General features: G+C 47.5%; 4 protein-coding genes across 4 annotated transcripts in view; 2 read left to right on the forward strand and 2 right to left on the reverse strand.

Annotated features, from left to right (window-relative positions):
• The first annotated feature begins 3,028 nt into the window (after positions 1 to 3,028).
• Positions 3,029 to 10,858, forward strand: LOC102036604 (C-type lectin domain family 4 member A). The gene is made up of 6 exons (XM_031062309.1): positions 3,029 to 3,270; positions 6,002 to 6,118; positions 8,695 to 8,787; positions 9,113 to 9,264; positions 9,492 to 9,613; positions 10,254 to 10,858. Exons 1-6 carry the CDS (start codon positions 3,204 to 3,206, stop codon positions 10,399 to 10,401), a joined length of 699 nt encoding a protein of 232 aa, XP_030918169.1. The 5' UTR covers positions 3,029 to 3,203; the 3' UTR covers positions 10,402 to 10,858.
• Positions 10,859 to 17,960: 7,102 nt separating this feature from the next.
• Positions 17,961 to 21,053, reverse strand: LOC102041182 (C-type lectin domain family 4 member E-like). Its single transcript, XM_031062317.1, has 6 exons — positions 21,017 to 21,053; positions 20,006 to 20,095; positions 19,347 to 19,439; positions 18,870 to 19,021; positions 18,512 to 18,639; positions 17,961 to 18,105 (listed from the first exon to the last, which is right to left on the reverse strand). Exons 1-6 carry the CDS (start codon positions 21,051 to 21,053, stop codon positions 17,961 to 17,963), a joined length of 645 nt encoding a protein of 214 aa, XP_030918177.1.
• A 2,995-nt stretch (positions 21,054 to 24,048) lies between these two features.
• LOC102036771 (C-type lectin domain family 4 member E-like) lies at positions 24,049 to 27,974 on the forward strand. The gene is made up of 6 exons (XM_005427407.1): positions 24,049 to 24,181; positions 25,079 to 25,174; positions 25,680 to 25,772; positions 26,810 to 26,961; positions 27,184 to 27,314; positions 27,584 to 27,974. The coding sequence occupies exons 1-6, from the start codon at positions 24,142 to 24,144 to the stop codon at positions 27,741 to 27,743; spliced, it is 672 nt and encodes a 223-aa protein (XP_005427464.1). The 5' UTR covers positions 24,049 to 24,141; the 3' UTR covers positions 27,744 to 27,974.
• Positions 27,975 to 36,352: 8,378 nt separating this feature from the next.
• Positions 36,353 to 53,435, reverse strand: part of LOC102036949 (TRPM8 channel-associated factor 2-like) — a 23,308-nt gene continuing 6,225 nt past the window's right edge. The window contains 9 exon segments of the mRNA XM_005427408.2: positions 36,353 to 37,568; positions 39,150 to 39,487; positions 41,359 to 41,598; positions 42,941 to 43,154; positions 44,090 to 44,184; positions 46,092 to 46,464; positions 46,466 to 47,018; positions 50,017 to 50,650; positions 51,452 to 51,571. Coding sequence (XP_005427465.2) covers positions 37,323 to 37,568; positions 39,150 to 39,487; positions 41,359 to 41,598; positions 42,941 to 43,154; positions 44,090 to 44,184; positions 46,092 to 46,464; positions 46,466 to 47,018; positions 50,017 to 50,633 — 2,676 coding nt within the window. The 5' untranslated portion in view covers positions 50,634 to 50,650; positions 51,452 to 51,571 and the 3' untranslated portion in view covers positions 36,353 to 37,322.

Consider the following 53,435-nt stretch of genomic DNA (forward strand, 5'->3'; position numbering starts at 1 on the left):
TGTCACTTGTGATGACTCACAGCCTTCAGCTCAATTCTCTCAGCTGCTCCTCTGTGTTCAAACTGGCTTGTAAGAAGTGTGTCACTTCCCTGCAGCTTCCACCACAGCTGTGGTCAATTTAAAAATGGGATTTCTTTTGGAATGTGTGGGGTCACAGCTTTAGGATTCTGGTCCTACTCTTTGCTTATAAATTTGAATTTAACTCCTCAGATTCAGCTGGATTTTCAAAAGAAGTAAGGCATGTGCAATGGGACATGTGAGCAGTTTCCTCTGCTCACATTGACCTGCTTGCTAAATTGAGTGATGCTGGCTCTGGGGTGAAAGGCTTGCAGGTACCACCTTATTCAAACTTCACTGACAGGTAGGGGAGAAAGAGCATTAGTGCCTCTGCTGCCTTCTCTTTGGGTCAGGGACAAAGGGTGGCCATGGAGCTTGCAGAGCAGCCAGGAGCTGGAGCACAAGTGAGGAGGGAAAGCAGGACTGTGAGAGTCCCAGAAAGGAGCTGGGGGCTGAGAGCACGGGGGGCACTTGGCAGTATGGGGTAGGGCTGAGCTGAAAGATCTGTAGAGAAACACAGGTATTGTGGGAGGACAAGGGAGTGAGCAGAGCACAGGAAGAGGGGGAATGGAGTTACTGAGGAAGCGCCGTGAGAATGCAAGGAAGCAAAGCATGAGTTTTGGGGGTTTTTAAGCAAGATTGTTTTTAAAAATTATTTTTTCAGCACCACAACTAACTGCAGGGTCCAGTTCTTTCTGTCTACCACTCATTTACATGCCGTCAGTGTATATGAAATTCAAAGGACAAAGTTTTCAGGAATATCATGTGATTGTTGTTACACCTTGGCTCAGCACTGCATCCCCTGAAAGTATGATTCAGGGTTGAATTTTGATAACAAGCAACAACTCTGATGGCTGACAAAGAAGAATTGAGCTGTCTACTGATGTTTAAGTGCAGTCTAATGTAATCTAATAAAAAGAGCAGCTAGAGCCTGAATTTGCATTTGAAATGCTTCGGCTGTGTTTGGAGATGTGTTTCAGTGGAAAAAGTGCATGAAGCTGCTCTGTAACTTCCTTCTCTGTCTGCTAGTTCTGTTTCATGTTTCTTCACAGTGGAAATCTTGAAACCCTGCAAGGAAGTAAGCCTTTTTCCCATGAGACTGAGTCTGCTGAGGCTTGGTTGGGTGGGGACAGGGGGAAGTATGCAGAGGATTGCTCTGAATTCTCAACAAGAATTTTGAGGGCTGAAGTAGATTTCAGCAGAGACTTAGGAAGGCTTAATTCTAGTGAGAGGGCCAAGACTGAAGGATAGTGCTGGAAGGATGTTGGAAAGAGAAGCAGACAGCATGCTTGCTTGAGGGACCAGGTTTCTCTCCTGTAGCTGTTCTTATTCTTGTGTGAAAGTCACCCTCTTTGCACACAATACCTAAAGGAGAAGTAAAGTTAGCTCAGGACACGCAAGACACAAAAAGGATCCTTGGTAAAGACATGCAGTTACTGCCTCACTCTGCTTAGGGGCAGTTCTCCCTAAACTGTGTTCAGATTCCCTTTACCTTCTGCCACATTGTTCTTCTCTGTTGTCTGGTGCATGTTCTTTCTTCTACTGCCCTATCTCAGCTCCAACTCTGCTCTGGTTATGCTCTGTGCTCTCTGGATGTCCTGTGAGCATCTCATTCTGCTCTGCCTTAAGGCTAGCCAAACTAACCAGCTTCTTCCTTTTTGTTGTTTTGGAGACCTTGTTGTGGCTTTTTTCAGGCTTTTACAGGGGGCTTATAGGAAAGATGGAGAGAAACCTTTTAATGGAACTGGTAGTGGTAGGATAAGGGGTCATAGGTTTAAACTGAAAAAGCCAGATCTAGATTAGATATAAGGAAGAAATTCTTTACAATGAGGGTGCTGAGATGCTGAAACAGATTGGCCAGAGAAGTTGCAGATTCTCCTTAATTGAAAATGTTTAGGGCCAGGTTGGAAGGGGCTTCGAGCAGCCTGATGTAGTGAGAGATGTCCTTGCCCATGGCAGGTAGGCTGCAGAAGATAGTCTTTGAAGGTCCATTACAACACAGACCTTAGTCCTATCTGCTGACTGAACCCTCCTCACCCTGCCTGACTTATTGGCATCTGTTCCCAGAAGTCTTTCTGATTTAGAATGTATCTCAGCAGCCATTTCCCTTGTCTCCTTTCAAGATCTGCTCCAGCTTCAAATCAGACTAAGCACTGACATTTTGCTCAAGATAGTATCAGAGGTTTTTACCAGAAAGCAGATAAAGGAGATAAATGACAGTGTTGGAAAAGTGGCAGAAAAATGTAAACCATCCCTTTTCAGCCTCTGAAATGGAGCCTGAAGCAAGCACTGCTCTGAACTTCCACAGGCTGTGAATCAGGTTTTAATAGAAAAGATTTTGTGTATACTCTTCCCAATAATCTCTCAGACCACCAACATATGTTTTTTAAAATTCCACTTTGCTTGTTCTCCTCTCTGACTCCAGCCTGATCCTTCTGTTTCTTCATTGATATATCAACCTTCTGATTATTTTTATTGCTTTGTCTAAGGCTGCAACTCCCCAGTCTCACTTCTACAGGAACATTTCCTAGTCTGAGATTTGTTCTAGTGCTAACTTCCAGCTGGGGCTGACTTTGAAGAGTGAGGCATAGCTGTGACATTTGATGTAGCAAATGCAGCTTAAACACAAGGGACAAATAGGGCAGAATGCATTTTGTTCTGGACTGCAGGTTAAACTGGGCTAGGACCTGTGATAGCTGCAAATGTGAGAGCAATGTTAGAATTACTAACAGACTTGAAAATATGGGGAGATAGTTAAGTAAGAAAGTTAAAAAGAGGAAAAAAACCTATAAATGTCTTGAAAAGGAAGCCAATCAGCTGAGAATCTGATATGGGGAAGGAGTGCAACTTCCTTTTCAGTTGTTAGGTTCTCATTTTTCTTTTATGTCTCAAAATCTTCCATGGTGCCAGGGCTGATTTCCTGGGCTAAGAAACTGAAGATCTCTTTGAAGCATTTCTGAGCTCCCAGGAATTCTTGGGTTATCACCAGTGCTTCCAGTGTTCAGCATAGCCTTCTTTGATGGGTAGAGGGTGAATGAATGTATGGGAAAGGCTCAGTAACCTATTCCTGTCACCCTCTGGAAACAAGGAGCTAAAAGACCCACTTTTACGTGGCAAAACTAAGGACAGGGTCACACTGTGATTAAATGGCATCAGAAATCACCTATGCTGAGGTGAAGTTCAAAAATGAATCGCCAGCTCCAGTGGTCAAAGGTAAGGAATGAATGGGTTGTTCGGGAGAAAGGGAGCTGGAGGGAGCAGGGTGAAGAAGAGGGAATGAAGATTTTTCCTTCTGTGACTTTGGTTCCTACCTGATCTTGATGGATTGGTGAGAAAAAGGAGCTAAATGATCAGGAGACTGGAAGAGTTTTGAAATAAGAGTCTTGAGAAACGTCTCCAAGAGGAAAGGCAAATGGGAGTTGCAACATGAACAAAAATGACTACTGGGAGCACAAACAGTAGGTTTCAAATGTCACTCATTAAGGAACCTGTTTGTGCTCCCTCAGTCCCCTACATGTTATGTAGTCTTGTAAGAGTCAAATTTGGACCATGCTGAGTACCAACAGTAGAGACTGTGGTTTATTACAAACAATCTGATCTGTCACAAAGGTGGAGGGGCTCCCAAAGCAGCAAATAAGCCCGTCCTGGCTGCTCTTGCCTCTGAGTGAGACTACAGATTGATGCTTGTGGAGAGGGTAGGAAAATCAACATGCCTGCTTATAGTAGAGCAGTCAGTTGTACTCTGCAGCTTCATGAGAAGTGGTACTGGCTGCAGAAACACAGCCCCATTGTCCATGGCTGATTGAGAAATGGTCCTTGGAGAAGAGAGACCCAAAACTTAAACACTCTGAAATATACAGAAGAAGAATTATTTAAGATCTGGAGGCAGATCCAAATCTGTTATTGATGTCTGCCACTCCTGAAAAACATTTAACACACCAAACAATTTTTTTTCCTATTAAAAATTACAGTGGTAAAATGGTTCTTTTACTAGACTTCATGCAAATTTAAGGCATATTCTGGTTAATATGTACTCTGTAGTCATTATTCCACAAGTAGAAACCCATAGAGATGTTCTGTGTAAGGCTCACTGCTTCTGCCTGACATATAGGACCCTACACAACAGCATGTTCCAGGGCAGGAAATGTATGTGTGCATAAATCAATGAATAATATTTTTAAAAAATGAAATAAATAATTACTGCTGCCTAAGGATATATAATAGCTTGCCTATTTACAGCTTTAGCTCAGTTTTACAATCCCAAACAGAGCAGGCATCAGCTCCACGTTATTCCTTGCTTGCTCTGAGGCACGAGTCATGGAAATAAATAGTGTACATTGTCCTGTCTGTCTTGAAAGCTCACTGTTTTCAGTGCACCAAGACTAGCTGGTTCTGGATGTAGTTAGCATTTCCACTGTGGTGAGGTGGAAGTTCCCCTTTGTGTTCCAAATTATTATTCCAAAGACATCAAGTCTGTTGTGTTGTGATCATGCTGGACATGTTGCAGAGCACAGACCAGCTGTGGAAAGCATTTTGCAGGGAGTTCAACCCCCCGAGTGTGCACAAGATTACTGCACTTCACTCGTGTTGCTGAGGTGCACAGCATGCAGTGCTCCCTGTGCCACCTGGGTGGGAGTGTGGGATGCTCAGGTCTGACTGGGCACAGGTTGAACAATGTCTGGATGTGCTGCATATCAAAAAAATCAGTTGGACTGGTTAGAGCTATTTCTGAAGTAAGTGCTTTGACTCCAGATCTTGAGGGGGCTCCTTGTTTTCACTAAGGCAAAAGAAAGAAAAACATTATTAGAAAAACATTATTTGACCAGGGAAACCTGGACCTTGTCTGTCCACTTATTTTCTCTCCAGATAATGAAAAATTATGCCTTTTTCCCTGCTATAGCGGTCTCTCCCAAGCCTTTGGGAAGTAGTCAGAAGGCATCCACAAAGAGCAGGTTTCTTACGGTCTTGCTTACTAGGCATGTCTGGCAGGCATACTTTGCTGCTGACAGACCTGGGAGCTTCATGCTGAACAATGAATGAAGGCTCTCTAAATCTTATCTTTGATAGTAGTCTCTCCCAAAGCTTCTTTACTCCTGTCCTGCAGTGAGTGCTGCTGTCTCTTTCCCCTCCTATTTGCCCTGGCTTGTGTACCTGCCACAACCTAGAACAATCCCCTAACCTGTTTGCTTCTCCTTCCCTGTGACGCACTCTCCTGCCTGCTCCCAAACCTCCTCAGTACTGGCAATATCTCTCTAGATAAAAGTGAGGTCCAGGCAAATCTTAATCTGAGTACTTTACTCAGGCTGCTGGCACAGCCCTCTGTTCTCCCCAAATATCTAGCCTAGCACAACCTAGTTTTATTACAGCAAATCTTTGAATCCTGACTTGGAAAGCAGGGATGGAATGAAAAATATATCTTTCAATCTTCCAATGGTGATGTGCCGTCATAGCCTTGCACATCTTTTGTCTCCCATCCTCTCTCAGATTATACCAATCTTCTGCACCGCAAGTTCAAAAAGCTAGTGGAACTGAAGGAGGCAGAAAAAGTTTTCTGGGGAGAAGTCAACATGAAATCTTCCTTTATGTCTTAAGTATCACAGTTTGAGCAATGTTGCATTTAGCAGCTTTGGACTCAATCTAGAAAGACATTGTTTCACTGTAGTTTTTGAGGCCCTGTGAAGGCCTCACCCCCAAAGGCCACCAATTATAATTGTTGGCTCACTGGCTGGGCTGGGAACACACTCGCTGAATTGGACTTTTCTACAGAAACCACAGACATTCCCTGCTCTGTCCCAGTCTGTCTTTCTCCCAGACCTTGTAACAGAATTTTTTTTTCTTTTGATGAGCTCTCCCTTGAGCGGTATATCCTTGGTATGTGGACTGTGGACTGACAGACCCATAGTTGACTGTAGTGTTTTGTTTGGTGTGCTTCTGTCACTTTTAGGACCTCCTGAAGCAAAGAAGCCTGAGCAACATCCCCAGAAATACCCACTGTGGCTGCCGTGGTTGATCTCACTGCTGCTTCTCTTGGTGTGCATTGCCCTTGTTGTTGTCCTCCTTGGTAAGTATGTGCAAGGAGATTACAAGGGAGACGTCTGGGGGAAGTGCTGGGAGAAAAGTATAGAAACCATGCTTCATGGTTGTCTGGGCTTTGTGTAAGGTCTCAAGTTTTCCTGCCCTGACTTTGTATATGTCTGCATACATCCTCCAGATCTTCCACTCCTTACCCCAAGGCCTTGTCAGTGCCTCGGGGTAAAGACTGGAATGTGCCCAGATTGCACATTCCAATCTTGCATGGCCTTTTTGGAACTGTGGAACAATTCTCTACTTTCATTCCCCACAAAAAGAACTCAGTTACGTTTGACAGATGGGAAAAAGTGGAGACAGAGGCACACGTGTCTATACAGGTAGCTGAATCTGCACTTAGGCTCTCTAAGGTACTTGGATATGCTTTGTGTCCTAGTGGAAAAATGGCTTCTCACAGTCCTGGCATCTCCAGGATTAACTGCATAGTGCAGTTAATTAACTCTCACAATTTTTAAGGGTTGATTGCAGAACAGTTCATTAGAGGTTATTCCTGGAGATGCTGTTTGTAAAGACTGTGATCACTGTTTCATTCTCACTTTCTATTAAAGATAATTCATGGCATGCTTGCACAAGTTGTTAATAACCACAATGGATTCTGGAAGAGGCATCTTATTATGATAAATCACTGCCTTTCCTTATGTCGCCCTTAGCATCTGAGTCCCAGACGTTTTTATTTCTTTGTTCCCAAATGTATAACCTTTCACGGTACTCAGCCAAAAGGCTGGGGAGTTTTAGCCTGGGGTGTTAGCATCTGATACCTTCTACACACGGAAGGTTTAATATTTTAGTGAAATTTTATTTACCCAGGTTAATCGATGCTACACAGGATTTTGGTTTAGCATAGCGATACAGCATTTAAATGAAAAACCAGTATGAATTGCATGTAACAGAGAGTGGCCACTGCAATGCACAGGCGGATCACAATACAAACATAATTTTAATTGCTGGTCATACAAGCATGGAATCATAGAATCATTAATGTTGGAAAAGACAACTCAGGTCATGTAGTTCAACCACTAACCAACCACTGCCAAGCCCACCACTAATCCATGTCTCCAAGGGCCACATCTACTTGTCTTTTGAGCGCTAGTGGGAATGGTGACTCCAACACTTCTCTGGGCAGCCTGTTCCAATGCTTGGCCACCTTTCAGTGAAGAAGCTTTTACTAATATCCAATCTAAATCTTTCCTGGCACAACTTCAGACCATTTCCTCTTGTCCTGTTTGTTGTTACCTGGGAGAAGGGGCTGACCCCTACCTGGCTACAAACTCCTTTCAGGGAGTTGTTGACAGCAATAAGGTCACCTGTGAGCATCCTTTTCTTCAGGATAAACACCACCAGCTCCTTTAGCTGCTCCTCATAGGACTTGTGCTTCAGACTCATGCTGAGCTCCACTGCCCTTCTCTGGAGATGCTCCAACACTTGAATATATTTCTCGTTATGAGGGGCCCAAACAGGACATAGATCTGCAGTATGCTCCACATTAAGACATTGAATGGCCCCAAATGCCATGACAAAATAGGGGAGTTAAAGCCAGCTCAGGCCCATTGCTTTCTTCAGGTATGACAAACAAAAGTTAGTCATTCAGTTTCTTACGCCATTTTGGACTAAGATACCCACTTGTCCTATGCTGGTTTGGCTAACTGAGGAAGATGCTGCCCACTTTTGATCTCTGAGGAAATGAAAACTTCCACAGCTGCTAATTCCCTCAGGTGAACAAAACTACAAGCCAAATTTCTTCTCATCCTTTATATTTATGTAGGGGTAAGGTTACCTTTATTGGCAATGGGGGTGCTCAGCCAGGCATTGCCCTTGCCCATCTCCTCTAAGCCTTCCTCCATTACAGCAATGCACTCATCAGGCACTGGAGCCACCAGGATTCTTCTGCTCATAAGTAAAAATAGCTCTAAATTAAATGATTGATGAAAATAGGCATCTGGATTGTTGAGCACACCCTGATCAGCTCCTGATCTCTATTCTTAATTGTCTGAGTTACTAGGATGTCCTTGGGATTGTGGCTGTGGCCTGTCACCAAGAGGGCATTATTCCCCACAAAGTGGAGCTAGTAAGTCCTAGGGGTTTATGCTGCACCCTGGTTTCAGCAGCCCCAGTTGTAAGTGATTCCCTTCACCTGCACTGTGTGTTGCTGATGGAACAGGCCCAGCTGAGGGCGACTCCCCCAGGTGCCCGTTGCTGTGTAGCTGAGGAAGAGGCAGAGGGTGACAAGGAGAGGCTGCTTTGTAGACTGGCAGCTGGGCTGTGGGTGTGTGCATGGCAGGGTGGCTGTGGTTGGGAGGGCTCCCTCCTGCCGTGTGTGTGGCATGTGCCCAGTGGGATGTGCTTCCAGGGGTCCCTCTGCTGTCTGACTGGGAAGACACAGGGCTCCTTCTGGCTGCGAAGGCAGCTGTGCCACTGGTGTGGGCCAGGAGAGGTGACAGCTGGGAGCATGCTTGCTGGGGAAATGGTGGAAGGAGAGTCCAGGGGCCAGAGATGCTGTGTGAGGAGCTGGGAGCAAGGGCTAATCCTGCTGCCTTTCCTGTCCCTTTGCAGCGGTTCCCTTCTGCCGCAGCAGTGACCAGCCCTCAGCCCTGCAGCAGCAGTTCTCGGAGTGGGAGTGCGACTCAGCGGTGCCACAAGGCACAGGTCAGTATCCCAATGTCCCCTCTTCCTTGGGGCTAAGGGCCTCAAGGGGGCCGTGCCAGGGCAGGTCAAACCACATCCCCAACAGAACTTTGGAGAGACCTGAGATCCCCTTACAAGGATTACCCTGGCTTTGGGTACACAGAGCTCACTGGTCATACCCCAAAGCAATGGGAAGGAATGTCTGCACTATCCTTGTTTATTCAAGCACTTTCTGTCAGGAAAAGTCACTAAGGAGGACGTGAGCACTGTCCCTGGAAAACCTGGATCTCTGCAATCACCATCTCTTGTTAGTAGCCTGCATCTCTCTGTCCTGTTCCCTGCACAGACCGAGGCTGGATGTGCTGCCCAAAGGGCTGGAGAAGGTTTCAAGGAAGCTGCTATTTCCTGTCCACTGACACGATGTCATGGGCTGAGAGTGCACAGAACTGCACTGGGATGGGCTCCCAGCTGGTGGTGATCACCAGCAAGGCAGAGCAGGTAAGTGCACAGGGCCCCAGAGAGAGGGACCCAGCAGGCAGAGCCGCAGTGCCGGGCCCTGGAGGGCACTCAGAGCCCCTCCTTGTCCTGCAGGGGAGGGGGAAGGTCCTGTCTGCACCTCTGCAGCACCAGCCCCTCTGCCACCAGCCCCACATCATGGGGATTCCCAATGCCTCTCTGTGCTCCGTCCTGCCACTCATGGACATTGTTCTCTCTCTGATTGCCAGGAATTCCTCTCTGAGCAGAAAAATCAAGATGTGCCAAAAGTGAATTTCTACATTGGTTTGTTTGAGGATAAGTTGGGCCAGTGGCACTGGGTGGACAAGACTCCATACAATGTGACAGCAGCGTGAGTATCTCTGGATGAAGGGTGTTTGGTGTGACTCCTGGTAGGGAAAGATGCAGAAGGAGAGAACTTTGTAGTACACCCGGTTCACATGTGCCCATCTTTGCTGGTATTGGTTACGAATTAACTACCTGTTATCTGGAAATCATTGCTGTCAGCCTAGAAAAAGCTGCACCTTGCCATCAGCAAGAACCCTTAATACTTGACAGGCCTTGCCTGGCCTACACAGCACTTATGTGAGCAAAATGGCCCGTGCTGGAATGCAGACAAAGAGATGGGGCAGAGGGAGAGAGCAGCAGGACTGTCCTTGCTGTGCCTTCTTCTGGAGAACAAACATGCCCTGGAGTCCAGCACAGGCCTCTGCTGGGAGTGAGGTGCATGGGGTGAGTGGTGCTGATCAGTTGCCCCCAGCAGGATGGAGCAGGGGGGCCCTGTTGTGCTGGAAGGCTGTAGGAAGGAGGCAGGTTTCCATGTGCCACTGGTGCCAGTGGGATATGGAGTGGGAGGAAGGGCACTGCTTCAGTCCATGAATCAGCATTGGGAATTTCTGTCTCTTGCCTTCAAATCATCCATCCCACTGGGGCCTTTTCCTGCAGTGCTTTACAGTGGGCACTGGGGAGTAACAAGCCTGTCTGTCTCCCAGGTTCTGGCGAAACGGGGAACCAAGTCCAGGCAATGATGAGAACTGCACTGTAATGCATTTGCCTGAACGGAGCTTCAACAACTGGAATGATGTCAAACCACACATAAGGCAGTATCGAATTTGTGAAGCTGCAGCAGTAATTGTGTGATGGAAATACCTCTGACCTGAGTAAAGCTGGGAACTCAGCAGGGAGCTGGGAACAGCTCTGGCTGTGCTGGGAAGGGTGGGGAGCTCTGACACATCTTCACTGTGTGGGGCGGGACCATGTGTGTGGAGGTGAAATGGGCTTTGTCCAGCATCCCCAGTGCATGTGGTGGCTCAGGGAACACAGGGAGGCTCAGGCTCTTTGAAGCATCTCCTGTGTTCTTGTGTTGTCTTCTCTCTGCGTGGTTCCAGCAGCCTCTGGCTGAAAAGAGATGGACTTCTCCAGGAGGAAGACACTGGAATGGAAGACAGATATCCCAAGATTCAATGTCCTTTGTCTCCTTGAGCAGAGCTGTTTGCTTTTTGTGTAGTCACACATAAAATGTCCTCTAGCTGTACTGGTTGTGCTGAACAAATTCTGAAATCTTAGACAAGACAAAATACAGTATCACACCAATGAAGAAATTCTCTGTACCCTGTCTCTGTATCTCTTTTTTCCTCCATATCTAAGCTGGAGAGGTAAAGTCCTAGAGTCACGGAAGGGTTTGAGTTGTATGGAAACTTTAAGGATCAAGTTTTCAACCTCTAGGTCTTGAGCAGGGACCCCTTCCACTACAGCAGTCTGCTCAAAGCCCCATGCAGCCTGGCCTTGAACACTTCAAGGGCTGGGCTATGCACAGCTTCTCTGGGAAACATGTGCCAGTGCCTCGCATCCCTTACAGAAAAGAATTTCTTCCTAATACCTTCTTCCTAACACCTGCCCTCTTTCAGTTTAAACCCCTTTGCCATATGCACAACATGCCCTTGTGCACTATATGCCCTTGTAAATAGTGCTTCTCCAGCCTTCTTGGAATCCTCCCGGAAAGCTGCTATAAGACCAACTTGGAATCTCCTCTTTCCCATGCTGAACAATCCCAATTCTTTTAGCTTCTGCTCCAGCCCTCTGTCTCTATCCTCATTGCCTTCATCTTTGTGGCCCTCCCTTTGGACTTGTTGCCATGGGAGAAACAATCCACACTGGCCCTTCAGATCCACCTGGAGGAAAAAGTCGTCTTCCTGACTCAGAGCTGATCCCAGGCTCACCTGAGGCAGCAGCATTCCTGGAAAGCCAAATCCTCAGTGGTGCCTGGGATGGCATGCCTACCCAGGCCAGACCGTGCTGCAGAGGAGGCTGAAGAGACAGGGCTCCTGCTGCACATGACATCCCATCCAGAACATCAGTGCCTACTGCATTGCCTTCACGTCCTGCTGTAGACCATTGGACAGCATGGATCTTCCTTTGCTCCATCTCTTCCCACTTCCTGCCTCCTGTGTCCTTGCTTCTCTTTCCTCAGGAAACACCAAGTGCCCAAGTCACCTGAGGGAACAGTGCCAGCTCCCCACAGGGAATGCAATTGGGTGTCCAGCTCCTGTCTGTGCGCCTCCATCCTACCTATGGAAGTGAATCCTCCCTCTGTGTCCCAGAGAGAGGGGGGAATTTGTTCTGGAGACAAGGTGCCCAGGAGATTTGGCTCCCTAATCCAGTTGGAGAAGTTGTATGAACGGCAGCGCAGGTGCTGCAGGTGGCTGCAGGTCCACATGCACAGCTCGAGGTAGCAGTGAGACACAGCGGGTAGGGACAGTAGATCCTACATATCTAGGGACATATGGAAGAAAGAGGACATATACATGCAAAACACCACACAAATCAGCACAGGCAGTAAGCACTGATCCCAACTCAAAGAGCTGCCCGTTCCTGTTCTTCTCCCTGGTTGCAGCAGGATGAAATCCTTCAGAAAAAATGCCTGTTTACAGCTGTACAATGTGGCCCTGTGAGTGTGGGCCTCTCCTTCTACACCTGGAAACCACACCCTGCAGTGGCACAGCTTCTCCCAACACCAGCCTGGGCTGCTGGGCTTCCCACTAGCTGGAAAGGCCTGCTTGTCTGGGGTCTTGAGCACCATTCCCACGCGTTTCTGGCTTTTGCCATGCAGGATCCCCTTTAGGCCTCCCCTCTGCCATAACTCTTAGCACACAAACAGGACAAGGAGCACATTTCCTGTCTTCCCTGCTGCACACGAGAGCCAGCCCAGCACAGGAGGCTTAGGCCTGCTGTGGTGCAGCCAGTGAAGGTGCACGGTCCCTGAAGGACAGAGCTGACCAGCACGTTCCTCTGCTGGCTGTCCACTTCTGGGGTCAGCCTGTGGTGAGCAGCAGCCCCTGCTCGGTCTGGACATGGCCCCCTCCCCTTGGCTGTAGGAAGAAGGCAGGATTCCACTCATCATGGACTGATGCCCATGGGAACAGGGCAGGAGGAAAACAAGGGTGATTGATCCGGGGAATTTGGGATGAATCAGGATCTGGAAGAGTCTGTCTCCATGTCACTCTGAGCCCTGAGACCCCAGGCCCTGGAGCTCATCCTTCCCTGCAAGACGTGACAAGGCCATGGTGCAGGGTGACACCTCTCCACTTCTGGAGCCCTGGGGAGCTGACTAATGTGAAAGGTGCAGCCTGTGTTGGAATCCTCCAGAAGGCAGCAGGACAGTAGGGCTGGAACAATCTCCCACAGCAATGACAGCCATTGTCTGCAAATACCTGAAGCTGAAGCATAAAATGCCTGATGGAGGTAACCTCATCCTCAGGAAAATGGGAGGCCAGCAGTTACACACAGAGGGTCTTTGAGGCGGGTGTGAACGCTGCAGCCTGCATCCCCACTTAGCTGAGAGGGAATATTGTGTGGATGACTGATGGGCTGGGCAGAGAAGGGAGGTGAAGGCCCCTGCAGGCTGGAAGGGTGGAGGAACACTGAGAGGCATCGGGCACCCCCACCCCAGAGAGAGAGAGAGAGCCTGGGCCTGTGCTTGTGCCACCTTGAAATTTGATAGCACAGCTGGCCAAGGAGGAGAAGGGGAGGGTGCAGGGAGAAGGTGCCTGGCAGGACAGCCGTGGGAGTTCTGGACAGGCAGAGCCTGAGATTTTTAACCCTTTTCTTGGATGATGGAAACCTTACAAAGGCTGATCCACCTGGAGTTGAATGAGAAGAGAGATAGAGATGAGATAAGACGAAATGGGCCTCGAGAGAAGTGAAGAAGAATCTTAGGTGGGAGGAGGTGATGGAGTGGCCTTTGGCTGGACTTTTCTTGTATAGCCATGGACAGAACCATTTTTTCCTGCGACACAGAGACTGCATTTAGGGGGGAGGCAATGGCTTGGAGCCAAGAGAGTTCAGTGTTGTTATGTGGAGTGCATGAACAGAGATGACAGGTGAGGAGGGTGGTGGTGCCCTCCGTCTTCAGGGAAGGAGAAGAAGATCTCTGTTCTCAAGACCCCTCGGCCCCAGGGGGTGAATCTGGGGGGGACAGGTGTCCCGAAAGTGAGAGACTGTGGTGTTTTTTTTGGAACTGGGCAAAGCATCCTTAAAAGGGGAACCCTAGAAGCAGCTCTGGTCCATGCACAGTGGTGAGAGCACTGGGCATGGAAGGAAGATGTCACGATGGCAAATGATCTCTGGGCGGTGCCATGTGTGACATAGAAACACAAGAGGTTTCAACTGTGTTTCCAGGAGAAGCCTGTGGTACAAGAGGGACTCCTCATTCCTTGATGAACTGAGAATTGATTATCTAAAGGGCGGTGATGGACTGAGAGTTGGTGATCTGAGGAGTGGTAACTGAATTGAGAATCCAAGGTTTTGTACTACTGTGATGTACTTGAAATTTGGTGGGGGGAGGAGAAATGTTTTTTGGAAGGTTTTCATTCTGAGTTCTGTGTGTTTCTTTTTATATATAGTTGTAAGTTAATAAAGCTTTACTTCTTTATTCCTAAGTTGGAGCCTGCTTTGCTCTATTCCTGATCACATCTCACAGTAGACACCTGGGAGCATATATTTTCATGGAAGCACTGGCATCGTGCCAGCATCAAACCGTGACATCTCCAAATATCTGAAGCTGAAGCATAAAATGCCTGATGGAGGTAACTTCATCCTGAGGACAATGGGAGGCCAGCGGTTACACACAGAGGGTCTTTGAGGCGGGTGTGAACGCTGCAGCCTGCATCCCCACTTGGCTGAGAGGGAATATTGTGTGGAAGACTGAGGGCCAGGCAGTTGGTAGCATCCCTCCCTCCTCTGCTCTGAACACTTCTAACTCAGGCTCTCTTCATGTGACGGAGGTCCATCCCGAAGATGCTCCATTTGCCTTGTCAGGGCCTAGGAACCTCCTGTCAGTTACTCCTGCCTGGCAAAGACTGGCTTTGCAAGGAGATTGGCTATTTGCTGCCAGTCACTAGGACACATGGGCAGTGGTGTGGTCAGCTGCCTGAGGAACAGCCTGCAGAGAACAATCCAGTGTTGTCCCCATGCCTTTGGGAACTCTCCAGAAAAAAGGCCACATTCCCTCTCTGTCTTGAGCACATTCGCTCTGTGTCCTGCTATTGCTGCTCAGTGAGACTGGAGGTGCTGCACAATGGGCTGGAGAGGCTCCCTAGTTGCTGCTCCCACATATTGGCTGAACAGATATCTTGGAAAGCAAGGACACAGGCTCCCACAGGGTGGGGATCAATGCAGATGCACATCATCAGAGTGGGAGTCTTCGAAGGGAGTCTTGCAAACAAATGCTCAAACTGGCCACTGTTTGCCCTCCTGAAGCCTCTGGTTGTCATCCAGCCCATCAGTCATCCACACAATATTCCCTCTCAGCTAAGTGGGGATGCAGGCTGCAGCGTTCACCCCCGCCTCAAAGACCCTCTGTGTGTAACTGCTGGCCTCCCATTTTCCTGAGGATGAGGTTACCTCCATCAGGCATTTTATGCTTCAGCTTCAGGTATTTGCAGACAATGGCTGTCATTGCTGTGGGAGATTGTTCCAGCCCTACTGTCCTGCTGCCTTCTGGAGGATTCCAACACAGGCTGCACCTTTCACATTAGTCAGCTCCCCAGGGCTCCAGAAGTGGAGAGGTGTCACCCTGCACCATGGCCTTGTCACGTCTTGCAGGGAAGGATGAGCTCCAGGGCCTGGGGTCTCAGGGCTCAGAGTGACATGGAGACAGACTCTTCCAGATCCTGATTCATCCCAAATTCCCCGGATCAATCACCCTTGTTTTCCTCCTGCCCTGTTCCCATGGGCATCAGTCCATGATGAGTGGAATCCTGCCTTCTTCCTACAGCCAAGGGGAGGGGGCCATGTCCAGACCGAGCAGGGGCTGCTGCTCACCACAGGCTGACCCCAGAAGTGGACAGCCAGCAGAGGAACGTGCTGGTCAGCTCTGTCCTTCAGGGACCGTGCACCTTCACTGGCTGCACCACAGCAGGCCTAAGCCTCCTGTGCTGGGCTGGCTCTCGTGTGCAGCAGGGAAGACAGGAAATGTGCTCCTTGTCCTGTTTGTGTGCTAAGAGTTATGGCAGAGGGGAGGCCTAAAGGGGATCCTGCATGGCAAAAGCCAGAAACGCATGGGAATGGTGCTCAAGACCTGGATAAGGAGGTCCCCTCTGGGCAGACCCAAGCCCAGCAGCCCAGGCTGGTGTTGGGAGAAGCTGTGCACGGCAGGGCATGGTTTCCAGGCTGCACATGGAGAGGCCCTCACCTGCAGGGCCAGGAGGATGTGCTGTCACCACTACCCATTCTTGAAGTGACAGCCTGGTAGGCCAGGCCAGAGCTGGCTCCATGAGGGCTCATCTCCTGCATGTTTCAGGAAGAAAGTCTCAGCCCAGGACTCCTGTGCAGGAAGAACTCACAAGGAAGATGGAGAGCCATTCCATGAAGTGAGAGGACACAGTTGGATCCCTGAGGTGGAGCCCCACTGCGTTTCTTTTGCTCTCTATCCTGTTTTTCAGGCTGTGTTCAGAAGGAGGCAAAGCAGGGACTATTTCATTCCACTAATGCAAAGACAGAGCCCCATGGGGAGGAAAAGGTAACAACAAGTCTAAAAGCAGAAATTGCCCTGAACACGTGAGAAGGGACAAACCAGGAGGCCAGGAGACAAGCTGGCAGGACAAGGGATGTGGGAACTAGAGAAATGAATGGAAAAGCAGAGAAGAACACATCCCTGGAAGGCAGATGCATGCAAATGCACAGTGGAGAAGACAGTCAACATGCAAACAAACTCTCAGGCAAGTGGATAAAATGCTGCTTTGCAGGGACGAGCTTGACCCCCATAAGAGTCCCAAAACCAGAAGGGCTGTCTGGCAGTGGGTCTCCAGGGGAGGCACACTGACTCTGGGTCTAGATGTGTGACTTAGGGAGTTGTATTGTGCTCACAGCCAGAGAACTGGGCGTAGTCCAAGCCAGCAGGGAATGAGAGTAGGCTGAGGCAAAGAGAGAGAAATGGCATCAAGAAATAGCTTAAGTAGGAGTTGTGAGGAAAGGTAAGGCTTGGAACTGGGAGAAAGCAATGGAAGCAGGGAGAAGCATCTCGGGCCTGAAGAGGCTGTAAAGAGCACAGTGGTCATGTTCCCACCACAGGGCACCAAGGGACATTAACTCAGGTGTCATCAGAGGATTTAGTTCTGCATGAAACACACATCTGCACTGGGAACCTGGAGAGGACCAGGACACCAGGAAAGGGAAGGGAGCATATTTGCAGCACAGCATGTCTCCAGTTCCCCAGTACCACTGCAAGTCTCTGCTGATGACTGATTTCTCACAGCTGCCTGTGACACTTCTTCACATCAGCTCCTGTTATTGACTGTAACCTGTGGAATGAAGTCAAATCCCTGCCAGGGTCAATACTACAGCAGCGGACATAGCCTTGCTGAGAGGGACTTTGTACACAAGAATGTTGTCATAGGACAAAGGGGAATGGCTTTAGACTGACAGAGGGCAGGTTTTGATTGCATATTAGGGAGGAATAGTGGTTCCCTCCTAATATTTAGGAAAGTGAGGTGACGAGGCACTGGAACCAGTTGCCCTTAGGAGACGTATGCCAACTCTAATATGTTCAAAGTCAGGCTGGATGGGGATATGAGCAACCTGGTCCAGTGGAAGGGGTCCCTGCCCATGATCCAGGGGACTTGAAACTAGACTATCCTTAAAAGTCTCTTCCAATCCAAACGATTCCATGGTTTGTGGATTATTTCCCCACAGCCGAGAGATGGAAAAGGAAAGAGAGATACGCACCCAGAGCACAGGGCCTTTCTTTATTGGTCTGATACTGTATTTTCTCTTGTCTAAGATTTCAGAATTTGTTCAGCACAACCAGTACAGCTAGAGGACATTTTGTGTGTGACTACACAAAAAGCAAACAGCTCTGCTCAAGGAGACAAAGGACATTGAATCTTGGGATATCTGTCTTCCATTCCAGTGTCTTCCTCCTGGAGAAGTCCATCTCTTTTCAGCCAGAGGCTGCTGGAACCACGCAGAGAGAAGAGGACACAAGAACACAGGAGATACTTCAAAGAGCCTGAGCCTCCCTGTGTTCCCTGAGCCACCACATGCACTGGGGATGCTGGACAAAGCCCATTTCACTTCCACACACATGGTCCCACCCCACACAGTGAAGATGTGTCAGAGCTCCCCACCCTTCCCAGCACAGCCAGAGCTGTTCCCAGCTCCCTGCTGAGTTCCCAGCTTTACTCAGGTCAGAGGTATTTCCATCACACAATTACTGCTGCAGCTTCACAAATTCGATGATACTTCAAACATCTGACACTATTCCAGTTGTTGGGTAGTTCAGTATCCCTGTAGATTATAACGCAATTCTCATCATAGCCTTCACTTGGTTCTCCTTTTGGCCAGAACCTGGGAGACAGACAGGCTTGTTACTCCCCAGTGCCCACTGTAAAGCACTGCAGGAAAAGGCCCCAGTGGGATGGATGATTTGAAGGCAAGAGACAGAAATTCCCAATGCTGATTCATGGACTGAAGCAGTGCCCTTCCTCCCACTCCATATCCCACTGGCACCAGTGGCACATGGAAACCTGCCTCCTTCCTACAGCCTTCCAGCACAACAGGGCCCCCCTGCTCCATCCTGCTGGGGGCAACTGATCAGCACCACTCACCCCATGCACCTCACTCCCAGCAGAGGCCTGTGCTGGACTGCAGGGAAAGTTTGTGTCATCTCCCTCTGTTTCACCCAGAGGCACCTTCACATCTACTCTTCCCTACCAGGAGTCACACCAAACACCCTTCATCCAGAGATACTCACGCTGCTGTCACATTGTATGGAGTCTTGTCCACCCAGTGCCACTGGCCCAACTTCTCTGCAAACAGTCCAATGTGTAAATTGTCTAGTTTCGGTTCTTTAGATTGCCTTATCTGCTCAGAGAGGAATTCCTGGCAATCAGAGAGAGAGAGAAATGTCCATGAGTGGCAGGACAGAGCACAGAGAGGCATTGGGAATCCCCATGATGTGGGGCTGGTGGCAGAGGGGGCTGGTGCTGCAGAGGTGCAGACAGGACCTTCCCCCTCCCCTGCAGGACAAGGAGGGGCTCTGAGTGCCCTCCAGGGCCCGGCACTGCGGCTCTGCCTGCTGGGTCCCTCTCTCTGGGGCCCTGTGCACTTACCTGCTCTGCCTTGCTGGTGATCACCACCAGCTGGGAGCCCATCCCAGTGCAGTTCTGTGCACTCTCAGCCCATGACATCGTGTCAGTGGACAGGAAATAGCAGCTTCCTTGAAACCTTCTCCAGCCCTTTGGGCAGCACATCCAGCCTCGGTCTGTGCAGGGAACAGGACAGAGAGATGCAGGCTACTAACAAGAGATGGTGATTGCAGAGATCCAGGTTTTCCAGGGACAGTGCTCACGTCCTCCTTAGTGACTTTTCCTGACAGAAAGTGCTTGAATAAACAAGGATAGTGCAGACATTCCTTCCCATTGCTTTGGGGTATGACCAGTGAGCTCTGTGTACCCAAAGCCAGGGTAATCCTTGTAAGGGGATCTCAGGTCTCTCCAAAGTTCTGTTGGGGATGTGGTTTGACCTGCCCTGGCACGGCCCCCTTGAGGCCCTTAGCCCCAAGGAAGAGGGGACATTGGGATACTGACCTGTGCCTTGTGGCACCGCTGAGTCGCACTCCCACTCCGAGAACTGCTGCTGCAGGGCTGAGGGCTGGTCACTGCTGCGGCAGAAGGGAACCGCTGCAAAGGGACAGGAAAGGCAGCAGGATTAGCCCTTGCTCCCAGCTCCTCACACAGCATCTCTGGCCCCTGGACTCTCCTTCCACCATTTCCCCAGCAAGCATGCTCCCAGCTGTCACCTCTCCTGGCCCACACCAGTGGCACAGCTGCCTTCGCAGCCAGAAGGAGCCCTGTGTCTTCCCAGTCAGACAGCAGAGGGACCCCTGGAAGCACATCCCACTGGGCACATGCCACACACACGGCAGGAGGGAGCCCTCCCAACCACAGCCACCCTGCCATGCACACACCCACAGCCCAGCTGCCAGGAAACCTGAATTAGAAATTCTCTGAGGAAGGGGTGAGGAAAGGGACACAGAAGTCATGGGATAAGCCAATAAGACTGGAGAGGCCTGTTTTGGTGAAAGGCGTTTGCCTGCCTGGAAGAGGGACTACGATATGGGCTTTCACCTGAAAAAAAGCAGTCACTCGAGCCCTTAATGTTGAGGGAATTAAGACACACTTATATGTCTTAATTCCCTCAACATTATTAATTAACAATATTAATTAACATTGGTGAATTAACTCACCAAGGCAGATGATCACAAAGGCAGCTTTGATTGCAAGGGCAAAAATCAGGAAGACCCAGATGTTCAGCCAGGGGCAGCCTCTCTCTTCTGCTGGGGCTGAAAAACACAAAGCAAGAGTGAGCATGTCCCAGCCCAGAGTTAGGAGCAGGATAACCCAGGTGGCTCTGTTCCCCAGCACCCTGCTGGTCCCTTGTTCCAAGGAGTGGGGAGCCCCAGAGGTGCTGGAAGCAGGTCCTGCTGCCTGTCCCTAGCAGTGGCTCAGAGCCACAGAGTACAGGAGCACAGGGGCTGTCCTGAGGCTGCTTCTTTATTTGCCTGTTTATCACAAGACCTGCCTGGATTCTGCCCAAACCTCACTCCCCCTTTGTCCTGTCAGGCCTCCTTTCTCCTCAACACATCTTCCTGCTTGCCTTCCATTACCCCTGTCTGTGCCTGAGTGCTCTTTGTGGATCTCCCTCCTCTTCCTCTGTCTTTAGGGCTTCTTTCTCTCACTCCCTGCATTTTGCCTCTGTCCCATGAGCCCCTTTCTGCAGGGGCACAGCCCCCCAAAGGAGTGACTGCCCAGCTCAGGGTGTGCACAGCCAGACACACAGAGGGATTGTTTCCACAGGGGGAAAAGGCACGTGGGAGCTCTTGGGGAGCCCTGGCTGGGTTGTCCTTGGAGGCAGCAGAGGTGGGAGCAGGGACTTGTGCTCAGAGTGCTGCAGAGAGCTTTAGCAGGGCAATGACAGGAGGACAGCCCCCTTCAGCCCCATTGTTTACAGACACAGCACTGAAGGGAATAGCAGGGCACACTCTGCCTGCACTTCCATTCCCCCTGGCTCTAGGAAAAGGTCATTCTGCCAGCCTGGCCACTGCCCACTTCCCTCATCTGCTGCTTTGCTTTTGTCCTAAGCCCCATCTCCTGGTAGGAGATCCGGCCACCGCACCATGCCCAGGATCCACCCCAGCCCTGCCTTCCCCCAACCCCTTTGGCAGGAGGACAGAAAGGAAGGAAGCTTTGGGGGTTACCTGCACTTCCAGGACTGACTCTCCCTTGGCCATTCATCATCTCTGCAGGAGGATCACTCTTCTCCAAGGGTCCCTGTTACCAGTGTGAGCACAAACAGCCTTCCTCCTGCACAGGGCACCTCCCACTCTGGTGAGGGGCCTGCACAGGCGCTAATCTGATGTGCTGAAAAAGCCATATCCTGGGTGTACCCACAGCACAGGAGATTGAGGAACTTCCATCGTTTCCCTGCCAGGGCATTTCACACAAGCATCATTGCAACACAGAATCTCATGAAGGCAAGGGAAAACAGATGAAGGGGAGCATCACTGCAGCTCACACAGTCTCCCTTTGCACAGCCTCAGGCACTTGCACAGGTCATCCATGGCCTTCCCTCTCTGCTGCCTGCTCTCTCCTGCTGAGGGCCCCTGTGTGTGACAATACATACACGGGCAGGTATATTTGGCATTGGCTAGCAAAGGGTTAAACCCACTGAGCACAGCCTGCAAAAGGGAACCAAAAATGAGAGGTAAGCCTATCTGTGACTGGGTGTGGGCAGTGCCCATGTGCATCCTGAGGCCAGAAACCCTGAGCACAACAAAGAACTTGTGACACTGTTTTTAACTAATGAAGTAACTAATTTAATAATCTGATTAGAAAAGAGGATGGAGCTTTGGGCAGTGGTGTTCAATATGCCCTGTCTTTGTGGGGCTGGAGGTCAGAAAGGATCATTGGATGATACTGGAGTCCCTTTGCATGTCAGATCAGGAATTTTGCCTTGGTTATGACTACAAAAGCTGAAGCCCTATGTGGTGTTTCCAGCTGGAAACACCTGCTAGATTCAAGTGCAGCACTCTCATATTCTGAAGGATATCCCTAAGGATAAAGGATCCCTACTGGATGCCAACGTCCTCTGAATGGGCTGAGATGGAAACACAGCTTTTGCTCTTGTTCCATCACCTGGTTTCTCCCTGTGGTGAGGAATGCATGGGTGCAGAGACACTGGAATAGGAGAGCTCATAGCAACAGCACAGGCATTTCAGCTGATGTATCACAAGATCAGGGCACAGAACTGCTTACAAGGGAGGACAAGCCTGAGCTCTCTGTAGAAGACATCCCCTGATTCTGTCTTGTGCACAACAGGCTGCAGGCACGGTCAGAGCCTACATTTCTAAACATCTCTATGTAAGCAGAGTTCACAAGCTCTCACCCCACAGAAAAACACATTCACAAGACTTGTGGAACCTCGAGGCTCCCACCAGCCATGCAGGAAGGGCAGCTGCAAGAACACATCCCCTTTGTGGGAGCAGGGCTTCCCCTGGTCCCACACACTTCCTGCTGGAGATGTGGGGTTGCTGAGTATCCACAGCTCTCCCGGCAGCCTGTGAAGCACAGGTGAAAGCACAGGGTCACATTGTCACACTGCAGAACTGTGGGTCTGTGCCTGCTGCTCCCCTCAGTGCCACAAGTGAGGTCACCCACAGCACTCAGCTGCCAGGGAGCTTCTTACACACAGAGGTGGCCAAGCTGCAGAGCACCCTGGCCTCCATGCCACTTCCTTCCCACTCCTCTCTCGTCTCACAGACTGTTCTTGCTTAATCTAAACTTTGTTTTCAGGCTGTTTCTTCTGTGCCTCGGAAGCCTTTCCCTAATGCCCTGGTTACTGGTAAGCTGGTGGTCATGTTCTCCTGTAACCGCAGTGGTTTGTGTCAAACCACTGCTTCTGCCTTCTTCCATTGGCCTGGACAGCAGCAAGTGATAGAAATGGGAGTGTGAATGCAGACAGCTGTGTGAATTCAATAGCTACAACTATTTGAGGGGGCTTTTGACCCAAACCACTGCTGTTAAAGAAGAACAGGACCACCAGCTTAACAGTAACCAGGGCATTAGGGAAAGGCTTCCGAGGCACAGAAGAAACAGCCTGAAAACAAAGTTTAGATTAAGCAAGAACAGTCTGTGAGACGAGAGAGGAGTGGGAAGGAAGTGGCATGGAGGCCAGGGTGCTCTGCAGCTTGGCCACCTCTGTGTGTAAGAAGCTCCCTGGCAGCTGAGTGCTGTGGGTGACCTCACTTGTGGCACTGAGGGGAGCAGCAGGCACAGACCCACAGTTCTGCAGTGTGACAATGTGACCCTGTGCTTTCACCTGTGCTTCACAGGCTGCCGGGAGAGCTGTGGATACTCAGCAACCCCACATCTCCAGCAGGAAGTGTGTGGGACCAGGGGAAGCCCTGCTCCCACAAAGGGGATGTGTTCTTGCAGCTGCCCTTCCTGCATGGCTGGTGGGAGCCTCGAGGTTCCACAAGTCTTGTGAATGTGTTTTTCTGTGGGGTGAGAGCTTGTGAACTCTGCTTACATAGAGATGTTTAGAAATGTAGGCTCTGACCGTGCCTGCAGCCTGTTGTGCACAAGACAGAATCAGGGGATGTCTTCTACAGAGAGCTCAGGCTTGTCCTCCCTTGTAAGCAGTTCTGTGCCCTGATCTTGTGATACATCAGCTGAAATGCCTGTGCTGTTGCTATGAGCTCTCCTATTCCAGTGTCTCTGCACCCATGCATTCCTCACCACAGGGAGAAACCAGGTGATGGAACAAGAGCAAAAGCTGTGTTTCCATCTCAGCCCATTCAGAGGACGTTGGCATCCAGTAGGGATCCTTTATCCTTAGGGATATCCTTCAGAATATGAGAGTGCTGCACTTGAATCTAGCAGGTGTTTCCAGCTGGAAACACCACATAGGGCTTCAGCTTTTGTAGTCATAACCAAGGCAAAATTCCTGATCTGACATGCAAAGGGACTCCAGTATCATCCAATGATCCTTTCTGACCTCCAGCCCCCAGGGGCCCTCAGCAGGAGAGAGCAGGCAGCAGAGAGGGAAGGCCATGGATGACCTGTGCAAGTGCCTGAGGCTGTGCAAAGGGAGACTGTGTGAGCTGCAGTGATGCTCCCCTTCATCTGTTTTCCTTTGTCTTGGTGACTTTGTGTGTTGCAATGACAGTCTTGTGAAATGTCCTGGCAGGGAAATGATGAAAATTCCCCATTCTCCATGTGCTGTGGGGTACACCCGTGTGGGAGGTGCCCTGTGCAGGAGGAAGGCTGTTTGTGCTCACACTGGTAACAGGGACCCTTGGAGAAGAGTGATCCTCCTGCAGAGATGATGAATGGCCAAGGGAGAGTCAGTCCTGGAAGTGCAGGTAACCCCCAAAGCTTCCTTCCTTTCTGTCCTCCTGCCAAAGGGGTTGGGGGAAGGCAGGGCTGGGGTGGATCCTGGGCATGGTGCGGTGGCCGGATCTCCTACCAGGAGATGGGGCTTAGGACAAAAGCAAAGCAGCAGATGAGGGAAGTGGGCAGTGGCCAGGCTGGCAGAATGACCTTTTCCTAGAGCCAGGGGGAATGGAAGTGCAGGCAGAGTGTGCCCTGCTATTCCCTTCAGTGCTGTGTCTGTAAACAATGGGGCTGAAGGGGGCTGTCCTCCTGTCATTGCCCTGCTAAAGCTCTCTGCAGCACTCTGAGCACAAGTCCCTGCTCCCACCTCTGCTGCCTCCAAGGACAACCCAGCCAGGGCTCCCCAAGAGCTCCCACGTGCCTTTTCCCCCTGTGGAAACAATCCCTCTGTGTGTCTGGCTGTGCACACCCTGAGCTGGGCAGTCACTCCTTTGGGGGGCTGTGCCCCTGCAGAAAGGGCCTCATGGGACAGAGGCAAAATGCAGGGAGTGAGAGAAAGAAGCCCTAAAGACAGAGGAAGAGGAGGGAGATCCACAAAGAGCACTCAGGCACAGACAGGGGTAATGGAAGGCAAGCAGGAAGATGTGTTGAGGAGAAAGGAGGCCTGACAGGACAAAGGGGGAGTGAGGTTTGGGCAGAATCCAGGCAGGTCTTGTGATAAACAGGCAAATAAAGAAGCAGCCTCAGGACAGCCCCTGTGCTCCTGTACTCTGTGGCTCTGAGCCACTGCTAGGGACAGGCAGCAGGACCTGCTTCCAGCACCTCTGGGGCTCCCCACTCCTTGGAAGTAGGTTGTTGGGGTCAGAGCACTCTGAGTTATCCTGCTCCTTACTCTGGGCTGGGACATTTCCACTTTTGTTTTTCAGCCCCAGCAGAAGAGAGAAGCTGCTCCTGGCTGAACATCTGGGTCTTCCTTATTTTTGCCCTTGCAATCAAAGCTGCCTTTGTGATCATCTGCCTTGGTGAGTTAATTCACCAATGTTAATTAATATTGTTAATTAATAATGTTGAGGGAATTAAGACATATAAGTGTGTCTTAATTCCCTCAACATTAAGGGCTCGAGTGACTGCTTTTTTTCAGGTGAAAGCCCATATCGTAGTCCCTCTTCCAGGCAGGCAAACGCCTTTCACCAAAACAGGCCTCTCCAGTCTTATTGGCTTATCCCATGACTTCTGTGTCCCTTTCCTCACCCCTTCCTCAGAGAATTTCTAATTCAGGTTTGTCAGCTGGGTAAGTTTGTCTCTCAGACAACTGAGATGAGAGAAGCTCTTCTGAGGGAAGGGATGACTGCTAGTGGGAGAAGTGCCCTGCTGTTCTCACCTCATTGCTCAATCCAGATTTCATAGCTTGTTACTAAGCAGAGTCTGTGTTGGGGCTCCAAAGTAGAAGTTAGAGGATAGCACAGGTTGCTCATGCACGAGATGAAAAGGACAATAGCACTTTGCTTTGCTTTCCTCTCTTCTCAGTGGCTTTACTTGATGGAAGCTCTGGCCATTTCAAGATTCTCCTCCGGAACTCTACAGAGTGGTGCTGTGTCCCCAGCAGTTCTGCAGAGAAATGTGAGTGATGCTGAGAGGCTCATAAGTAACAAAAGGACTTCACCAACATTTTGTTTGGTTTCCCCTCAACCTTTGAGGTGGGGAATATTACTGTCAGTCACAAGTGGATTGTTTGAAGGAAGGAATCTGTGGAATTGAGGTAAGACACTCTATTGTACATCTTTAGTAAGAATGCTATGAAAACATGCTCCAGGTCAATGAAAGAGGGTAGGTCATTCCATACCTGCATTTGACCAACCTTCCTATTCTTCCCTTCACATAACCTCTCTATTGCAAGTCTAGTCTACTGATCTAGATGCAAGTGCTTTTATACTGGCTGGTTCAATCCAGGTCCACTTCCTGTGCTGGCTCACTGCCTGCTCACACAAGCATGATGGTCAGTGTGAGGGACAGAGGAGGGAGGAGGATGTTTAGCTCAGAATAGCTGGGGAGCTGAGCTGCAGTCACACATGAAGTGATGGTAATATGGAGTGCTGGAATGCTGGTAGAGCAAGTTCTCAGACTCAGGTCAGAGATCCCTTCTCATGCAGCCTCAGCATTTGTGAGAACATATCTGTAGATTTTAATCCACCATTTGAATCTCTGGGCATAAGGCAGGTCTCTTGGATAAGCTGGCTGTGTAAGGAACTGCCTGTGGTGGCAGCAAGGCTGTCAGAGCAGGCTCTGAATCTGCATGAGCTGAGAGCTTGGACAACTCTTCTCTGATGGAAGTGTTTCTAGAAAAGCACAAGCCAACTACTTCTCATCTTGCTTCCTCAAGAAGAGTAAGGCAGAAACCATGTCTGTCACCAAAGAGAGGTTGCATGGACATGGCAGGACAGAGAGAGAAAGGGAAGAGGCCCCTTCAGGCAGGGGCCTTGTGACAGGAGCTGTCAGACTGCTGACAGCTTTACTTGTGGACAGCAGAAAAGAGCATTTATCTCTGTCCAGGCTTTGGGTTCAAACCCCACTCCTAACACCTGGGACCCGATATTGAACTCACAGCCATGAAGGACAGCACTTCTTGTTCAAAAGCAGGATTTTTTTTTTCCCCATAGTGGATGGCTGGATGTGCTGCCCAAAGGGCTGGAGAAGGTTTCAAGGAAGCTGCTATTTCCTGTCCACTGACACGATGTCATGGGCTGAGAGTGCACAGAACTGCACTGGGATGGGCTCCCAGCTGGTGGTGATCACCAGCAAGGCAGAGCAGGTAAGTGCACAGGGCCCCAGAGAGAGGGACCCAGCAGGCAGAGCCGCAGTGCCGGGCCCTGGAGGGCACTCAGAGCCCCTCCTTGTCCTGCAGGGGAGGGGGAAGGTCCTGTCTGCACCTCTGCAGCACCAGCCCCCTCTGCCACCAGCCCCACATCATGGGGATTCCCAATGCCTCTCTGTGCTCCGTCCTGCCACTCATGGACATTGTGCTTTTTTCCAGGCGTTCCTCTTCAACTTGACAAAAGAAAAAGCTACTAGCACCTATGAAACAAAATACTACATAGGCTTAGCTGCTTACAAAAATGGGAAGTGGCAGTGGGTGGATCAGACTCCATATGAGAGTACAGCCACGTGAGTATCCTGGTGGAGTGAGGAGAGCCCTGAAATTCATGCCCTCAGTCCAAGTGACCAATACATTATGTAAGGCAGGTATTTGTCAGAATGGGATTTCTGTCTTCAGCTGCTCTGTAAGTCAGAAAACTTGCATAAATTCCTATTAAAAACTATGGCTCCTGATTTCTGTCACAGTGACTTTCCTTTTCTCTTCCACAACTGTTTGAGGTGACTCCACACCCACTGTCATGCTAGTGCATTTCCAATAAAGGAACTTTCTTTTACAGGTTCTGGAAGCCTGGGGAGCCGAATTTACTCTTTGCAGAAAAATGTGCTGCAATTCATGTCAAGGGAAACACAGACCCCAACACTTACAGTAACTGGAATAATGTCCTTTGCATCACAAGTTGCTATCGAATTTGTGAACAGGCAGTCCAACTTCTCTGAGAAAGGACATAAAATCCAATCTTCAAAGTACCTCAGTTCCCAGCCTGTGCCCCCTCATCCCTCTACAAGCTGGAGATCAGTCCTGGATGAAATAGCTCAGGCTGATGTCAAGGACCTACTGTGAACCTTTCTGCTCTCCTCCTTCAGAAACAAGGGTCCTAATTCTCTATCACTTTCCTTGACTCCTGGTCCAGACAATATCTTAATGATGTGGAAAAGGCCATCACTGTTTCATGAAAGGATACTTGTCCTTCAAATCACTGGAGCAGAATTTGAAAGAAGATCATTCAGTGGAGTATCCTTGTCCCTTCTCTGAAGGGGGAAATTTTTCATGGCTGTAGTGTTTTCTTCTCCTTCAGCACATTGTGTGTTGATTAGTTTAAAAAAAAATAATAAATGTTAATTTATTAAATGTTAATCCTGCTCTTTGCATGAGGATGTGTGACATGATTCCCACAGTCCAGCCTCCCAACACAGAGGTTTTAACTTTTCAGTGTGTTCAGCACCCATAGATAAGAATATTGCTGAGTGTGCTGGACCAGCTGGGAGCAGGAGCAATGTAATGTTCATCTGTAGAGCATGTGAGGAAGGTCCTGAACACTTTGGAGAATCATTTGTGAAGACAGAAACAGAGCAGGTTGTGTAGTATTCAGTGCCAGGCAGTTTGCCCAGGATGTAGCGGAAAAAACGACAGATGTTGGAGACTCTGCTAAGATGTGGCAGGATGAGGCATGGCAATGAAGGGGAGAGAAAGCAATTAAATGTTACAAGAAGGAAAAAAGCCAGAGTCCCCTAAGGAGAAATTTCTAATCAGAGAAAAGGGTGGAAGACCCCTATCAGAGGCATCACTGCAAATCAGATACATAGAAGTCTTGAGCAATGTTCTGCTTCCCTAAAAAGCAGAATTTTCCCAAACTCTAGTTGGTATGTTCCTCCTTTTCATCAATGATATCCATATTCTTTGAGGAACTGGGAGTTTCTAGTTTGGGACTAAAAATACAACCTGAAAAATCAGTTCTGGGTGGTTTTTTCTCCCCATCAGAAATGTGAATACAAATTTTTGTCACTTCTGCCTGAAGAAGTGTATTTTCCAGGTTTCTGGTTTAGCCACTGGACCAAAAGCTTGGCTGTTGCAAAGTGTTTGCCTCCTAGTTTCTAAAGTTGCTGAATACTTTCACAATGGAGAAAATTTATTTTTTGTTCAACATGACCACAAACCCAAACATTGCAATGGACTTCTTGATTTCCCCCAGCTCAGTTCCGCAACTTATGCAGCAACAGGGTTTTGAGGAAGAAAAAGAGGCAGATAAGACACGCAGAGAGTGACCAATGTTTTACAAGTGGTTTTAGGGGCGCTGCAGTTCTGGTTCCTGGGAGGTTGATGGGGCAGAGCAAAACCCACACCAGGAGATTGGTTTGCAAGAAAATGCACGTACCTTGCTAGAAACAGTCTCCCTGCCCCAAATTTGGAAAACAAAATTTTTCTTAAGATGTCATGACAAAAGAGGGATCTTGGGAGATGATGCTGGGTTTGCCTACAGAATTGTTGAAGGGATCTTCCTGATCCCCTCTTCAATATGGATTTGGCTGATGGAGGTGCCTATATCCAACAGATAAAAATCAGTCTTCACCCCTCAAGTCTGTCTTGATTCAGGAGGCAGCAGATGACACAGGAAGAGGTAGAGATGATGACAGACAGTTAGGTACAGCACTTTCAGAAAGCTTCAGAAGGACATTCCTGCATACTGAACTCAGGGCTTGGGTGGGAAGGACAAAAACTTTATCAGAATAGCGTTCTTCATGATGACACCTGCAGTCCTTGCTTTCAGGTGGACATCTTGGCCACATCCCAGCTGCCTCTCAGAACAGGACCTGGATGCTTACCACTCCTTGGCACATTAACTTTTGCTTTGGAAAAGAACTTGGTTCTGAGGAAAGGAGCCACAGTGGCATTCACTTCTGAGAATACACACACCATTGAGTGCAGGTACTCTGAGTGCTGCAGTGAAATTCTCTTGTGATTCAAACCTGAGCTAGCTTCTGGTTTTCCTACAGAAAGCTCATGATGCCCAGTCTTTGAGATGCTGTCTTCAGCTGGAAAAACATAATTAGAACCATGTTAGAAGGACATCCAGTGTTGATTCTTATGGTCAGACATATTAATTACATCTGTACACTGAGCATGCTTTATGTTTAGCTCTGACAGCTGAGTCTTCCTTTATAGGATACACCCGACTTTCTCTAATAAATCATTATCCTTGCCAAGCCAAGTGATGAAATAAAGTGAGATGTATGTGTTTTTCTTGGCAGACACTATCTTTTATAAGGATTTAAATTTTCCTTCAAGGGTGTCTGTTCTTTTTTTAGACAAAGCAGAGAATTACACCTCTACTCCTTCTCTTTTTCTGTTTTATCCTACCTCAGATGCTTTCATGTTCCCTTACATTTATTTCTCCACTTCTTTATTTTCTTTGCACTCCTGCTGTCTCTCATACTGTTTCCCCCTTTATTCCTTTTTTTTCCTTTTAAATTTGTTCCTTTTACCTTTTCTTGCTAGACCACAGATGAAGAGCATACATTGAGAGAAATAAAAGAATTTAAAGAAGTTCTTGCACTGGACACACATCTGTTCTGTCTTTTAAAATTTAGTGTTTCTGAAATTATTTCCTAAGCAGTCTTGTGTAAGGTACTAGTACTAATTCAGGTACTGTTGGCCTTGCAAGGTTCATGTTATCCAAGAAATCCACAACCCCCAGTTCTTCACTTGTCCAGTTCATGCTGGTTATCCTTTGTTTATCTCAAGTTGTCTAAGACAAATCCTATGATTTAAGCCTTTATGTCTCTACCTGGTTACAAGGGAATAAAAACACTTTTTATTTTATATGGAATCAGTTTACTTACCTGAGCAAGCTTTTTCACATCCTGCTGCTTAATTATAAATCAATTCTCTTGACAGACTTTTGGACAATATGCTGGTTTCCTGGAAATGCCTCAGCTGATCATGAGGTCCAGTACTTGAGCACCATCTCCTGCTCACAGCAAATCACCTGCACCCTCTCGGTGTCGCTGTGATCTACCTTCATGAGATCAGGAGGAGATGCACAGTGCCTCTGACTCTGTCACTACAGTCTCTTGTGGTGCATCAATGGCTCTGCAGCGAGGTAAGAATTCTGCAACATTCGCTAGAAAGAGAAAACACAGCCATAAGACAAGGAATTGCTTCGCTCAGGATCTTAAAATGCACCATAAACACTGGCTTGTGCTATCGTCCATGTTTTAACATAGGGGAAATTCAATGTAGCATTTAAGAACTGGACATGGATCTGGTTGTTTAGAATGGAGATCAAAACAGACCACTGTAAACACACTCCAGTGCTGTGCCCCTCCCACGACATTCAATCCTGCTAGGTGAGGCACCTGCTGTCTTAGATCCTCATGCAGACTGAGTTGCCACAATTTTACATGCATTAGATGTCTGCAAATTTACTCTAGCTAAGGATCAAGGAGGCAAGTTCACTGCCTGAATACTCTTTTGCTTCTGACATGAGCTAAAGCAGCTGTTTCTCACTACATAGTTGCCAGTTCTGAAAGCAGAGCATGAAGGCAACCTCTTTCAGAACACTTAAATACATATCAAGGCCTCTCCTGTGCGGTCCATCAAGGTTTTCCTCTAAAAGATCATCCTTATTTCTCATGGCTATAGGCATACCTTCACCTGAGTTCTTCCATTTATTTCCAGCTTTATTATCTCCTAAAGTGTCTCTGTTTTTGAAGTGACATTTTCCCCCATTCCAACTCCTCTTGTAAAGACTATAATTAACAAACTTTGCATACCTGAAATCAGAATAAGTCTGGAACAGAGAACATTTTGGGGATAAGGAAACAGAGAAAGTAAAAAATAGAAAGGGGTTGATTGGTTTCATTGGTAATAAGAGAGTCAATGTTTCCTCTTCTGTGGTTAAAATTACTTCTGTTGGGGAAGGAAGTAGTGGGACCCACACAGAACAAGGCAGATTTGGGAGGAAGCCAAGAATAAACTCTTCTATCACATGTACAATGCAGAGACACTTCTCAGATTCATTAGAACAGCACCCAATTCAGACACCAGTTAAAACTACTGCAGAGCACTGGCTTTAAGGACAGAGAGTCACTTTTTCATGAGTCAAAACCTGCTTAGGAGATATATTGCTTCATGGGATCATCTGACCAGATGAGGAAAGAAACAGCCAGCTGCTGGGAAGTGTTTGCCCAGACTGGATATCCCCAGGCCTTAAAGAAACTAGTAAAATTCCTCCTGACCAGACATGAAAAGGTTTCTGCCTGCAGATTCATTTTTGAGTCATCACCATCTGGGAGCTCAGTCATATTTTGGTGTTCAGAAAATATCTTGGTGAAGGCTTCCTATGCAAAGGCCTCTTGCAACTCTGAATCACAAGTGACACAGTACTAAATACATGCTTGGAAGTTTAGAATTATTCTTCCTGCATTCTTAACAAAATCTTGTATTAAATTCAGTTATTGGTCTTTTCACAGGGCATTTTTCTTTTTTTTTTTTTAGTGTAGCTACCTCCAAAATTTGAAATGCCTACTGAAGAACCAAAGCAGCCCTTAAACAACACCAGATTATTCAACAAACTCATCTGTCTACTGTTCACACAAAACCAAAAATCAAGTACTTATATAAGTGCTCTTCATCCTGAAGGGCAGGACTGTGCTCACAGGCTTGATCCCTACTTTGTTTTTCCCAACTGTTACAAGTGTTCAAAACAAGACTGATAAAAAATATCAACCCACCTCTCCATGGTTATAAGTATGCATACTTTAAATGTCTCTTCATACTCACAATACATAAGACTCTTCTCAGAGCACAAAATGCAGGCTCCCCGCCTAGAGACTCTGCACAGTTGATGTTTGTACTGTCAATTAACCCTGGTTGCTACTGAGTGGAGTATTGCACCACAACACTGAAAGACCAGCTCAGATGTAGTATTAGGGAAAAAAGAAAAAGAGAAAGAAAAATAACAATTTCCAGTGAGCAGAAGTCATCTTTGCTACTGCCCAAAGGCTGTGGTTCACTATTGTATCTCAAACCAATGCATTCCACAGCCCAATGAGCCTTGCACTGTGCTGTGATCACAAATGACTCAAAACAAGCACATTTTCTGAGGACTGCTTCAAAAACTTTTCCCTGAAGCTCTGGTTCTCTTGCTGGAGTTTGCTACTCGGAGACAGATCGGGACTGACTCATGTTGATTTGTGGAATCCTGTGAGCTGGCACAGGTACCCAGTGCTGGAGACTAAGAGTCAACAGACAAGATGATCTGGGGTAGGGATCAAATACTTGCAGGAAGTGACAAAAGGAAAGAAGCTTCCCTGGAAAAAAATAATAAATTTGTAAATGTGGCACAAGCCTAATTTGTCTGCAGATCCACGGTCTGATTTCCTCACTTGATTTCAGATGTGCCTCATCACAATGGGCCTGCCTGGCAACCACGGGAATATGTCTGACTTTGGTCACCATCACTGGACCCAACTCTAACCTGAGGACTGATTTCCATGCTTGACCTCAGACCTTCCTCATCCCTGGAGACTTGCCTAGCAATCTTGACCCTGGATGCTGTGCCAGGTGTGCCCTGCTTGCCTCACTCAGGTGTTGTGGCTGGTCCCCAGCTGTCCTGCTGGCTGTGTTACTGCAGCTGGCTCCTGGCCACCAACCCTCAGGGAGCAGCCACCTCCACTGCGCCCTCACAGTGTCCATTGTACCACAAAGCAAATAGGGAACTGGGATTCAGTTTATTTTGTTTTTTTGGGGGGGGAAGGCAGATTCTTGTCAGTTTGTTTTAGTAAAGTAGCTCTTTACTATTGAATATTATGGAAATATGGAATATTATTTCACAACTCACTTGAGTTTTGGCTTGAATTTGCTGCTGATGGCCACCATTACTTCTTCACTGTATTTGTCATCACTTTTGTTCCAATTTTGCTGGTTCTCATGCTGTTTGTAAAAAGCCTCTTTTTTTCAGAAAAGACAAACTTACTGTACTCCTTAACATCTTCCATGAGCTCCTCAGTATTGCTGACAACCATAACCAGCTTTAAAAGTCATGTTCCAGTAGCTCTCCATAGGATTTTGATATCTTTGGTTCTTTTTCCTTTAAGGACAATTCAACAGGCTGAACTGGTTCCTTATAGCTCCAAAGTAGTGCAGGAGGGATACAGAGCCATTCATATCTTTGAAGTGGTGCTACACTCCCCTTGTTTTAGCAGGTCTGAGAGAAGCAGGAAGAGTTTTATATGTTGGGTTCCACCAGAGGCCAAGTAGTGCTGCCTGGATCTGTGCACAGGATCTGCAGTGTCTGTCCAAAACTTTTTATCTTATGAGATTATAGGTTATCTTGTAGGTTATAGGTTATATAGGTTATCTTATGAGAAGGAGCCACGTAAATCAATCCAGAAGCAACTGATATGTAATCTCAACACAATTGTGGCAGAGCCACTGACAGATTACAACTTTACTGTTGGATTCAGAGCCATATGAGGCCAGATGTAATGATTGATTAATAAAAATCCTTCTGACAGAAAGACATGCTTGGAGAAGTAAATGCAGTATGGAAACACAGCACCCACTTTTCATGGAATGGTTTGGGTTGAAAGGGACCTTCAGTGCCATCTAGTCCAACTCCCCTGCATTGAGCAGGGTATCTTTATCAGATCAGGCTGCTCAGAGTCCCACCCAACCTGATCTTGAATGTTGCCAGGGATGGGGCATCAACCAGCTCTGGGTGGTGTGCCACAGTGTTTACACTTGGGCCAGTCTCTCCTGAACCAGTTCTACTTGGCTGACAGCAGATATACCACATGAGTCAAGCTGCTGTGAATTATTGAGTAGTGGCCTGGGCAGCTGACGAATTTTTCAATTCAATTGGTACAAAACACCTCTAGTGCTGCATTCAAGTAGAGCTGAAAGAACCTGCCAATCTACTGAGAAAAGTCCAGTACTTAAACAAAGATTAATTGAAAATAATGCTGAGATTTGGCCTTTAGGAGCCTCCTCATCACCCATAACAAACTTCAGTTCCACTGGCCTTGTGAATTGTCTTTAAACAGCAGATTTCTTCAATGACAGACAGCAAAATGCTGCTTACAACCAACTCTTCCCCCTTACCACTGCCCTCACTTCCCCACTAATGGAAGCAATCTTATGCCTGCTAACACCAGGGTCTCATTACACAGTAGGCTGCCTAAGTGTCTGTTCCATGACTTAATTCAAGTTTCAAAATCTCCTGTGTCCTGCCTAAACCAGCTACCTGTGCTTCCCTTCTTTCTGCTGCAATTAGCATAAATTCACTCCCACAGCAACAAGATCAACGTGACACGGCACACGTCATTTGGTGGCCAGCCTCCCTTCACTGGGTTTTACAGTGTCAAATTCAGCAGCAGAATATGCTACTTTTGCTTACAAGCTCTTGACATTCACAGAAGATTCTTACTCTCTCCAGCAGTCTTCTTGGATGTGTCTTGCATGGCCTCGCGATAGCGTTACTGCCTTGTGTACTTCCCTTAGAAATATCCATCAAGATACAGACAAAATGTCCTAGTTATTATACTTGCCATGAGATATCTGGACATCTGCCACCATCCTTTCTGGCCTTGGAAAAAGTTGCTGGGATGGCTGCTGGCCTGGCAATTGCATCCATCATCTTGATGCAGATGGGAAGCAGCCTCTCTGGGCTGCCCATGTGGTGTACACCAGCAGCTGGTACTGTCAGGATGACGTTCTAGTGGCCAGCTCAGCCCAGGGGGCTGCTACTGACAGATGGCTCACAACCAGGCAGAGATGTCAGCTCCCCCTAATCCACTATTCAGGTGAAAAAAGGCAGCCAATTTGAAAAGAACTTTTAAATGTGAAGAAAGAGGACAATCACCACAGGTAAACCCCTTTGCATGGCCTCAGAAACAATAAATTAATCTGGGTGTAACTGTGTTTTACTGAATCACAGGGAGATCCTGGGATGCTGGAAAGGGCTTCAGTCATCTTTGGTGACCCCAAGTCTGCTGCTGCTGCAAGCTCATGATATTCAGTTTTTAATATCATGCCACTTTAAAGGTGTCTCAGACATGCTTATACTGGGAACATGGCAAGAGATCAATCCCTAACTGAAGGTCTTACCAATATACTTTCTGGGCTAAGAAATGGGAAGCTTAATGCAAAGACTTTGCTAGGACATTACATAATTTTGACATTTTCTACACACATGACCACAAAAAGAAAACCCCCAGAAAATCGGGAAAATATGGGTAAGCCATAAATGCAGAAATGCCTCTTTACTCCCCTGCTACAGTTAGGTTTTGGGACCACTTACCAAGCCTGAAGAAAGGAGGCTGCACAGTCTCTTGAATTGTGACTGGTATTTGACCTAATGCGCCCTCCTGTGGCACTATGATATATATGAGGCCACACCACAGAATAGAGACTTCCATGGTGGTTTTTTTCAACTTTGAACAACTTTACCACCAAGGCCACTTCTATTTAGGCCTTTTTTTTTTTTTACTGGGCATGGAGACATGAAGACAGGATCACATACAAAACCTGCAAATCTACAGTGATATTTTTTATTTATCGCTGATACATAAGGAATAGGCTGGGACTAGTGAGCTTTTAGGCTAAGCATTAACATGCTTGCCAAAACCCATAATAGCTGAGCAATTATGAAAGAGCTGGGAGTAACATGAACTTCTGTTGCACCTTGAAAAGGCTGGTCCTCTGCCTTGATGAACTGTTGTCTTCCTTCTCCCTGCTCTATCAGGCTGTCAGGTCAGTGCCTGGATTTTAACCTTGGAAGAGTCCATGAGCTAAACTATTACTAACTACAATCAAGTCATCTCCCTTCTTCCACTCTCTCCTCTTCATTGGTATGTATCTTGCTGTCAGGCTGTGGCTGAAGGACAGCTAAAACTCATAACTGACTTGTTCACATAAAGATGGACACTGGGTCACACAGTCACAGAATGTAGAAAGAAATCTACAGCATTTCAGTATCAATTATACATTATATAGCCTGTATATATGCATTATAAGGCCACTTTCATAACAGGTGCTGTGAAATTCTGCATAATAAGAGGAATTAAAAATTAGGGATTTTAGGGTAACAAAAATAATTGTGAAAATCTCATGTTACTGAGATTATAATTTAAGAATAAAATGCTGTGGAGGTTACTATTTGCTTTAAAGATCTCTATTCCCATGGTAAAGTCCTCGAAACTGTTCCAGGGACTGTTCCACCCAGAAAACTTCCATTTCATCAGAGAAAGGTTCTGTAGGAACTAAATCAACTCAGAATTACATTCTTCCTGAGGTGAAGCACCTGGAACAAAGCTCACTGATTATTTAACCCTTCAGAAGATGGCTTAGGTGTTTGCTGATCTCTGTTGAATTTCTGTTGGGACGGCCTCCACAGGCAGCAAGAAGCTGAAGAATCCAGCATAAATCCAAGCACATAGTGAGCTATCATGTAGATACACATGGAGATAAAGATAAGCCATAGCTTGTATAAGAACCAAGATTTAGGTAGTTTTCCCTTATGGTCTATAGGATCTCATTGGATCCTGTTCCCAGCTGGGTAGACAGGACAGTTCCACAGACAGTTCTTTCTTGATAGGCCATCCCCAGGCTGTAAAGAATGGAGCCAGATTCTTATTCACCTGCTGAGAAAACTTCTGTGCCCACAAGTTCATCTTAGAAGTGTTGTCTTTTGGGATCGTGGAGATTTTCTGGTAGTCAGAGAAGAGGTGGGTGAAGGGGTCCCAACCAAACCCTTCCTGCAGCTGATGAAAAACAATACAGTGTACAAACAGTTAAGTTATCATTTCACTGGCATTATTCCTATGTTACATACAGTAGAAAATTCCATGGGTTTCTGCAGTGTGTTTTAAAATGAATGCAAATTTAGATGAAAGCATCTAGGCTTTTCAGGATTCAGAGCATAACTAACTGCACTGAAGTACAGAAAAATACCTCCCCATTACACTGATCTCCCAAAACAGAGATCAAAGACACATTGGGAGTAGCCAGAAGTGTCAGCAACCTATTACATAAGCTGCTGCTTTGGAGACAGTGAAAACAGGATCAGAGGGGACCCTGACAGAATAGCTGGATAGAAGGGGAGAACAGGAGAACAAGAAGTATTGAGAAAAAGGGAGGGAGAGATTATGAACAGGGCATGCTTTCTGTATGAACTCCTTTTGTTCTTATTCTTTCTAAGAATAAGAACAAAAGGAGTTCATAGAGAAAAACTGCTGCTGCAGAATTAGAACTGTTCTTCCATGCCATATTTATTCCAGGAGTCCTGTTAGTAATCAGGCAGGAGATGAGACATCCCAGCCTACAAGCATGGGTGAGGCAGTGGCCAAATTGGTAAGGTATTTTGGGAAAATTGCTCTCCTTAGAACTGTTCCCCTCTGTATAAATATTTTGTTACTGGTTGCACCAAAAATCCCCAGAGGATGACTCTTCAGCTTGACCTTGCAGATGCTTCTCTGGGATGTGGAGAGGTCAGGATCAACACTCCTCCAGTAAATATACTTCTCCTCATATGAAGTGTGAGAGTTCTCAGACAAGGGAGCTGAGGAACACTCATCTCACAACAGTCAGTAGCTTAAGCATCATAATGGACATCTGCTTTGCAGTTCCCAGTTAAAATCAGTCTGAGTGCTCTCTCCATTAGGCTAATAGTTTCTAGGAGGATTAAGGGAAACGGGGAATCTCTCTGGCATGCTTCCCAGGAGAATGCACTTTAATCTAGGATAGGGTTCATGTTTTAGAGTCTCGACCCCAGTGAGGGATCCAGTTCTGTGTGCAGAAGGACAGGCTGAGCCCATCCTCTTGCCACTTGCTGGACTACACTGGCTCCACTCAGTGCACTGGATGATATGAACACCCTCCTCTCTGTAAGTTTTTTAGAAGGCCATGTAACTCACCAGGAGACTGTTCAAAGCCTGGCTCTTCTAGACACTTTAGAGTGCCAACGTTTTTTGACAACTAGCCCACCATCCCACAGGAAGTCTGCTGTGGATTAAAGAGCTGGGCCCAAGTTTGATCCTCTTTTTCCCATGTTGTATAACAAGCAGCAGTTCCTGTTTCTCTTCCAGGGAGAAAGATTAGTACATTGCACTGAGCTATCTCCCTGAGTGTCTAACCCCAAATCTGACAAAGGAAGGTTTTCAGGAGACCTCAGCTTTAGGCACTCTGCCTCTTTACCTCTCAGGTTCGCTCTGGGCCCAAGATAAACCCTCTGACAGTAATCAAACACATCAAGGCTTCACAGCTACAGTCAGCAGGCTGCAGACATCCCTCTGACAGAGGCTTCAGTGACTGCACTAAGAACACACACACATTTTCCCTGTTACCTGCAGGTATGTCTCCAGTGCAGTCCATACATTCCAGTCCTTTAGCTGAGCACCTTTCTTCAGATAGTTTTTTATCCTTTCCTTGCGGCACTGTGGCCTGAGTGCCTGATGGGCCTCATGCCTGGGAATGCCCAGCACCTCCTCATGAACATAGACAGACCAGAGGTTGCATGTGGCCTCTGTGGTGTGAGGGGGGAACTCCCATGCCTGCTGTTGTTGATTGTGTCCCAGCTCATGGATGGGACCCCAAAGACCAGTAGTTTGCATGTGCTCCACGTCTAACATCTCCTTCACTGAATCCAGGTGGCCCATGATGGGGTAGCCAGCATGCATCCAGCCTGCAGGACAGACAGGGAGCAACACGTCATTACATGCTCACCTCAGTGCTTCTCAGATGAAAATGATTACTGTAATATTTTTTTCATTTCTCTAGTGCCTTTCCTCCATCTCACAAATAACACTTTTTTATTACCATGAATGACGAGCTTTTCCCAGTGTGACATAAGGAAATACATCACGTTTCACCCTAACAGAGAGTGACCCTTAAACAGTCTAACAAGTAAAAGCAGGACTGAACCATCAGTTAAGTGCAGTTTTGCCTGCTTTTCTTTATTATATATAAATGTACACTCATGGTTGGACTGAGGTTGAGGTTTTAGGATGAGGGGAAAAGCCTGACCATTGCCCAGAACACACATGAACTCCCACAGGCTGAGCACAGTCGACACCAATGCAACCATGCAATGATGTGACTGAGCACCATGGCACTCCTTGGGTGCTCCTATGTAGACTGTGGATACTGCAGGTCTGCACTCCAGTGCTCAATGGTGTGGATGAGACACATGGAAAACACAGTCTGTCATGCTCAAGGACTACAAAGCCTGTCATACTTAAGCCTGTTCTTAACCCTGCAGGATAGCTATTCCAAAAACAAGCTCCCAGCAGGTTCCTAGGCAAGAAACATGCACTGCAAGCGATTTTACTTATGCTTCTTCCCTAATTGGTCCTCCTGGAAGATTCCCAAAACTTCATGCAAGAGCAATGCCCCTAAATTCAAATAGCTGTTGTAGCAGAGTATAAGCAGCCCTTTACACAGAGGGAGCCTGGTGAATGAACAGGAATGGCAATCCCCTTCCTGCAGGAACTAGGGATCATAGAATGTGAATGGTCTGGAACTAGTTTCTGCAGGAACCAGTGAAGATCTTGAGCTTTCTCTTTTTTAATAAGAGGGATATATGCAACTAGCCATCACCAGCACCCAAAAAGTTCAGATCCAGAAATGTGAGTGAAACCATTTAGTCCACTCAAGACAAAAGAAATTTTATGTCTGTAGACGATGATATTTTTAACTGGCATTTGCTCATCATAGCAAAACCTAACACTCCCAAGATGTGCCACAAATTCTTTCCATTGTAGCTTAGCAAAAGTTTAGGGCATCAGGGTTCATGCCAAGCTGCTGTCTCATTGTGGGATGATGAATTTAACCATGATGAATTTAAGTTTTTTTTAAAAAAACAACTGACCAAAATTTTTATTGCAAAGTTCCATGTTTACTATATAATTTGATTCTTGATTGAAGGCACTCAGTTCATAACTGGAAAAGCTGGAGTGGGGTAACATCAGCTGCAAAAATACACACTCCTCGGCTTTGACAGCAATACTGGACCTGCTTCCAGACGTGTGCCATCATCTCAGGCACACATCTTTTTGGGCTAAGCTTCGCCCACAATAACCTTTGTGGAGCCCACCTCCATCAAGTAGGCACACAGAGGTTTAAAATTGTCACTGAACACATGAGAACACTCCTGTGGCTGAGCCAGAGAGAAAATAGAAATCAGGTCACTGCTTCCCAGCTGTACTGGCTCTGCAATGCATTCAGGAGGGAGAATGGATAACTGCATGTGAGCTGAAGCCACTGCAGTCAGCAGCTCTGCTTCGTAACACACCCCAACAGGAGAACAGCTGAGGAGACATCACCAGTTTTGAGAGCAGAGAGGCATCTGCAAAGGTCAGTATGTTTTTCAAGCCCTGCCTTACCACGTTTCCACCCTGATGGAGCAGCTCACAATTATGCAAGGGTCACAGTCATTTAACACCTCACATATGTTCCCAGTCTAGTTTTAGCAAAATAACCTTGAAGGAACAGACACTGCTGCTAGAGGCCACTCGCCTCTTAGCCCTGGAGAAGGCCATATGGCATTGTACCCACCACATGAGATCTGGACATCTGTTACAATCCTCTCTGGCCTTGGGAATTTTGCTGGCACGGCTGCCAACGTGCTTATGGCCACCATGATCTGGTCCCACAGGGTCAGCAGCGGCCGTGGGCTCTCCATGTGGCGGATGCTGTCAGAAGGCACCGTCAGGATGAGATTCTCAACAGCCAGCTCTGCCCAGGGAGCAGGGTAGTGCCGGATACACGCCTCCCACTGCCTTTCACAGGTCTCCCCTACAGAAACAACACAGAAAATCAGTTGAGCTCAATTCTGAGTTTTGAGCATGCTCACAGAGGTCAAGCTCAGAGAAACAGAGCAGGTCGTGAAAATTTCTTGGTAAACAGTAAGTGGTAGTTGCATGACTGTGAGTGGTGGCTGTTACACAGCCAGTCCTCAATCTGTTCTTGGGAAACCTCCTCAGGCTTTTTAATAGGTAGGGGACAGAAAAGGACTGGCATATAACAGAGTAGCATAGCAAGAACAGATCCCTGTTTTGTATCAGAAAACAAGAGGCATCAAGTTTCTCCAGTGTCTCATTACTTTTTGTCCAGCAGAGTTGCTGTTTCACGTAACAATGCTGGCTCTGTTCAGTTTGACAGAGAAAGAGAAGAGAAGAGAAGAGAAGAGAAGAGAAGAGAAGAGAAGAGAAGAGAAGAGAAGAGAAGAGGGCTGGAAACATGGGGAATTCAGCAGAGATGTCTTGTAGGATCTAGAGATGGCCATATGAGGGCACAGTAAAGCAGGCAGAGCACAAAGCATGCTTTGCCATGGTTCCTCTCCCCAGCACAACGGTTTCCATCAGAAATAACAACTCCAGCTCCAAGAAATGTGGGTGTGGACAAACCCTGCCCATTTTGTGAAAGCTCTTTCACCTACTCCCAGCCACATAGCAGGCTCAGAGTGACTAAGCCAGAAGCAGAGATTCATAAATTGTAGAATAGTTTGGATGGAAGGGATCTTAAAGGTCATCTGTTTCAACCCTCTTGTTATGACCAGGGGGGATATCTTCAACTAGATCAGGTTGCTCAGAGCCTTGCCCAATTTGACCTTGAATGTTTCCAGGAACGAAGCATCCATCATCATTTCTTTGAGCAAGTTGTTTCACTATTCCACCATGGTAAAAAACTTCTTCCTTATACGTAATCTGAATCGATCCTCTTTGAGTTTAAAACCATTGCCCCTTGTCCTACTGCAACAGGTCCTGCTAAAGGGTCTGTCCCCATCTCTCTTGGACTTGCCCTTGGTGAAGCTGTGCTGGCTTTCCAAATCAGCTCCCTGTCCTCCACGTGCCTTAGCACAGCATCTAGGAGGGTTTGTTCCATGATCTTTCCAGGCACAGAGCTGAGGCTGACAGGTTGGTGATTCTTGGGGACCTCCCTTCCACCCTTCTTAAAAATTAGTAGAAAAATGGGAATCCCAGAGGACAGCATAGTAAGGAAAATAAATCTGGGTTTTCCTAAATCCAAGCATTTCTTAGACCTTCCTAAACACAGGACCATCTTTCCTTACAGTCGCTGGTACAACGACATCTGTGAGCAGCCCTCAGGCAAAAAGCACCAAGGTAAACAAACCTACCAAGCTTGAAGAAAGGAGCTCTGACTGCCCCTTCCACCGTGATGGGCACGTTCCCCAGTGCACTCTTTGCTGGTACTATGATGTAAATGAGGCCACCCCAGAGGCAGGAAATGGATTGTTTCTGGCAGGCAACATCACAGGTGCGGATTACCACTGGTGCCCGTTTCAGCTCCTTGGCTCCAGAGAGGTCATCCGTGTGACAGCCAACCTGCACCTGGCAAGCAGAAGTGGAGGAACAGCTGGTCAAAGGTGTGCCGGTGTGAGCTGGCAGGCTGACCTCAGCACCCACTGAGCACTGTCCCTGCAGAGCACACACACAGAAGCAGCCTTCTAACTCCAGCCTTGTCCCTACCTCAGTCTTACAGCTCTTCTCCCAGTATTCCTGGCTCAAGTGCATCCTTCACCAGCAGGTCAGAGTCCTGCAGTGACTTCTTCCACTGCACTGCACTTGCATTGATCATTCCTCCACCCTTCCCTAGCGTCAGAGTCACTTCCTGTAACATCATTTGGAGAGATGTGGTCATGACTGGCTTCTTTTACTGTGCCTCCTCCTTAGAGCTCTTTTAATAAAACAGACAGCACGTGGCTGCAGGATCAGACAGAAGCACCTGAGCTAACTTTGCATTTCAGCTGCTTCAGGGAAGTCACTGCAAAAAATATCCAAGCAGGTAAGCATTTGCTTCTGTTGTAGTTTGCAGAAAACAGGATCCCAAGTAACAGTGCCTGTTTCATCTGGATACGTCTACATGAGCAGCAGTGACAGCACTGTCAAAGGAATTTATGAGAGATCTGGAGAAAGGGAATAAAGTTTGGTTCATAGAAGGGCCCAAGTACTTATCCTGGACCTGAAAATCATCTTGATCAGGTTTTTTTGCACCATAACAGAACAAAAACCAACAGCCCTCAAGCAGCAGCCACTCTCAATTATCCTGCCAGCACACAGAGTGGTAGGAAGGCAAAAGAAAAGAGAAAGGACACAAGGGGAAGAAACTATGACAAAGCATTTACAGTGCCACAGGGTGGCAGCAGTAGGAAAGGGTGGGAAAGGTTAGAAAAAAATATTGAGGAGAAAACCCCTCCCCGTGCTATTTTTGAGTTCTAACCCGACAAATACACCGTGTAAACCAACGCCAAGCCGAGAGAATTTACCTTCAGGCCAGCACCGACCACCAGGCAAGGGCACGTTATCACTGCTGTGTGCCCTTCGGGGAGGTAGAGTCCTGTGCTCCTCCAGGCTGTCTTTCCTAAAACAAAACAGAACACAGTCCTGAACAGTCAAGCACTTCTTTGTTCCGACAATTACAGATCCTGAAGATTTCAAGTTGCAACAGGAGAATAATCTTCCATCCTTTCCTTTTCCCTTGCTCTACACTCACAGAACCATCTCACATTTACCCATTTCGTCAGAAATGCAGTTTCAAAGAAATGAACAAAATCATCACACCATTAGCAAGCAAGCCCATCCAGATTTACACTCCTGGAAACGCCAAGCTTAAATGTGCTTAGTAGTATCTTCTAAAAATGAGAAGGGAAAAAAAAAAGAGAAAGTAAGCCAAAACCCCAACACTTCCTACACTCAGATCCTCTTATCTTCAAGACCTCAAAAGAGGTGCCAGCTATGGTGGGATTACACAATTGAAGTTTTAATGATCATAAAACATTTCACAAACAACAGACTGACGGTGGCATCACATTTTTCCTTAGTGACCAGTCCAGCACAAACTGGAGCTCACAAGAATTTTCATTTCTAGCTGACTGAAGTGATGAGAAAGCCTCAAGAGACCATTCTGTGCTAGGTGTACCTGTAAGAAGGGTACCACTACAATTCAGCATGTTTCTAGACAGCCTTCCCATGGAAATGCAAGTCTCCTCAGCATAAATCTCTTTAAACACTTGGAATTTACAGAATTTACAGTGCAAAACTGATCCATCTCTACTGTACTGATCAGGCAGATTCCACTCCCTAGTTCTGACATAAAGTTTACTTAGGTATATTTCAATCCAAACACCAGAAGTCCTAAAAAGAGCTGAACTGTCATTAAGCACCCAACTTACAACCTTTCCTATCATCCAAGAAATCAGAACCAGTTTTGCCAAGCAAAACCTAATCCAATGAAAAATGCAAATTAGACTATATCACAGTGTGTTACCAGTTCATCTCAGTTTTGCTGAATTTGTACCAAAGGCAGTTTTGAAATGGTGGTCAGGGTTTCCTAGCTTTTCTTTCTTTTTCATTTATGTGAAATGACACAAATTCTGAGTATTTTCTGCTTTTGTCCTGACTCATTAGTGTTAAAATCAATGAGAAGTTATTCTACAACTTTTCTCTTTGCACAGCCACTGCACTCAGACATTGCCATTCCAGAACAGCCTCCTTTATCTCATTGTAATGATTCGGAAACAACTCCTCTAAATCACATTCTAATTAAAAAAACCTCTGTCCAGGGGAATTAAATTCCTAGTGGAATTTAATCCAGAGTTTAAACATATCAGTTGTAAGCAGGAATCTCAGCAAACTGGTACAGATAAAAGACCTAAGCTTAGACAAATAATTTATTGTGTATTTACTGAATACTTTGGCTTCAGTGGTTGTGTCACCCCAAGAAGTTCCCACCATACTTCCAGCCTCTTTCACCCCCAAAACCAGATCTTCCCTCCATTGCGCTGATACACCAAGCTGTGAGACTGTGCTATAACTCAGGCTGAAATTACCTAGATAACAAATAAACTTTTTGTTTCTAACGCCCACCTCTTCATAGGATGGCCCCATAGACAGCTATATCAGCACAACTATGGTAACAGCAACTTGCACTGTGGAGTCCCGGGTTTCTCAGAGAAGCTTTCTTGCCAAAAGCATTGTGCCATGCAAGCGCCCTGCAGTACCCCTTGTTGGGAGTTCTTCTCCTGTCAGTGCCTGTGCACCAACAGGGAGGAAGCAGGACTTCCATGGGGTGTTTCAGGTGCTAAAATCAGGGATGGCCACAAAAAGAGCCTGTCTGCCACTGCACTGAGCTCAGTCACCTCTGAAGGCCAAGGTGAAATTGCACATCTGCGCCCAGGTTCAGGCATACACAGACACAGGCACACGGAGGATGGGCCCCAGTAATCCCAGCAACAGGATGCCTTGAGAGGAAGAGAGATAACTCCTCACCTGGGTTTGTGCCATCGATTTCCACAGTGACAGGGAAGGCACAGACCCCAGCAGCAGATTTCTGCAGCAGGGCAGCACCGTCTGTCATGGTGAGGGACAGCTCAGTCGCCATGCACAGAAGCACTGCCTCTTTGGAGTTGCTCTTGACCGGGCAGTGCCTGCCGACCTGCGGGATCCCAGTCCTCTTGAGCACTTTGGTCAGGATGCGGTGCAGCGAGGCGTATGCTGGGCAGTCGAGGGCTGGGATGTGCAGGAAGGCAGCGCAGTCCTGTGCCAGGGGGTGCAGCCAGCCCTTCAGGGGCTCTGTGAGCTCCTGATGTCCCTGCAGCTGCGTGCTGAAGAGCAGGAGTGCCCTGCGGAAGTGGTAGTGCTCCCCCGGCCCCAGGGCTGGGTACTTTCAGGATCCTGTTGCCAGGATATTTTGCCACAGCAGCTTTGCCAGAGTTTTGGGAAGCCCAGTACCAGGCCTGGCCCCCCACCAGCAGGCCACCTCCCTCTGCCACGAAAGCGTGGATCCTCTCGGCTTCTTTGTCACCATAAGAAGTGCAGCAGTACACGCTGATGTCACCTGTCAGCTGTGACACCTGCAACTTCACCTCTGCCTGAGACAGCAGGCTACACAGCTTCTTCAGGCTGGGATCCACCCCCACCAGCCCCTTCCTGCCGGCATCCAGCCAGGAGACAGCATTGAGCAGGAATCTGGCCAGTTTTGGGGAGAACAGTTGGCTCTCATGCGTGGCCACCACCACGCGGCCGCGGCCGTAGCGTGCGGCAGCCAAGAGGCAGCGCTGGGAGCTGTCCAGGCACAGCGGGAAGGACAGGGCTCCGTGCACCAGCAAGGTGGAGGGGATGCCCCCCGTCACCAAATCCAGCTCCGGCACATCGCGCAAGAGAAACTCAGCGTCACAGCTCAGGTTGGCCTGGTGCCTGCAGAACCAAGAGAGGTCCAGGTTAGCCCCCAGCCCAGAACCCTTGGCACAAAATGACTGGTGCCATAGCTGAAACTTAAGGAGTTCTCTTCTTGATTTCACAATGTCCTAGAGGTTGACTATATGATGCTTTTATCCCCAGTAGTGTTGTTCTGTTTATGCTGAATAATAAGTTTTGCACCTTTAGGTCTTGTTCCAGAGAGTGAAGGGGGCAGAGAAGAAGCAGCAGTTTGTTTTCAGACACTGCACTCACTCCTCCACATTCCTGGTCCTGGACTGTGCTGTCTGTGTTTGTTTTCCCTTTCTCTGGACCTGTTCAAACCTGCTCTGGCCTGAACACCAGCAGAGCACCGGCAGCTCACACCTGGGGCCCACCGGGCCGGGCCTGGGCCGCGGCATTGCCAGTGCCTGAGGGGCTGAGAAGAGACTGAGTGAGCTGAGCTGCAACCCGGGGAGGGGACTTTCTCAGTTTGTCATCTCTTTTGGAGCAGCAAGGGGTTTAACTGATTAATATTGTTTAGGTTTTATTGTTAAGAAACAGGTTTTTTTCCACTTTTCTGCAAGGCGGTATTTCCTCCCGAACCAGTTGGGGGGAGGAACCAATTGAATCTGCTTTCCTAGAGGAGCCCCTCTGGGGGTTCTCTCCCATATTTGCCCTGAACCAGGACACACAGAATATTCTGAGTTGGAAGGATCACTGAGTCCAACTCTTAAGTGAGTGGTCCATACAGGGATCAAACCCACCTCCTTGACACTATTAGTAGCACCATGCTCTAACCAACTGAGCTATTCTCAGTGGCCATCCTTGCCTCTTTTTTCTCCTTCATCCCAGGACATCATGCTGTCAGTTCTTTTGTTGAAAAAAAAAAATTCCATCAATGCCTCATTTTTCTCCTTTTAAAGCCTCAGTTGTTACAGCCAAGCAAATCTGTAGGAATCTCAGCCCTCATTTAAAAATTGGAATAAATAGGTCAAAAGGAAGCTTCTACACCTCTGTCTTTGAAGAGCCACTTGAAAATCTAAATACATTGCAGAAATTAAAAATCAGACCCTTCATAGTTTTTTAAACTGCAGATTTAAACTGCAGTGTGGGAATCAGCATATCTCCTCTAAGAGAAACTTCCTCTATTTGCCCCACCCTAGGCTTAATGAACTAGGCGAGCCCAAAAGATTTCTGTGCTTTTCCCAAGCTCTGCCACTGCTGAGAACTGAAGAAAGGAGTGCTAGGACAGATGGGCTACACAGACAGGCAGACACACAGCTAGACAAATCATGAATGACTGGAAATTGAATTAGAGCCCTAACACATAGACCTCACATTACCTCACCTTGTCAGTGACCACAATAAAAAGAGATTAGGCTGTGCAAGGCTCTCTTATCTCTGCTATTTTCATATAACTCCTGTGTGTCACTGTGGAGAAAGACATGCTGAATTACTCTCGTTTGCTTTGTGTACACTCTCCCCTGGTTCTGCCAAACAGTTTTCCCCCAACACCTGTGAAGGATCTGTTGTTACGTGGCCATTGCTGCCAACTCAGTGAGAATACATTATGGTACCCTTCCTCATGCCCGTAGGACAGAATTAAATCTGCAGCTCTTCTTTGGTTATTACTTTACTGAGACCCTTTGTCACACAGAGCATGTGTCCAGACATATGGCACAGCTCTTGTCTCAGACTGAAGCCTGATTCTCTGCACACAAATCTGGCAAGACCCAGATGTACAGAGCTGTTGTGTTACACAGAAATTGGAGATCTAAATTTCTCTGTGGCTCTGGATTAAAAAAAAACAACACAAAAACAACCTAACCAAGGCGTAATTCACCCTTAGTTACCATTTGAAGTCTTGTTAATTGTGAAGTAATGTTTTTCTTCTGAATTCCCCACCCCTTTCCCTCTTCCATGCCCTGTGCATGAAGCAGTGGGAACATGCTTTTGCAATGCAGGTGGTAACAAGAAGCAACCAGACAATTTTAATTAAGAAACCTGATTTGTTAGCTGTGCCCTAAGCATTTCACTGAATTAAACATCAGAGCTCTCTACTACCTTTACCAGAAAACAACAGAAAGTATCGGATCCCATTAATTGTTTGAAAATATTAGACATTTAGCATTCTACATCCACAAGGAAAAGGCTGTGAAGGAAAGACTTGGAGGGAGTTTTACTGTAATTGCTGTGGCTGTCACTACAGTGAAATGAAGCTGCCACACAGAGGAAGTGCAGCAGCACTAATGCTCCTTGGAGAACCTGCTGTGCCTTACATAACGTAGCAGAAAGTGGCAGGAGAAAGGGCCTGGCATAGCCACTGGCAAAGGGAGGAAGAGAGCAGGGAAACATCCAGGTCTCCAATGCCTGGTCAGTTGTGCAATATGAGCCCTGAGTTTTACACCCGATAATCCAGAACCCAAAGAGCCAGGCTGGAATCCCAAACAAACTGAGATTTCTTGCCCACAGCCTGTTTCAGAAACTGAGAAGGGAGGTGGCACCTAGCCTCAGCTCTGGCCAGCTCCAGGGGCTTACCTGCAGAAGCAAATTCCTGCAAGGAACAGGCTAAACAGGTTTGGCAGATGTCAGCCAGAGCCTGGCCCAGACAGCTGTCCTGCTGCTTCATCTCCAACCTGGTTTACAGCTGTGGGAAAGTTGCCCTGAATGTAGCGATGTGTGAGGAGAGGAGCTCCTCCTCCTGTCCCTGTTTTGCTGCATTTCACTCAGGTACACTTGGTCAGGGAAGCTGTTCTAAAAGATGCCTCCTCTCATTTCCCTCTCTTAGAATGGATTCCCTGGGCCTGGTCCTGCTGCCCTGGAAGCAGTTGAAGACAGCATTCTTTCCAATTGCAAAGAATGGTCCCCTTTAAATTGGAAGGCAACAATTCCATGCTGGTTATTAAAGAACCAGCATTTACCATCACCCTCACCTCTGACCTCCCAAATCTTCTACAAACAACTCATCCACATAACCTAATTGGTGGTTTAAAGAGAGGGCAACTCGGGTACTCACGGGACAACCAATGGGATCTTGGGAATCTTCTTGGCAACTTTGAAGACACCTTTTTCCACGGTGTTTCCTGTGAAGTACACGCCAGCCACGCTGGTCACCTGGTTCCCAGGGAATTCAAACAGCACCTTCTCCTTGCCGTGTTGACTCGCCCAGTACCAGGCTTGCCCTCCAACAAGCAGCCCTCCACCCCCTTTGACAAAGTCCACGATGCCTCTGGCCTGGGAGCTGTCATAGGCATCCATACAGAACACCCCCATGGACGGGGTGGGCTTTGCCTCCACCTGCACTCGGGCGCCAGCCTCGATCAGCACCTGGGACAGGGAGTCCAACCGAGGATGAACCCCAACCAGGGCCTCTGGGCAAGGCTTGAGCCACCCTGTGGCATTTCTGAGGAACTGGGAGAACCTGGGGCTCTTCAGGATTCCTTCATGGGAAACGACCACCATCCGGCCCTTCCCATACTGTGAGACCGCAATCAGGACCTGCTTCTTAGTGCTCAGGAGCACAGGGTAGGCATCCTCTCCAACAAGGAGCAGCTCACAGGGAACAAAACCTCCAGTGAAGTCCCATGGCCCGACACCATCCACTAGCCGCTCGTAGGTGGTGCAGGGCTTCATCTCCAGGACACTCCTGTCTGGTGGAGAGAAGAACAACCTCCATTAGAGTGAAGCTCAGCAAAAAGGAAAACTGTAACCCTGGAGCAAGTTTTTGTTGGCTAGTAGGAACTCCAAACAAAGAGGACTCAGATTTGTGGATACAACTTTTTTGGGGATTTGGTTTGTCATTTTGTTTGTTTGTTTGTTTGCTTGTTTTAGCTTTGTAATCACACTATTTACACATTTAAGTAGAAGTGACAAGTATACCATGATTATGGAGACAAAATGACTGTTTTAACATATTCTGCTATGCACCATGGAGGAAAACAGGGAAATAAAGGTATTCACTGTCCCATTAACAATTTATTTGAAGAGGGAGAGTGCCAGAAGCTCCAGGAAGTCTACTAGGAACTTGTATGGTAGAGGTGGTTTACACAGGAACAGCCAGAAAATGAAAAAGCTGTATCAACACAATGCACAATATAATTCAAACATGCCGTTCACATTTTAGCTCCTAATTGGATAGGTACAGAACTACATGCTGCTGCTGCAACATGTTGTACTTTTCTACCTACATTTAAGCACTATAAGCCTGTGCTTAGTATTAGGAGGTGCTGTGAGGGAGAGGAAAGTCAGCAAAAATGATGGAGATGACCAGCTTCCCTGCAATAACTGTGAGTTTAAAGCACATAGTACCCATGAGAGCATGTCTGGACACAGGAGATTAATGACCTAGTTCCCTGATCCAAACTGTTTTAAATCTCAATAAAATAATTTCTCTTTCCCATAGCTTTGTTTCATCTATTTTCCCACCTGTGAAGTAAGGAGAGTGTACTGACCTCGATTGCCAAGCCCTTTGAGGTCTGTGAGTGACACTGCTCTGTTAAGGCTCCCTCGGTTTGAAAGTTTGGCTCAGCTTTGTCCTGAAGTTGTCTTCTGCTGATCCGGGGCAGCTGTGGCTGTGCAAACAGGAAGGCTTTGAGGTGTGAGACTCTGACCCAGTCCCACCCAGCTTGTGTCATTCAGGATTCAGAAGAGTGACTGAGCACAACACCTACAGCAAGGGAAGGAGCTGCTCGGAAGGGGCGTGGACCTTTCCCTGGCAGCATCCCGTGCCAACACCAGGCTTCACACACACTTCACATCTGGCTACCCTGAAAGCAAACCCTTGTCATCCAAACACAGGAAAATGGCAAGTCCTGGAGAAGCTGCATCCTTGATCTGGATTTGTCAGAAGCCTCAGGGTGCTCAGAAACAGCAACCTGATCTAGAATGACAGTATCACTTATCCTCTCTGGTCATGCCCGGAAGTGCTGTTTTTCACCAAAACTATCATAGGACTCCTCTACTGTCTTGCATATGATTCATGAGTCAAAGCTGATTCATGAGTCAATTTAACATGGGATTAACATGGGATAAAAACCACAATGCCCAGTAACAAAGTGCTTGATTGCTGCCTTAGTCTGAATCCCAGCTTTTTGTTGCTGGGTTCGAAGAAGCCCTACATGTAAAGGCAAATACAAGGTCTAAGCGCTTTAGGGTGTTTTACTACGAATCATGCAGCAAAGCAGTAACGCAGCCTTGGAAAATACTGAAGGGTTTTTTGGTGATTTCTGTGGATTTGATACTAATGTACCTATACTGACACACTGACGGTGGTGCAAGGGAGAGAAAAAGCAGGTGGATAGTTTCAGCAACTCATATGAAACTATAGAATCACAACTACTGAATGGTTTGGGTTGGAAAGGGATGTAAAAGAACATCTAGTTTCAAACCTTTTGCCATTGGCAGGGACACCTTCCACTAGACCAGATGCTCAAAGCCCCATTCAACCTGGCATTGAACTCTTCCAGGGATGGGGCATCCACAGCTTCTCTGGGCAACCTGTGCCAGTGTCTTACCATTCTCTGGGCAACCTGTGCCACTGTCTTACCATTCTCAATTTCTTCCTAACATCTAATCTACACCTGCCCTCTTTCAAGGCATTCTCCCTTGTCCTGTCACTACATGCCCACGCAAAAAGCCCCTCTCTAGCTCTCTTGTAGCCCCTTTTAGGTACTGGAAGGGGCTCTAAGGTGCTCCTGGAGCCTTCTCCAGTCTGAACAACCCCAACTCTCTCAGCCTGTCTCCATAGGAGTGGTGCTCCAGCCCTCTGATCATCTCGGTGGCCTCCTCTGGACTTGTTCCAAGAGGTCTGTGTTTTCCTTCTACTAGGAACCCCAGAGCTGGATGCACCACCCCAGGTAGGATCTCACAAGAGCAAAGGGGCAGAATCCCCTCCCTTGCCCTGCTGTTCATGCTGCTCTGGATACAGCCCAAGGCACGGTTGGTTTTCTAGGCTGTGAATGTACTTTGCCAGGTCATGTTGGACCTCTGGTCAAACCAACACTCTCAAGTCCTCCTTGGCAGGGCTGCTCTCAATTAATTCTCTACCCAGGCTGTATTTGTGCTTGGGATTGTTCCTCAGTTATTCTACATGGGGACAAACCACAAGACTAAGTTTGATATAAGATCAGCAAACTTCTTAGCCCCCACCTTTCCTATCACAGGATCTGAAAGCTAACATCCTACACTCTCAACCTAGGAACACTCCTGCTCCCTGGCATTAATCCAGAACAAGGAGTGGCTGTTTTGGAAAGGATGTTAACTCTCTTGACTGAAAGCAATTGAGACCATATAACAGAATTCCCAATTCCTATGTAATCACAATTTTTCCATTTAAATTGTGTGAAGCATTTCAGAGTGGAGGGAAGAAGTGCACATATTAGACGCTAGCAGACACAACTACAGATGATCTCCTCTATCTAGAGAGAGAAGGGAGAA

This window comes from Geospiza fortis, unplaced genomic scaffold (assembly GCF_000277835.1).
Source record: "Geospiza fortis unplaced genomic scaffold, GeoFor_1.0 scaffold286, whole genome shotgun sequence".
Taxonomy (NCBI): domain Eukaryota; kingdom Metazoa; phylum Chordata; class Aves; order Passeriformes; family Thraupidae; genus Geospiza; species Geospiza fortis.

Coding starts and splice junctions, on each gene's coding strand:
- LOC102036604 (XM_031062309.1), top strand. CDS start 3,204: ATGGCATCAGAAATCACCTATGCTGAGGTGAAGTTCAAAAATGAATCG. Junction 9,265..9,491: donor TCACCAGCAAGGCAGAGCAG/GTAAGTGCACAG, acceptor TCTGATTGCCAG/GAATTCCTCTCTGAGCAGAA. Junction 9,614..10,253: donor CCATACAATGTGACAGCAGC/GTGAGTATCTCT, acceptor TCTGTCTCCCAG/GTTCTGGCGAAACGGGGAAC.
- LOC102041182 (XM_031062317.1), bottom strand. CDS start 21,053: ATGAATGGCCAAGGGAGAGTCAGTCCTGGAAGTGCAG. Junction 18,640..18,869: donor TCACCAGCAAGGCAGAGCAG/GTAAGTGCACAG, acceptor TCTGATTGCCAG/GAATTCCTCTCTGAGCAGAT. Junction 18,106..18,511: donor CCATACAATGTGACAGCAGC/GTGAGTATCTCT, acceptor TCTGTCTCCCAG/GTTCTGGCCAAAAGGAGAAC.
- LOC102036771 (XM_005427407.1), top strand. CDS start 24,142: ATGATGAATGGCCAAGGGAGAGTCAGTCCTGGAAGTGCAG. Junction 26,962..27,183: donor TCACCAGCAAGGCAGAGCAG/GTAAGTGCACAG, acceptor GCTTTTTTCCAG/GCGTTCCTCTTCAACTTGAC. Junction 27,315..27,583: donor CCATATGAGAGTACAGCCAC/GTGAGTATCCTG, acceptor TTTCTTTTACAG/GTTCTGGAAGCCTGGGGAGC.